The 72,089-nt window shown below is 41.8% G+C and overlaps 2 protein-coding genes across 2 annotated transcripts; both read right to left on the bottom strand.

Annotated features, from left to right (window-relative positions):
* Positions 1–29,269: 29,269 nt before the first annotated feature.
* On the bottom strand, positions 29,270–29,662 carry LOC309560515 (syncollin-like; the record flags this gene model as incomplete). Its single annotated transcript, XM_082264147.1, has 1 exon — positions 29,270–29,662. The coding sequence occupies one exon, from the start codon at positions 29,660–29,662 to the stop codon at positions 29,270–29,272; it is 393 nt and encodes a 130-aa protein (XP_082120273.1).
* Positions 29,663–29,800: 138 nt separating this feature from the next.
* Positions 29,801–61,086, bottom strand: DHX34 (DExH-box helicase 34). The gene is made up of 16 exons (XM_082263769.1): positions 60,387–61,086; positions 56,464–56,775; positions 56,131–56,385; positions 54,203–54,305; positions 50,092–50,309; positions 47,193–47,367; positions 46,741–46,934; positions 45,135–45,236; positions 44,364–44,597; positions 43,248–43,421; positions 42,865–42,976; positions 40,831–40,940; positions 40,307–40,576; positions 35,899–36,075; positions 33,372–33,501; positions 29,801–30,065 (listed from the first exon to the last, which is right to left on the bottom strand). The coding sequence occupies exons 1-16, from the start codon at positions 61,062–61,064 to the stop codon at positions 29,929–29,931; spliced, it is 3,381 nt and encodes a 1,126-aa protein (XP_082119895.1). The 5' UTR covers positions 61,065–61,086; the 3' UTR covers positions 29,801–29,928.
* Between the last annotated feature and the right edge of the window lie 11,003 nt (positions 61,087–72,089).

Raw genomic sequence — 72,089 nt, 5'->3', positions numbered from 1 at the left:
GCAATGTAATGTAAATGAGACCCCTAAAAAGGAGAATAAATTATAAACTCAATCACAAATATCTTTCTCCAAAGTCCAAAAGACATATAAGCAGGCAATCATGAATCATCCCCAAATCATGCACTCAGATTTTGGATTTTTTTTAGATGGCGCAACCCTTTTATTCTGCTTTTAATGACTGATTACAGTCATTGTGTGACATCAATTTTAGAAGACTTAGATTCCGAGTACAAGATCTGCCCACTTATGCCAGCCTAAGCAGTTAGAATAAGGATAATAATCCAGGATGCACGCACAGCAGCATAAAATTAACGTGTTAAATGACAAACAAACAACAGCACACCCCTCATCCCCCTCCAATCAATCAGAGACCCCTCAGAGTTGTGTATCATCCTTATTGTTGCAATCAGGATCACTGAGTCAAATATTGACCCACCTGGACTCAAGCAGGGATTTTCTGCCAATACCTCCATTGCCTATGCAATCATCTATACACCACCACATCTGTCAGTGGCACGCCATCGCCCTCCTGTGTCAGTGCACAGGTATTATCTACATGCCAGTTTGTAAAGAAATCATTTTAGAAAGACCAGTTTTAAAAAAAAAGATCCATTTTTAGTGATTGACTATATGAATTACTGCAATAATTTGTTTAAAAGCCTTGCTACTTCTCTGGCAAATGTAATATATTTAGGCAGGGGAATTAAATCATTAAGTTAGAATAAACTGCAAATTGTCCTTAATGCTCTATATATGCTTTGTAAAAAAAGTTGTAAAGGAAGATGTTTTAGTTTGGTTTGCTTTGCTGTTACACAATCTGCTTGGCTAAAGAAAAGACATATTTCCATTCATATATAAGAAAACAATAAGATAAAAAAAGACTTGCGTTCCCAGAACATTTAACTTTCAGCTATAAAAACCTTTGAGAGCCCATTCACATTTCTGCATAGCGCAGTGATGCGTTTAACATGCATTACTGCATTGCAGTGCAATTTATTTTGAATGTCACCCCAACGCACTAAGGCAGGCAAAGCACCTATGTTGAAGCATGCCGCAATGCAGGGTAATGCTTTGTGTTATTAAAAGGCTAAGTTCACGCTGATGCCTTTTTGCTGCATTATTGCAATGCTAGCAACGCAACATAAACACAATCCCTTTAAATCCTATGGGACTCTTCACAATACTGCGTTACGTGTGCAGTGCATTTTGAAGAGTCCTGCATGCTGCATCTTTGGTGTGGTTTTCAAAAGCGCACCAATCACAGGTCCCCATTGAAAGTAGTAGAAGATTCTTTAAAAAAACGCAGAAAAAACATGGCGAAAACACATCTGCATTTTTGATTTACATGTCAAAGGTTCATAGGGTGCAAGCTGGGTAAAAAGACACCCAGAAAAAGCATTGGAAATGCACTTAAAACACATAAAAAACACGACAAAAATGCATATGCGTTTTTACCATGTTTTTGCATCAGAGCAGTGTGAAAGCAGCCAAAAAGCCAAGTCTGATTTTGGAAACTTTGGAATGTATTGGCAGACCAATAATTTTGAACGCATGATTTAACACACCACAAGGAAGTAAATGGAAAGAAAAGATTTGCTATGTTTAAGGGAACATTTAGAATTGGTAATTATGTCTAGGAAATACCCTGAAAATGTACCTTTTGTCTTAAATTCCTCCTTAAAAAAAACAATGCACTTCCTGATATGTGAGCATGCCTAGGCACACCAGTACTTACAGCCTCATCATTTTATACATGCAGCATGGTATCGAAGGTACTACTGCCTCTGACTGCTAGTCTCAGGAGATTTGGAGCTAGATTTGGTGATGTTACTACAGTGCTGCTCACTGATCTTCTTAAAGCGGAGTTCCAGCTTTTTTTGTTTTTTACTAAAAAACACCCTCACGATGGTGTCATCTTATCTAATACTGTACATTCCGGCATTTGTACTAAATGTAGTTTTTCTTATTAGATTGTTCTGTAAAAATTCGCTGTGCTCTCCTTAGCAAGCGTGCTCCTATCTTCAGTGTGGGGATATGAAGCCCACTCTTTGCTCCATCTGGGATACGAGACTGCTGGCTACCCAGCAAGCACCTCCCAACTTTGTGCGTGCGCATTGTGCACAAAGTTCAGCTTTGGAAACACAGCAATGCTAAACGTGGAGGCTAATGGTAGACAACAAGGTGTGCCAAACTAAGTGTAGCGGATAAAATCAAGAAGGACATTTATTAAAAGTTGTCAGCCAATTGGCTACTCACATGATGTAAGAATAAACATGGCATAAGTAAGAAAGGGTGGTCCTAGGGTCTATAGTGGCTTCACAGGCGGTGAGCAAGCAGGCCAAATGGACAAGCCGGCCGGGGACTCTGTTGTGCAGTGTGAGAACCAGCGTTGAACGCACTCAAAGCCACGCCAGAAGTGACATTGGGACGTTTCAGATGACGCGTTTCAAAGCTTTTTTATCAGATCTGCAGATCTTGTTGCGTTTGTCTAGAAGTGGAGGCTGCCCATTGACTCCTGGGATTGATGGCACTCATATCCCAGGAGCCAATGGGTGGCTGGCCAGATATAACGTACTTCGCCACAGTGAGGTACAGTGGAAGAGGACTGTTCTGATGGACAAATAAGGCAAACAGCTTTGGAGAAAAAAAAACCCTTCTGATGAGTAATGGAAATGTGATCAACAACGCGGGGCGGGAAAAATTAAAAAAAATCCACTTTAATGAACATTCCACTACCAAGATTGCATCTTCACACAAAGACAGTGCAGAACAAGCCGTGTTAAGTCGGTAATGGGGTTAAATCAGATCCAGGGAGACCACAGGCATTACTGATAACTAGCCCTTGCTGCAAATCTTCTTTGGGCACAGAGTTCTAGTTCTCTTTAAAACATGATCCAATTCACTCCAGTAAAGGAAAGATTCCTTTTTAAACTCCTTTAAACTCATAAAAGCAATCTTAGAACTATAAATAAAGAAAAAGTGCAGCGCCTAATAATGAAATGCTAATGTGCATATAAGCATGAAATACATGAACCAAGAATCATGAATGGAGGTATCCAATGATAGACACAACTTCAATGGGTGAATGGATCAAATAAACTGAAATTAATACAGTCTTTGGATCATAAAACAGTCTCTGAAGAGAAAAAAAAGAAAAAAATGTGATGACAGGAAGCCGCACTGAGAACCAGTATCTACCACCGCAATGTGAGTGCCAGAATACTCTTACCAAATCAATGATCAAGCAGGCATGTATGACAAAAGATCAGCTCATAATCATCAGACAGGCATGGGTAGCATGGGTCAACAGTCCGGTAGGGATGATCGAACGGTTCTGGTCGACCATCGGTTCGACCCGAACATTAGCTGTTCGAAATTCGGCCGAATTCCGAACTTTTTGCGGTAAAAGTTCGGAATTCGGCAACCAGAACCGCCCAAAAAGCAATGGGACAGGAACTGGGCTTTAAAAGCCCGTAATTTGACCAGAAACGTGATTAAAAGCCAATTGAGGGGGCAGGAGGATGCTTGGAATGTGATTGGAGTGACTAGGGGGTCCAGAGGCCAATCAGTAGTGAATACACCCCGAAGTATATAACATAGCCCCGCCAAATCTCTAGCACTGTAATAGAGAGGCTGTGGAAGAGAGTGGAAGCAGTTCTGTTACTCCTGCTGCTCCAGTGTCATTTAGCAATTATTAGTGTGAGGAAAGGGATATGCAGTGTAGTTAGGGTACTATATACCACTATAGTTAGATTCAATAATCTAGTTTCTGTAGGGAAAGTGTTAAGTGTCAGGGTGACTGTAATGTAGTTTAGGGTGAACTGACTCTGACTGCTATGCCAGGGTGACCGAACTCATCCATGTCAGGGTGACCGCCAGAAGAAAAAGATAATTTTTCTTAGAATTTTTAGTAGAGCAGGGATGGGGTTCCGCTCCTTTCACACCTGGGCGTTTTTGTTTCAGGTGTTAATTGGGCTTTTTTGTGGACGTCTTTGGAGGCAGGCATGACATCTGAACTTCTGTGTAGGGGTATATATACACACACACATATATGTATATATACACATACACAGATATAGGTGTGAAAGGAGCGGAACCCCATCCCTGCGCTACTGACATAATTTCAGTAGCGCAGATATGGGGTTCCGCTCCTTTCACACCTGGGCGTTTTTGTTGCAGGCGTTTATTGGGCATTTTTTGGGCGTCTTTGGAGGCAGGCATAACATCTGAACTTCTGTATAGGGGTATATATACACACACACACATATATATATATATATATATATATATATATATATATATATATATACACACATATAGGTGTGAAAGGAGCGGAACCCTGTGGCAAACATCATCGCCACTTACAGAGTATTCTGTCAGGAATGATTGTCCAACTGTATTATGTGTGTATTGTATGTGTAAACGTAACCCGTGCAGTACCTGTAGGATTTTGTATTGTGTTAGCTGCTGGCTCATGAATGTGTATTGGAAACCCCTGCTGCCCCTCTGTGGAGCCCCCTGTATAAGTATCTTGCTTTTGTTAGCTGCTGGCTCATGAATGTGTATTGGAAACCCCTGCTGCCCCTCTGTAGAGACCCCGTATAAGCATCTTGTTTTAAATACAAGTCCTGTGAATAAAAGAGTTAGTTGACCTTCAAGCCATGTGTCGTCTGGTTATTGGAGGGTTGGGAATATTATACGCTACCAGGATTATTGTATGCTGTGCCTGACTACCAGTGGAGATATCGTGGATCATACTGCTACTCCGCTACAATTGGTGGCAAGCGACGGGATCTTTATCCACGCAGCAAAGAAGCGGTCGGCAGTATTCATGCGAACAAAGAGAAAAGAAACAGCAACGTATGATCCAAACCATTCTGATGAAACCGGAGTTCGGCTGTACATAAAACTACACGACAGGCTGGTGAATGGGAACGGATTATACACGGCTAAAGTGGCAGACATTGAAAGCATTGCTGGAGGCAAGAGGCAAGAAAGCCAGCAACAAAAACAAGGCGACACTGATCGAAGAACTCATGGAAGAAGACAGAGCAGCCATGGAGGCAAGGCCAGAAACAGACCGAGAATTTGAACTGGAATTTCGCAGCAGGATAGCGTTGTATCCAAGTACCCCATCAATGGAAACCCATGAACGGGTCGCAGCGGACGTACATGAATACATCATGGCCATAAGGGGCCCCCAGCCACAACCTCTCCAAGTACACCCAACTCCACTAAGCATGCCGCAAGGTAAACCCAAAATACCGTACCAGGCATTTAAAAACTTCACGGACACGGAGGGAGAAATAGATGGGTATTTGCAAGACTTCGAGAGGCTGTGCCAGTTACATAACATTGACCCAGAGGATCAGGTACAGATATTGGCTGGGAAATTGTCTGGCAGGGCGGCCGATGCGTATCAGGCAGTCCCTAATGCCGACATCCGGGACTACCAGAAAGTTAAGCAGGCGATTTTAACCAGGTATGCCATCACCTCTGAGGCATACCGACTCCAATTCCGGGATCTTAAAAAGCAGGACCAAGATTCCCACACTGAGTTTGCCCATCATTTGCACAGGGCGGCCACCGGATGGTTAGATGCAGCACAAGCCACTTCACGAGAGGATGTCTTGCAATTATTATTGTTGGAGCAGTTTTTCCGGAGACTACCTCAAGAAATGCAGCTCTGGGTGAGGGACCGTAAACCTTGCACCCTTCCAGAGGCTGCTAAATTAGCAGATGAGCACCAAGACACTAGACGGGAACAACGACCGCCGCCTAGGGTAGTTGCCCAGCAACCCTATCACCGACCAGCAGTCACCGAACCAGCACACCCGCGTTCAGGAGGAGGTAACAGTCAGTACCCCAGGTACCAACCACGAGCCCATACCCGGTGCCATCTCTGCAACCAAATGGGGCACATACAGAAAGACTGTCCCCGAAATCGGCCTTGTCAGCCCTGGCCGAATCAGGGCTACATACCAGCACCTCCAGCCGCTGTACACTGTTACCAAGCAGCCCCTGCATTACAACCCTCCACAGCAATCCAAATGGAGGAACCCCTGGGCACCCTACATGAGGTTAACCCCATCCAAGCGGCATCGGACAATCTACAAAACCACCGACAAGCTGTGCACCTGGAGGGGAGACAACTAGAAGGGTTACGTGACTCTGGGGCTACCATCACATTGGTCCGGAATCACCTTATTGCATCCAGACAACTCACTGGGGATTCTGTAGCTGTGCGAGTAGCAGGGGGAGCCATTTTCAAAGTTCCCACTGCGAAAGTACACCCGAATTGGGGAGCTGGGTCAGGGAATGTGGAGGTGGGCATGATGCAGGATTTACCCGCAGACGTTATTTTGGGCAACGACCTGGGGGAGCTGACTTCCATTTTTGTTCCCCAATCTACCATCCGCGAAGCTTATTCGGTTGTTACCCGGCAGCAGGCCCACACCCCAGGACCACTACTACCACAGACGGGGCGAAACTCCTCCAAACACCAGACACCCAGATACCTGTCCCGCAGTGGGGTACAGTGCCACAGGTGCAAGCAGTTTGGGCACTATCGACGAGACTGTACCCAGAGCAGGAACCAAGCTGCGTGGATCCGACCAGGGTCACCCCCTTCAGCACGGACAACGGTCCCCTACTATCCCACAGAGGTTTCCCCAGTCGTACCCAGGTTCAAACACACCAAGGAGCAATGGGGTACCCTTCATGAAGCTAACCCAGGGGAAGCCGCTGCGGAGAACCAACAGCATCATCTACAATCGGTCCAGTTAAATGGAATGCCCGCTCAAGGTCTCCGAGCCACGGGAGCCACTCTCACCTTGGTCAAGCGACACCTGGTTCCAGATGCCGCCCGAACCGGAGGCTCAGTAGTGGTACGGATAGCAGGGGGAGCAGTACCCCGACTACCCACTGCGAGGGTCCTTTTGAATTGGGGTGCCGGGTCAGATCTGATTGATGTGGGGTTGATACGGGAGCTCCCCACCGACATCTTACTGGGGAACGATCTAGGCCAGTTGCCCACAGCGATCCTGCCAGTCCAGATCCCAGGCCAATATCGTGGAGACCTAATGGCCTTCTAAGGTCCAGACGCTTCAATGTTTGGATTAAGAACAGTATTGAGCCCGGTTGGAGAAGATGGCAGAGAACAACCCGTAACCTACTTGAGCTGAGAGCTTCTCCCCAGGGAATGAAGCTTCAGCCCTACTTGTATGGACAACAGTTCACGGATCACAACCCGTTGGTATGGCTAAACCGAGTGGCAGGGGACAATGCCCGGCTGTTGCGCTGGAGTTGGCGCTGCAGCCGTTTGACTTTACTATCCACTACCGCCCTGGGAAACTGAATGGCAACGCTGACGGGTTATCCCGACAAACGGACCTTGAAAAGTGATCTGTGAGCGTTCGTCCGGACATCCCCAAGCCGATCCGTTAGGATCAGACTGTGTATGCCGGCTTGGTTCTGGGGGAGCATTGTGGCAAACATCGCCACTTACAGAGTATTCTGTCAGGAATGATTGTCCAACTGTATTATGTGTGTATTGTATGTGTAAACGTAACCCGTGCAGTAACTGTAGGATTGTGTATTGTGTTAGCTGCTGGCTCATGAATGTGTATTGGAAACCCCTGCTGCCCCTCTGTGGAGACCCCGTATAAGTATCTTGTTTTAAATACAGGTGATAGGTATTCGGGTACTCTGATGACAGGTACTTGGGTACTCTGATGGGCTGGTGACAGGTATTCGGGTACTCTGATGGGCTGGTGACAGGTACTCGGGTACTCTGATGACAGGTACTCGGGTACTCTAATGACAGGTACTCTGGAAATTTGAGTATGTGTCATTAGAGTACCCGAGTACCTGTCATCAGAGTACCCGAGTACCTGTCATCAGTGTACCCGTCATCAGGGTACCCAAGCACCTGTCACCAGAGTACCCGTGATCAGAGTACCCGAGTACCTGTCTCCAGCCCAGAGTACCCGAGTACCTCTCTGCAGCCCATCAGAGTCCCTAAGTACCTCTCTGCAGCCCATCAGAGTACCCGAGAACATGTCATCAGCATACCCAGGTACCTGTCTCCAGCCCTTCAGAGTACCTATCTGCAGCCCATCAGAGTACCTGAGTACCTGTTTTCTGCCCATCAAAGTATCTGAGTACCTGTCTCCAGCCCATCAGAGTACCAAAATACCTCTCTGCAGCCCATCATAGTACCCGAGTACTTCTCTGTAGCCCATCAGAGTACCCGAGTACCTGTCTCCAGCCCAGAGTACCCAAGTACCTGTCTCCAGCCCAGAGTACCCGAGTACCTGTCTCCAGCCCAGAGTACCCGAGTACCTGTCTCCAGCCCAGAGTGCCCGAGTACCTATCTGCAGCTCATCAGATTACCAAAGTACCTGTCTCTAGCCCATCAGAATACCCAAGTACCTATCTGAAGCTCATCAGAGTACCCGAGTACCTTTCTGAAGCAAATCAGTGTACCTGAGTACCTGTCTGCAGCCCATCAGTGTACCTAAGTACCTATCTGCAGCCCATGCCTCCTAGATTATGTGTTGGGGTGTTTGTTTTCCAAAATGGGGTCATTTTGTGGGGGTTTGCATTGTCTTGGTGTTCCAGGGCCTTCAAAAGTGTGATTGGTTGTAATGAAATTATATGTGTAATTTATGCTCCTAGAACACCTGACGGTGCTCCTTGCATGTTGAGCCTCTGTATGTGGCTATATTTTGACAAAGTCCCACATATGTGGTATCGCTATACTCAGGAGGAGCAGCAAAATGTATTTTGGTGTGTAATTTTTGCTACGTACATGCTATGTGTTAGAAATATATTATAAATTGACAACTTTGTGTAAAAATTTCAAAAAGTTCATTTTCTTTCCACATTTTCTAAAAACGTATGAAAAAAAATGACATGTTCAAAAGACTCATTATGCCTTTATAGAATATATGTTGAGTTGTTTGCTTTCCAAAATGGGGTCATTTTGTGGGGGTTTCCATTGTCCTGGTGTTCCAGGGCCTTCAAAAGTGTGATAGGTTTTAATGAAATTATATGTGTAATTTATGCTCTTAGAACACCTGACAGTGCTACTTGCATGTTGGGCCTCTGTATGTGGCTTCCGTGACAATGTCCTAATTATGTGGTATCGCCATACTCAGGAGGAGTAGCAAAATGTATTTTGGGGTGTCATTTTTGCTATATACATGCTATGTGTTAGAAATATCTTATAAATTGACAACTTTGTGTAAAAAATAAATGTTCTAATTTTCTTTCCACATTTTCCAAAAACGTATGGAAAAAAAGGACATGTTCAAAAGACTCATTATGCCTCATAGAATATACATTGGGGTGTTTGCTTTCCAAAATGGGGTCATTGTGTGGGTAATTCCATTGTCCTGGTGCTCCAGGGACTTCAAAAGTGTGATAGGAAATTATATGTGTAATTTATGCTCCTAGAACACCTGACGGTGCTCCCTGCATGTTGGGCCTCTGTATGTGGCCAGGCTGTGTAAAAGTCTCACACATTTGGTATCGCCATACTCAGGAAGAGTAGCAGAATGTATTTTGGGGTGTAATTGCAAGTATGCATACACTGTGTGTGAGAAATAACTTGTTATTTTGACAATTTTGTGTAAAAAAATATATATATATTTCTTCATATTCCCAAGAATTGTGGGAAAAAATTACAACTTCAAAAAACTCACCATGCCTCTTACTAAATACTTTGGAATGTTTACTTTCCAAAAAGGGGTCATTTGGGGGGTATTTGTGCTTTCCTGACATTTCAGGGCTTTAAGAAATGAGATAGGGCTCTTTCACACGGGCGTTCCGTATGTCCGTTTTTCATCCCATCCGTTTGCGGATGAAAAACTGACATAATGTATCTCTATGTAAATACGGATGTCATCGGATGATCATCCTCTGACATCCGTTTTTTGTCAGTTCAGTTCAGTTCAGTTTTTTTGAACGGAGGAGAACCCTATTTTTTCTTCCTTTCAAAAAACGGAACGGAAGCAAAAACGGATGTCAGTGGTGTCATCCGCAGACATCCGTATTTACATAGACATGCATTATGTCAGTTTTTCATCCGCAAACGGATGGGATGAAAAACGGACATACGGACCGGATGACACAAGTGTCATCCGTGTCCGTTACAAAGAAAAAAAAAAGGACCTGATCGGGCAAAAAAAAGGAACGCCCGTGTGAAAGAGCCCATAGGCCGTCGGTACATCAGGTGTGATTAGGTGTGATCAATTTTCAATGATTGGCACCATAGCTTGTAGACTCTATAACTTTTACACAGACAAAATAATAACCACTAATTTGGGTTAGTTTTACCAAAGACATGTAGAAGTATAAATTTTGGCCCAAATTTATGAAAAAAAAATTACTTATTTGCAACATTTTATAATTAAAAACTAAAACAAAATGTTTTTTTTTTTCACTTATATCGCAAAAAATAAAAAACCCACTGGTGATTAAATACTACCAAAAGAAAGCTCTATTTGTGTGAAAAAATAATAAAAAATTTGATTGGGTACAGCGTTGCATGACTGAGTAATTATCATTCAAAGTGTGAGAGCGCTGAAAGCTGAAAATTGGTCTGGGTAGGAAGGGGGTCTAACTGCTCTGTATGTAAGTGGTTAAACAATCATTTAGGTCTTAAAGTTAGGTTTAATAAACAAAAAAAAAATTAGTGGAGGGATCATTGAGGATCAGGATGAAATCGGTTACAGGTTTGCCGTCACATGAGCAGAATGCTGAGTGTAGGTCTTGATTACTCTCTGTAAAAGAAGAACAAGTGCAATTTTTCAGGCAGACCTAAACAGTCCCTATCCCTGATACATGTCTGCTGACACCCGCCACCATCTGATCCTGTCCACCAAAAACAGACTGATTGGGGACCTAATCTCCATCTATCTGGTGGTTCGGATGGAAATGGACAGGCAGTCCGTTTCCATCTAATTGCCCCATAGATAAGAACAGGCTGTGTCCGTGTCCGCTCTACATAGGGAAGCAAAGCAGACATGGACCTGTCATCCAGCTCCTCAGTGGAGAGATCCTCTGATTCCCGGAAGTGCCCAAGTGAAAGGAGCCAAACTGTGCATGCTGCTGCTTTTGATCTGTTCAAAATGCTGCCTGGGTGCAATAGTGGGTTACTGACCCCAAGAAAACCCATTACATTGTGTAGGTGGTCCATTTAGACATGTAGCAAACCAGTTGACCTCCCTGTCCTAGAAAAAAACATGGGACCCATTGAATAGAACGGAAAAGCAGAACTCATGGTAAGATAGTCATCTCATATGTAGCCGGAGTGCCAGAAAAACTAAGGGCATGGTATCTGTGTGTCCTGCAAGCCCAACAATACACAGAGACAGAAGCTTGTACATACACTGTCGCATAATACCCATGCTAAATAGAACACAAATTTAGGTTGGAGCTGGTCTTTAACCACTTTACGACCGCCCGCCGCAGTTATACCGCTCCTGCGCAAACCGGCGTAGGTATACATCGGTCGCGCGCAGGGAGCCAGGGGGAACTCCCGCCCCTGCTTGTCAGCGGGGAAGCCGATGCACGGGGCAGGCGGCTCCGATTGCCGCCTGACACCTGCAATTGTTCTGCGCTGAGAGAGAAGGACGGTCAGCTGTTGTAAACACAGCTGACCGTTCTTCTCCCTGGAATGATCAGAGAGCGCCTGTGATCCTTCTATATAGGATCGCAGGTCTCTATGGTTATTTCACAAGCCACGCCCCCCACAGTTAGAATCACTCCCCCAGGCTCACATTTAACCCCTTGATCACCCACAATGTTAACCCCTTCCCTGCCAATGTCATTATTACAGTAACAGTGCATATTTTTAGCACTGATTACTGTAGTAATGTCACTGGTACCCCCAAAAGTGTCAAAAATGTCAGTCAGGGGTCCGATCTGTCCGCCGCAATGTCGCAGTCCCGCTAAAAATCGCAGATCACTGCCATTACTAGTAAAACCTAAATAAATAAAAATGACATAAATCTTTCCCCTAGTTTGTAGACACGATAACTTTTGCACAATATACACATATTGGCCTACAATGACAAAAAATTTTGATTTTAAAATTTTTTTTATTGGGAATGTTTTATAGCTGAAATTAAAAAATATTGTTTTTTTTTTTTTTTTTGGGTACAGTGTCGCGCAATTGTAAATTAAAGTAACGCAGTGCCGTATCGCAAAAAATGGCCTGGTCATTAAGGGGGTAAAACCTTTCGGTCCAGAAGTGGTTAAAAACATTATTGGATTGAACACGGATAGGCGAAGCCAACATTTTTGATTTTATTTCATCAGTGATGCCTGTTATGGGCCATACACACTATAAGATTTTCTGAAGGCTTTTTCCTTTAGACTTACCAAAACCATATAATATGAGGTCAAACCTAAACACTTTCAATTTGTATGCAATCTGGCAGGCCCTTGCACTACATAGAAAAGGTATATCTGAAGGAAAAAGTCTTCAGAAAATCTTATAGTGTGTATGGCCCTTTAGTGCCTATCAGTGCCTGCCTATAAGGGCCACCTCATCAGTGCAGCCTATCAGTGCACATCAGTGAAAAAAATTACTTCTTTCCAAATTTTTATAACAAACTAAGAAAAACTTTTTTCTTTTTTTTTTCTTCAAAAAGTCTTTTTTCATTTGTGTAGCAAAAAAAAAAAAAAACAGTGGCGGTAAAATACCACCAAAAGAAAGCTCTATCTGTCTAAAAAAAATGATAAGGATTTTCACAAACAAGTATTTATTAACCACTTTACCACCGGAGGATTTTACTGTCTTACATCCAGGCCACTTTTTGCGATTCGGCACTGTGCGACTTTAACTGACAATTGCACGGTCGTGCGATGCTGTACCCAAACTACATTTACGTCCTTTTTTCCCACAAACAGAGCTTTCTTTTGGTGGTATTTGATCACCTGTGCGATTTTTACTTTTTGCGCTATAAACAAAAAAAGAGCGAAAATCTTGAAAAAATAACAATATTTTTCACATTTTTTTATATGAAATTCCCCCCAAAAAAATGTAAAAATCAAAATTTTTTATCATTTTTGGCCAATTTGTTTTCTGCTACATATTTTTGGTAAAAAAAAAATGCAATAAGCGTATTTTGATTGGTTTGCGCAAAAGTTATTGCGTTTACTAACTAAGGGAAAGATTTCTGTCATTTTTGGTGGGTTTTTTTAACGAGTAATGGCGGCGACCTGCGTTTGTTTTGCGGGACTGCGACATTGCGGCGGACAGATCGGACCCTTGACTGACATTTTTGACACTTTTGGGGGTACCAGTGACATTACTACAGTAATCAGTGCTATAAATATGCACTGTTACTGACACTGGCAGGGAAGGGGTTAATTTTATTGGAGAGGGAGGGTTTAATGTATGCCTGGTGCTTACTGACATGTGTGGGGGGAGGTGACTGAGTGACACAGGGACAGATCGCAGGTTCAGCTATGCTGAACCCCTGCAATCTGAACCTGCCTGTCACTTAGGAGATCCGCCCGCTTTGTTTACGCAAGCGGGCGGATCTCCAGACTCGATTCCCCGATGATCGGGGAAGAGCGGCGGTGATCACTGCCGCTCCTCCCCTGGCCCGACTCCCGCTGTGACTGAAAACAGCGGGAGCGAGCCTCAATGTGAGCGGGGTAAAGTCGGTTAAGCATTAAAGAACCCCCCCCCCCTTTTTTTTTTTTTTTACAAACAAGTATTTATTAAAGACTGAAAAAATCCCCCCCCCCTTTTTTTTTTTACAAACAAGTATTTATTAAAGATTTATTATAGATTTTAAAAAAATTTCCCCCCCAAAAACTATAAGCATATAGTTTGGGTGCAGTGTTGCATTTAAAGAGTAACAACACTGGAAAGTTGCCTGGGCAGGAAGGGGGTAAAAGTGCTCATGTAATCCCAAGAACAAACATTGTAATATATTTCAGCTTGTCAGTCCTTTATATATGTTGTGGCTATTTTTTTTTTTTGTCTAATTTTTTTGCAAGTATAGAAAAATACCTGTTGATCCTGATCTTGTGTCTCTAAAACATCCCATGCACAAGCAATGTTATCAGTATACACAGCTATCTGCTGAGGATTACAGAACACCTCCCCTTACGTAATAAGGATGGGGGGCATTGGTAGTCCCTATCAGAAGAGCAACCTATGATGATAATGCTACTTCTCCATAGATATAAAACTATGAGTAAGTGTTGTCAACCTAGGAAAGGAGCCATGTTACTTGCAGAATCACCAAGTGAAAATAAAGGAGAAAAAAACCCTCAAAAAAGAACACTAAAGCAGCGCCGCATCAAAGGACTGCTAAGCTGCAATATATAAAATAAATAACCGCGCTAAGCCAAAGAAAAAGCAGCAGCTGTAGTGGGAGTCACTAAATAGAAAATGCAAAAGGGGAGCTGCGCTAAAATGATGGTAAACTAGAGTCACCCAGCATAAACAAAGTATATTATAATATGCGTTATAGTACACCCACAATAATAAGATGTGTTATGCCAGTAAATTCTCATGCATCACAGACACATATAAATGTCACAAAATGTCCCAAGATCACATATCTACAGGCATAAGTGAATGTATAAGAAATAAAGTCCATCAATAAAGGTCCATATAGATTGAATGGGTGTCCGGTGAAAGGATGAAAACACACACCACTTCCAACGTGTCTAATTAGACACGTTGGAAGTGGTGTGTGTTTTCATCCTTTCACCGGACACCCATTCAATCTATATGGACCTTTATTGATGGACTTTATTTCTTATACATTCACTTATGCCTGTAGATATGTGATCTTGGGACATTTTGTGACATTTATATGTGTCTGTGATGCATGAGAATTTACTGGCATAACACATCTTATTATTGTGGGTGTACTATAACGCATATTATAATATACTTTGTTTATGCTGGGTGACTCTAGTTTACCATCATTTTAGCGCAGCTCCCCTTTTGCATTTGCTAAGCTGCAATACTTTACATTTTTGGTTTTGGATAAACTTTACCCATAGCTCCCAACTGTCCCTGATTTCGAGGGACTGTCCCTGATTTAGAACAAAGTCCCTCTATCCTTCTTTCCTCCTCATTTGTCCCTCATTTTGGTCTGATCTATATAGTTGTATATAAAATGCACTTTTTAACTTTCAAAAAGTGTTTCCCCGTGCTAAACCTTTCCTCCAATTTCTAAATTGCTGCATTTGTAAATCATTAAAAGCCAATATAAGGGAATAGTAGTAGTAAAAAAAAAGCACTTGTGGTTTTAAGTAATATTTTTTTTGTAAAATGTTCCTTTAAAGGGGCGTGACAGGGGGTGTGTTCTATGCCTACATACTTTTGCTAATAGGTTTCCCTCGTTCCCATCTCAGAAGGTTGGGAGGTACACTTTACCTGGTTTGAGTGGTTGCAGACTTGTCTCTGGCTTGCAAAAGTTATTTGTTCAAATATGAATGGAGTGTTCGCTTTCTTCCCTTTTAGTGTTTTAACTGAAACTGTATGAGTACAAAAACAGAATGGAGCATTTGACATTGATGCAACTACCTGTTGTTGTTTACTGATACTACAATATAGGAATTTTCTCTTTGCAGCCTAAAATGCCTAAAATGCCTCAAAACTCACAAGTGTTATGTGCAGCATCTTCATCTGCCAGCCAAAACACACGGCTAAAAATAAAGGATAATACAATGAGCTGGGAATGCTTTCTCCTGGCAAAGACAGTTTATAAACCACTTAAACATAGTGTTTCCAAGCAGATAGGAAAACAACAAAGGAGCCTAGAAATGCTAATACCAATAAAAAGAAGAAAGCATTTGCTAAGTCAGTGTAAAAGGCACTTAAGAAAATACTCTTAAATTTACAGTTTACTTTCAATTACAGCTCAGCCATAGAATATAAACACAATTTAAATTCTGACCCAATAATTAGTGAATTTGGTGATAGCACACTACCATCTAGTGGACAGTAAGAGTAACACTTTAAACTTTACATATTACATGGAAAACAACATGTTAAAGGAAATGCACACAGTGTACGTTATAGTGAAAGATGTATATTATAGTTTCATATATATATATATATATATATATATATATATATATATGTGTGTGTATATATATATAAATATATATGTATATATATATAGATATATGTATATATATATATATATATGTGTGTGTGTATGTATCTATATATATATGTGTGTGTGTGTGTGTGTGTGTGTGTGTGTGTGTATATATATATATATATATATATATATATATATACAGTGGGTACGGAAAGTATTCAGACCCCCTTAAATTTTTCACTCTTTGTTATATTGCAGCCATTTGCTAAAATCATTTAGGTTCATTCTTCTTCCTCATGAATGTACACATAGCACCCCATACTGACAGAAAAACACAGAATTGTTGACATTGTTGCAGATTTATTAAAAAAGAAAAACTGAAATATCACATGGTCCTAAGTATTCAGACCCTTTGCTCAGTATTTAGTAGAAGCCCCCTTTTGATCTAATACAGCCAGGAGTCTTTTTGGGAAAGATGCAACAAGTCTTTCACCCCTGGATTTGGGGATCCTCTGCCATTCCTCCTTGCAGATCCTCTCCAGTTCTGTCAGGTTGGATGGTAAACGTTGGTGGACAGCCATTTTTAGGTCTCTCCAGAGATGCTCAATTGGGTTTAAGTCAGGGCTCTGGCTGGGCCATTCAAGAACAGTCACGGAGTAGTTGTGAAGCCACTCCTTCGTTATTTTAGCTGTGTGCTTAGGGTCATTGTCTTGTTGGAAGGTAAACCTTCGGCCCAGTCTGAGGTCCAGAGCACTCTGGAGAAGGTTTTTGTCCAGGATATCCCTGTACTTGGCCGCATTCATCTTTCCCTCGATTGCAACCAGTCGTCCTGTCCATGCAGCTGAAAAACACCCCCACAGCATGATGCTGCGACCACCATGCTTCACTGTTGGGACTGTATTGGACAGGTGATGAGCAGTGCCTGGTTTTCTCCACACATACCGCTTAGAATTAAGGCCAAAAAGTTCTATTTTGGTCTCATCAGACCAGAGAATCTTATTTCTCACCATCTTGGAGTCCTTCAGGTGTTTTTTAGCAAACTCCATGCGGGCTTTCATGTGTCTTACACTGAGGAGAGGCTTCCGTCGGGCCACTCTGCCATAAAGCCCCGACTGGTGGAGGGCTGCAGTGATGGTTGACTTTCTCCCATCTCCTGACTGCATCTCTGGAGCTCAGCCACAGTGATCTTTGGGTTCTTCTTTACCTCTCTCACCAAGGCTCTTCTCCCCCGATAGCTCAGCTCTAGGAAGGGTTCTGGTCGTCCCAAACGTCTTCCATTTGAGGATTATGGAGGCCACTGTGCTCTTAGGAACCTTAAGTGCAGCAGAAATCTTTTTGTAACCTTGGCCAGATCTGTGCCTTGCCACAATTCTGTCTCTGAGCTCTTCAGGCAGTTCCTTTGACCTCATGATTCTCATTTGCTCTGACATGCATTGTGATCTGGAAGGTCTTATATAGACAGGTGTGTGGCTTTCCTAATCAAGTCCAATCAGTATAATCAAACACAGCTGGACTCAAATGAAGGTGTAGAACCATCTCAAGGATGATCAGAAGAAATGGAAAGCACCTGAGTTAAATATATGAGTGTCACAGCAAAGGGTCTGAATACTTAGGACCATGTGATATTTCAGTTTTTCTTTTTTAATAAATCTGCAACAATGTCAACAATTCTGTGTTTTTCTGTCAGTATGGGGTGCTATGTGTACATTCATGAGGAAGAAGAATGAACTTAAATGATTTTAGCAAATGGCTGCAATATAACAAAGAGTGAAAAATTTAAGGGGGTCTGAATACTTTCCGTACCCACTGTATATATATATATATATATATATATATATATGTGTGTGTGTGTGTGTGTATGTGTGTATGTGTATATATGTGTGTGTGTATGTGTATATATATATATATATATATATATATATATATATATATATATATATATTAAACAAGCAAAAAATTGGGGGAGCAAACCCTGAACATGTATATCTTAAGCCGGTGCAGCTATGGACCAAGCAACATGTATATTAAAAAAGAATAGCACAACCATGCAAAAGAAATGACTATTAAATATGGAGACAATCCATAAATAAAAATGGGGGTTTAGTCCCACCATATGGCCATATCGTGCTCAAGCCCACCACTGCGTCAAAGTACCCCATTATCATTATATATATATATATATATATATATATATATATATATATATATATATATATATATACACACAAATTTATGCACATGGCTAAAAAAATGTTTTTATATATTGCAGGTAAAAAAAAAATGTGAATTCATTTTTTTTTTAGGAGCCATTAAAACATTACATCCATGATCAATAGATTGTGGGTGCAATCTCAGGCTCCTGCAGACTGTCAGTGTAGCGGTCTGCCCGTACCTAGCATGGGCAAGCAGTTACTGAATGACAGAAAGGATCAATAAACTACCAAAAGCGCTCATCAGCACCATGGTAGTTGGTTAAGAACTACATGCCATCAGTCACAATAAATGTAAATGAATGATGCGGCCGGGTGGGCGAAACCTCGCACAGCTGTGTTTCCATTGTGACAAAAAATTAAATGAAAAAATGAAATGTCACAATGATGAAATAAAATGTCACAATTAAAATTATTACAAAATTATGACAGCGAGTGCGGGGAGAAGATCCCTGGCCCACTGTAACAACGGAGACTCGGGGGGGGGGGTGCAGGGGCTACTCAGTAGCATGTTACATGTTGCACCCTGCTGAAATCTGCTATTTTTTTACTGCCCTGGTCCCCCAGCTCTGCTGATCCCCTCGCACTCAGTCCTCACTCATGAGACCCATTCACCTTCTGCTATAGCGTTCCCATGTTGCACACCATGTGTGCCATCTGCTAGTTGCTCCATTACGCAACCCTGCTTACCTTCCTGTTGCTTCCCACTGCACACCAGAAGGAGCATCTGCACCAGACACCCCCAGAATATATACACATGAACTGGAGGTGACTGCTGATGATGTCTTTCTGGTTCACTTGATAGTTTTCCATTGCATCCTGGGATATCTCATACCTGCAATACCTCCAAAGCAAAGCAAAACTAACTCTGAATAAAAGCCTCTCAAATGCTGCAAGTGCAAGCTTTGTCATAGACTTCTATAGAGGCTTTGGAGACTCATTGAAGCACCAAGAAAGCAATGTGGTAGTATTTTTGAAGCAAAGGAAATGCAACATGTGAACAGGAGTTTAAGATATCCATTTTATTTAGTGACAGGTGCTCTGATTGGCATTCAGAGCACTTTAACAAAGTTTGTCCAATGCCACATTTTGAAACAAGTGTAAATGAGTTCTTAAGGTTTTAACAAAGCTTGCCCAAAGCTCTGAAAATGCTTTGCAAAAGCTTGATGTGTACACTGCTATTAAACAGGACAAGCTGAGGACCGCCTTAACAAGGGGTATATTGATAAAAAAAAAAGTTAGCATAGCAATTGGCCTAGTTACGTTACATGTACATTCATTCTGTGTGAAAGGGGCAAAACATCTCTTATTAGGCTTTTGACTGTGCATGTTTGTGAATGTTTTTAATTAATTTAAACCCAAAAAATACATACCTTGGCTATTAGATCCTACTGAATATCCTAAGAAATTCCTAATATACCTGGTGTCAGCTAGTGGCTGAGTACAGTATTTTATTTTTTTAATCAAAGAAAAACATTAGTGTAGCACAGGAAATAGCCTAATAAAATTAGATTTTGCCCAATTTGCACAGAACAAATTTACATGCACTTCTACTAGGCAAATTTACTTAGTGATTGATCACTAGTAAAAAAAAATGTATGTACCCACAGGACCGTGAACTACTTTCCTCAAGATCTTGTAATAAACAATAGTTTAAACTAACATTTACAAACCCCCAGCTGTTAATTAAAAATAGTATACACCCACACACCATCAAACATCTTCTGGCAAAACCAAAGCTAGAAAGATATTAGATGACCATAAAAAAGTGAATGGATTTTATTGAGAAACATTCATTCTGGCATCAGTCATTCTACCACCAAAGTCTACTTATGTGCAGGTACAAAAATAAGAGCTGATGGCATCATTCCAAACAGTCCATTGGAATAGTCCTTTAACTGGTAGACCACTCAAGCGCTGAAGGAACGGTTGTTTCCAGTTTTTCCCGATTTGCTCCACACTTTCAGGGTGCAGCGGCTGCTAGCAACCAGAGATAAGATCTTGTTACCCCATCCAAGTGGCATGTAGGGGAAGTCATCTCCATTCTTGGCATCAAGGTAGACCCCTCCACAGGACTGGTCAAAGTACATGTTGCTGTGTTCATACATGCATGCACAGAGCTTCTCCCCCACGTCATTCACCAGTTCAGAGGGTGCAGGGCATTGAGCCAGGAGACCCTCAAAGAACAGAGGCAGCAGAAGCACTGAAAACAGCATCTTCATAAAAAAAATTAGTGGAGGGATCATTGAGGATCAGGATGAGAACGGTTACAGGTTTGCCGTCACATGAGCAGAATGCTGAGTGTAGGTCTTGATTACTCTCTGTAAAAGAACAAGTGCGATTTTTCAGGCGGACCTAATCAGTCCCTCTAGTCTCTTCTATGGAGTAGAAGATACATGTCTGCTGACACCCGCCACCATCCGATCCTGTCCACCAAAAACAGACTGATTGGGGACCTATTCTCCATCCATCTGGTGGTTTGGATGGAAATGGACAGGCAGTCCGTTTCCATCTAATTGCCCCATAGATAAGAACGGGCTGTGTCCGTGTCCGCTCTGCATAGGGAAGTAAAGCAGACATGGACCTGTCATCCACCTGCTCAGTGGAGAGATCCTTTGCTTCCAGGAAGTGCCCAAGTGAAAGGAGCCAAACTGTGCATGCTGCTGCTTTTGATCTGTTCAAAATGCTGCCTGGGTGCAATAGTGGGTTACTGACCCCGGAAAACCCATTACATTGTGTAGGTGGTCCATTTAGACATCTAGCAAACCAGTTGACCTCCCTGTCCTAGAAAAAAACATGGGACTCATTTAATAGAGGGGAAAAGCAGAACTCATGGTAAGATAGTCATCTCATATGTAGCCGGAGTGCCAGAAAAACGAAGGGCATGGAATCTGTGTGTCCTTCAAGCCCAACAATACACAGAGACAGAAGCTTGTACATACACTGTCGCATAAAAACCCATGCTAAATAGAACACAAGTTTAGGTTGGAGCTGGTCTTTAACCACTTTACGACCGCCCACCGCAGTTATACTGCGGCAGGCAGCCGCTCCTGCGCAAACCGCCGTAGGTATACGTCGGTCGCACGCAGGGAGCCCCCGCTCATCAGCGGGGAAGCCGATGCACGGGGCAGGCGGCTCCAATTGGCGTCTGACACCTGCAATTGTTCTGCGCTGAGAGAGAAGGACGGTCAGCTGTTGTAAACACAGCCGACCGTTCTTCTCCCCTGGAATGATCATAGAGCGCCTGTGATCCTTCTATATAGGATCGCAGGTCTCTATGGTTATTTCACAAGCCCCGCCCCCCACAGTTAGAATCACTCCCCTAGGCTCACATTTAACCCCTTGATCACCCACAATGTTAACCCCTTCCCTGCCAATGTCATTATTACAGTAACAGTGCATATTTTTAGCACTGATTACTGTAGTAATGTCACTGTTCCCCCCAAAAGTGTCAAAAATGTCAGTCAGGGGTCCAATCTGTCTGCCGCAGTGTCGCAGTCCCGCTAAAAATCGCAGATCACCGCTATTACTAGTAAAAAATAAACAAATAAATAAAAATTACAGCTGAGTGTTGTAGACACAGAGTGTGGTAAACCTACCCAGCCCTCTGGCTTATATTTAAGTTTTCCTTTCAAGTTTGTTGCGGCCTTGATGTAATCAACTTGCTGATATCATAAATGGGAGAGTAAACATGTGCTGTGTATGTGGAGGAATACTCAGGTGTGAAAACTCCCAAAATATATTTTTCTGGCAGTTTAAATGAAGCCTCGTATGTTTGAAATGTGTGACAAGGACATCATTCTTACAACCACTAAGATTTACAGAGGTATTGGTTTATTCCTGTTCAGCCTTCATATTGTAATACTCTTACCATTTTCCTTAGTGTTGTCCGTAGTTTCTATTGGTTGAACTAGATGGACCTCTGTCTTTTTTTAGCCTATGTAACTTTGCCAAAGTTCTGCCATTTCACGAAGGATGCAGTAAAATGAAATAAGGTACATTTTCTCTGTCCCTCTGCATGCATGGCTACCAAGAAGCCAGTGGTATTTGTCATTGTCGTCTAATCAAAACATTTGTCTAGTAGAGATATGCACAATGTAAATATTTGGTTAGTTTCAAAATTGTTTGAGTTAATAATCTAATTTTGTCATATTCATTATGTTAGAATGATTCCTTTTCAGAATTAGTTTCGTATATTCGTTATTTTCGATTGACTTGCTAAATCGAATATAATAGAATAGAAAATAAAAGAATAGAATAGAATAAAACAGAATAGAATAGAAAATAAAGAAATAGAATAAATTAGAATATAATAGAAAAGATTGGAATAGAAGAGCATAGAATAGACTAGAATAGAAAAAAAATATAGAATAAAATAAAACAGAAAATTAAAGGATTAGAATAGAAAACAATAGAATAGCACAGAATATACTAAATTATATTCTTTTATTTCTATTCTATTCTTTTACTTACCTCTCTGACAACCATTGCCTCCTACCTTACCGCCATTTCAGCACTGTAGTCTCCTGTCATTCTCTTCATTATACCTCATTTCCAGGGGTATTGCATGCTTGTAAGTGTAGTGACATAGGGGTCAGAGGAAGGAACTACAGTAGACAGCATTGGATGTAGGCATTCGACATGGGCTGGCAGTGTCAACTTCTTAATGTCTGGCTTATTAAAGTCATTGGGTTAGCATAACAACCAGGGAACCTACATTGTCAGAAGGAGCAGTAGATTCCATTTATTTTGGGCCCAAGCTGTATTCAGTTGATTGGCCCCTGCTAGTTTTATAGGATAATACATATATGCCAGTTTACACAGACATTTGGGTTTTGATTCGGACATGGGTTTGCAAAGCATTTTTGAAGGACCTTAAAGCAGCATTCTATAATTTATGTAAAATACACATGCCAAGGTGGCAGGTATTGAAATTGTAGTGTGCATGCTTAGAGCTCATTCAACGCTTAAATGCAAACTTTCTGCTTCCAAAGTTGGTCAGAATCCCTAATTGCATGCAACTACTCACTGGAAGAGTGGTTACATTGATTTATACAGGCTGCTGGCCATGGCACTCACTGTGTGCATATCCGCCAGTGAGAATCACTGATCTTCGATGGGGACTGCTCCAGATTGCCCTTTTGGATGAGCCTTTATTGTGTTTGCTTATTTGATCATCTTTTAGGAAACCTTTATTGAGAGCATTACAACACCAAGGGCCCCGGGGAGTTTAGGGCTCTGAGCAGCTGCAATGCAATGCAAAAGCAGTGGCTTAAACTCAGTGGTGGAATAATTAAGGAGGCGGTGCCTTGGGTGTGACGTCATCCTGTGGCCATCTTGTTACAAAGCCGAATGGCGGCATATGTGTTTGACACGTGCATTTAAGCTAGCACTGGTGGCAGTGCTGCACTCTGTAAGTGTAATATTTATTTGTAAGTGTAAAATGCATCTTTTATGAATTAAAACAGAGAGCATTAGATCTTGTGTGCTTCCCTTTCCTTCCCATATACATCTGGTGTTCCTGAGTGGCTGAAGACCTGTGTAACGCATTTTGAGGAGAAGTCTGTCAGAACCATTATCCCTGAGGGAAACACAGCTTGCTTTGACCTTTTTGGTAATGCAGGGGTCATGGCCTTGAGGTGAGCGGCCAACTTACATGGTGGTGGAGACATGGAGCAGTTTTACTTGGGTAACAGTGGTACAGTGGTGATCGCACTATTTATTCAATGGACTTTACAGTTTGATTTTACACAATTTTGGATTGTTGTACACTGTATAATTTGAGTATATTGGTATATTAACATTTTTTTGTAGTATAGTTTTTTTTTTTAGTACATGGTAGATTTTGGTTGCGCTGCACTACTTTTTATTAATAAGGGCATGGCTTCTGGCATTAGGGAGTCAGCCTGTGTGGTTCCTCGAAATGAACATCGCTTTCCATAGACTTCTTTGACTTAGGCCGTGTTCACTCCTGAGCCTTTTTTCAGCTCGTAAAACCCTCATCTCTGAAGTTTCAAAACGCCCAACAAGCAAAATCCCATTCATTTCAATGGCCCCTGTTCACATACTGTATGAGCGATTTGTTGCCTGAAGCTCAAAAAAGTACATGAGTTTATTTTTTGGCAGATTACAGGCTTTTTTGTTAGATTTCAATGCCTGCCTTTAAACACCTTAAAAAACGTCCAAAAAAAACGCCAGATTACAAGTGTTTTTTTAGAGGTCAATGCCTGCCTCCAAACAACGCCCGAAAATGATACGCTCAGGTGTGAATGGAGCCTTACTCTTGTTGAATTATTACACCGTACCAAAGACCAATACACTTATGCCTAGTACCATGCCATGAGAAAATCGGCCGAAAAATACAGATTTTGAAGCGACCGTATGATAATCTGATTGTTAGTACACAGCTTTCAAGAGTCGATTACCACAGTTAATCCTAAATTTTCTGAAGGGACAAACATGAAAAATTTTCTCATACGATACAATATCATACGATTTTAGTTGAATCAGTACAGTATTCATCAAACAAAACATTGGAAGACTATGTATGCTCATAAATGACAGAATACATTACAATGCACTGTAAAGGGGACTACTTTGTAGAGGGGGGCTGTGATGTAAAGGGGAGCTGTGATGTACAGGGGGACTGCTTTGTAATGGGGAGCTGTGATGTAAAGGGGACTGCTTTGTAAAGGGGGGCTGTGATGTAAAGGGGACTGCCTTGTAATGGGGAGCTGTAATGTAAAGGGGGACTGCTTTGTAATGGGGAGCTGTAATGTAAAGGGGGACTGCTTTGTAATAGGGAGCTGTTATGTAAAGGGGACTGCTTTGTAAAGGGGCACTGTGATATAAAGGGAACTGCACTGTAAAAGGGCGCTGTAATGATTACAGTGCCCCTAGCAATTGCAGCCTCCTCCATCACAGTGCCTCTGTAATCTGCCCACTACAGACCGGAAAATGTCATCCTATCAGCAGGGCAGGGGGCAAGAAGAGCTCTTGATTCTGATCTGCAGCTCCTCCAGCTCCCTGCCTGCTGATTGGATGACATTGCTGGGTGGGCGGAGGAGCCAGGGGGAGGACACACAGACATGGCCTCACAGCAGGTGGTGAGCGGCCGACCACACTCTGTGAAAGCTCTGTGCGGACTGCAGTTGCCACTCCTGCTGTGCGGCCTGGTCAGCAACAGGCCACAGACCAGCATCGGGGGTTGGGGACCCCTGGCATACATGATGGCCACAGAAGTTAAGCCATTTATTTTGGTTAACTCCTTTGAATACAGGAGTGGGTGAACTTCCACAATCCCATTTATCCTGATATAAGCTGGTCCTGCAGGACCTTATAGAGACCCACTCGCCAACTTCAAACATTGCAGCACAGAAAAATCAAGTATTTCAAATGCTTACTTGCAGCATATTTTAGTTCGGTAAACAGTTTGATCATTTGTAATGTGCATTTAAACTTCTTAACTATGATCGGCAGTGGATCGTTTTTCAGAGGATGGCTAAGCAGCCAATTCAGGAGGCAATCTTGCCACCTCCTAAAGACCTGTTTTTTTGTTTGCTTTTTTCTTTTTTTTTTTGCAGAAAATCAATTTTGAATAGAATGGAACTGACATGCCACAAATGTGTTTGGCTCGCAGTTTCAGTGCAGCCCCATTGACTTGAATAGGCTAGTTTGTCATTCATTTACGGAGTTCCATGAATGGGAGAACTGCGGACAGATCCCCTGCTGAGAAAAACTGGATCGGGCCCGTGTGAAGATTGCAGCTGAAGTGTAACTAAGGCCGGTGTTCTATCAGAATGCCGTTACCCATCATATTGTGCAATGTAGGTGATGCTCCAACCAAAAAACACTTAAGCCCCGTACACACACGCAGATCGTCGTCATACAAACGTCGGCGGACGAAAGATCTGCCGATTGTATGCGTGTTAGTATGGTGCCTCCGACAGATGTCTGCACACAATCTGCGGACAAGAGTCTTTCTTGCAAACATGAAAATTTTTGTCTGCAGACACCAGAACGGACGATTGTTCGCCTGTCAGTACAGAAATCAGCCGACAGACCGCAGATTTGCAAGACTGGGCATGCTCAGAAAATAAAAAACACAGGGAAAGTTAACCATTACATGACATCACTTCTGCAGTCAGCTGAAGTCTGCGGACAAAATTCTTGTGCTGTCCTTGTGCTGTCTTTGCACTTTTCAACAGACACCGACATCCCGGGGAGAAAAGACGAACATTTGTATGACGACGATCTGCGTGTGTGTACGGGGCTTAAATGCGCAATGCGTTCCACCATGCTTTTCACGGACCTATGCGTTCCAAACACTTCATGATCTGACGAGTAGCGGTAATCTGATAGAACACCCATGCAGACATCTTACTACACCCAGCTACATCTTGAATTTCTGAGTATTTTTAGCAATAAAGTGAGGGTATATAAAAAAATCTACTATATTGACATCTGTTTTGATGTTACATTTTGAAAGAAGCTGGACGGCAGCAGTAGGAAGGTGGGGGAGGCCATGTTTGTACACCCGGCACTGCTCAGTGCTTAAATTTTATGCTTTCATAATGAAACATCCAAACAGCATCACAGATATCAATGTACTATATTTATTTATATACACTCACTTTATTGCTAAAATTACTCTACAATGAAAGACTTAGCTAGGTGTAGTAAGATGTCTGCATGGGTGTTCTATCACATTCCCGTTACCAGTCATCGGCATGCGCAGTAAAGGTTTTTTGGTCCGAACGTCACTTCCCTTGCACAATCTGATGGGTAGCAGCATTCTGATAGAACAGCAGCTATAGATGGTTTTAATATCGACTGGTTCAGCAGGGACTGGCTGAGATTCAAACCATATATGGGCAGGCTGAATGTACCCAAGTTGATCAATCGAACAAATTTGGTACAACCTGCCCCTCGGATTTTACATATGATTATCGCTAGGAGTGGTTATAGCCGCTAGCAATAATCACTGTGTTCTCCTGGTGGGGGCGGCTTCTGCCTCCCCCCACCGGGAGAACACAATGTCTCTGCAGGAGGGATTTCCCCATCAACACAGTGTGTGATGGCGGAATTGGGCAAATTTTTTTCCTGCAATCCATGGGACAAGGCTAAGGCTCTGAGGAAGAGGCTAAGCCTCGAAACGTGTTAGCCTTCACGAATTAAGGGGACGATTAACCCTCGGATCCCTATGTTGAGGACTGCGTTCCTTATGTGATATGCTTTTATCAAGAACTAGTTTGTGAGTATTTTTAATCTTTCTTTTAAATAAACCTTCCAAAGGATAATGCACTAGGCCGGTGCGCCCCTGTGTTTGCTTGTTGTTTACAATTCATGGGACACAGATGGGGAAAAAAATTTATGGGGTTTTCCATAATTTAGTCAAAATGGAAAAAAGGGCTGGCTTTATATATACACATTAGTTGTATACATATGTAGAACATCTAGAATGGTTATATCATTGCAGGAGTTTCTGTTAGAGATTTAGAGTTTAAATGATAAAAGTCTCGGAAATACATATGAGATATATATATATATATATATATATATATATATATATATATATATATAAAATGTAATGATGTTAGTTTGAAGGTTACTTAATTTTGTCTTTGTCAGTACAGAGAAGCCATTTTGCTATGTATGTATTTCTATTCTGAGATTCTATGTTAGTATGTTGGAAGGAGTTATGTGTCAACTATAGATGCAAACCATATATTGAAGAGTGGGTGGTTACCTTTATATTTAGAAAAACTACCTTTAAGGGAATATATACTTTTTGCTGACACTGTATTTACATACAGCATTAAAGACAGCTAAATCTATAGATTAAACAGAGAAAATGACATCTACACTCTGAAGACAAGCAACAGCGCTCGCTCTCCTTCTGTCAATTTTTGTTTTATTCTGTTTTGTATTGTATGCTTTGCTTTAAGAAAATAAACAACTTTCCTGAAGTATCATGACAGCTGAGCCGTCTATTTCGAACAATTTCCCCTCACTTCCAGTCTTAGTGTCACCAGGACAGGAAGTAAGGGAAACTCACTGTGGGGATATAGCCAGCAATTGTTTCCTTATATATATTAAATATAATGTATAATATGGGCATTATAAGGCAACAATTGCAAGCTATGTCCCCACAGTGAGATTCGCCCACTTCCTGTCCTGGTCATTAAATAAAGCAGCCCTCCATGGTAAAGAGAGGCAATCATAATTCTCTATACATTATATAGTATATTAATCAGCTCTACCAGATCTTTAGGACAGAATGTTAGAAACAGTGTTAAATATCACCAGTGAACCTCGCCTAACACAGTACCAGAAATTTGCTGCATCTTAAAGATATGCCCTAGAATTCATAAAGACTGGCACAGGCAGATTTTGCAAAAGTGTTTCTCATGCATTCTAAAAGTGGTGAAGAATGTGCCAAATTCATATACCGGTCTAGAATTTGTACTTGAATTTGGATCATGCTGTGTCACTTTTAAAATGCACGTGAGATACTTTTACAAAATCTTTCTGAGCCAGTATTTCTCTTCTTGATGCGAAAAGAGAGTTGGTCCTAATTAGCTCCACTTTTAAATTTGGTGCATTTGATGCAACAGTGGCACATTTTAGAACTACCTGGATTTGGTACACAAGTTGCTTTTAGAACCAAAAGTGTTGCAAATGATTGCTGAATTTGACACAATCCATTAATAAGAGGGATTGACGCCAGAAAAGTGGTGCAGCAACTTTATAGATTTCCCCCTGTGGTCTATAAGACAATGTAGTATGCGAGCCAAGATCTAGTTATACAGTACATATCTGGCTCGCGGTACTAAATAGTAGTTTAATGCACCCCATAAAACATTTGACAAACCTGAAAGTTGGAAGGTGACAAACACTAAATGCGTAGATGGACTTTTATTGACAAGCAAACATTCTGGCTTCAGAGAGTACACCTGCAGCATCTAATTATGCACAGGTACAGTAGTACGCATTGATGGAATCATTCCAGTTTCCAAACAGTCCATTGGAATAGTCCTTTAACTGGTAGACCACTCCAGCGCTGAAGGAACGGTTGTTTCCAGTTTTGCCCGACTTGCTCCACACTTTCAGGGTGCAGCGACTGCCCACAACCAGAGATGAGATCTTGTTACCCCATCCAAGTGGCATGTAGGGGAAGTCATCTCCATTTTTGGCATCGAGGTAGACCCCTCCGCAGGACTGGTCAAAGTACATGTTGCTGTGTTCATACATGCGGGCACAGAGCTTCTCCCCCGCGTCATTCACCAGTTCCGAGGCTGCAGGGCATTGAGCCAGGAGACCCTCAAAGAACAGAGGCAAAAGAAGCACAGAAAACAGCATCTTCATAGTAACAGCTAGTGTAATTCCTGTAGACCTCTCATCTTCTCTAGTATTTATATATTTAGGATATCTTTGATAAAACTGACCAAGGCTGTGCTGACATTGTTGTGGCCTCAGGTGACAAAGTCCAATTTAGCATATCTTTGATAAAACCGACCAAGGCTGTGCTGATATTGTTGTGGCCTCAGGTGACAAAGTCTATCTAGAATAGTAAATATGTGCAGTGTAGGCACACACAGGTGTGACAATTCCCAGCATGTGTTTTTCTAAGAGTTCAGATGCTGCCTCTTGTGTCTGAGAATCTCAGTGGGGGTCAAGGTGAAGTCCTGGTCACATACATCACAGTGATAATTCTTGTGTAGAGAGGTCAGTGAAGAGGGCTTTATTTCTGGTTCTTCTGTCTCTGTAGGAGAACAATAATAATTCTGGTAACACTTTTCATTGCAATTTATATGTGGACATTGTCAAGTCCTGTCTATTGATGTAATATAAGATAATAGCATACTGAACATCGGCTTTGCTAATTTGCATGCATGTCTTTAGGATTATGGTGTGACCAGAGAAAACGGTCACCTCTGCCCAGTTACAATATCTGTTCAGTGCTGATCATATGTTATAGCAAGGGTTGTTTGCAACTTTTAAGGATAGGTAGCAGGAGGTATATTGGCAACAAAATATAAGGCTCTGGTTCTATTCAGTGTTGCTGTAGCTTTCTGAGATCAATTAAAAGAAAACTTTGATGGTACTGGAACAATTAAATGAATGAGATTTCTGCACCACCAATTTTAAACTACAGTGCTAGTGTGCCTATAAATTATAAAATGTCCACAGCTGCAAAAAACGATTGTGTGTTCCCACGTAAAGTATTGCGCTGTAGAGTAATAAGACACTATTTAAGTATGTATATACAGTATCTTACAAAAGTGAGCCCCCCCCCCCACCCCTTACATTATTGTAAATATTTTATTATATATTTTCATGTGACACTGAAGAAATGACACTTGGCTACAATGTAAAGTAGTGAGTGTACAGCTTGTATAACAGTGTAAATTTGCTGTCCCCTCAACATCACTCAATACACAGCCATTAATGTCTAAACCGCTGGCAACAAAAGTGAGTACACCCCTAAGTGAAAATGTCCAAATTAGGCCCAATTAGCCATTTACCCTCCCCGTTGTCATGTGACTTGTTAGTGTTACAAAGTCTCAGGTGTGAATGGGGGGTAGGTGTGTTCAATTTGGTGTTATCGCTCTCACTCTCTCATACTGGTCACTGGAAGTTCAACATGGCACCTCATGGCAAAGAACTCTAAGGATCTGAAAAAAAAAAATAATTGTTGCTCTTCATAAAGATGGCCTAGGCTATAGGAAGATTGCCAAGACCCTGAAACTGAGCTGCAGAACGGTGGCCAAGACCATACAGCGGTTTAACAGGACAGGTTCCACTCAGAACAGGCCTCACCCTGGTCAACCAAAGTTGAGTGCACGTGCTCAGCGTCATATCCAGAGGTTGTCTTTGGGAGGTAGAAGTATGAGTGCTGCCAGTATTGCAGCAGAGGTTGAAGGGGGGGGGGGGGTCAGCCTGTCAGTACTTAGACCATATGCTGCACACTGCATCAAATTGGTCTGCATGGCTGTCGTCTCAGAAGGAAGCCTCTTCTAAAGATGATGCACAAGAAAGCCTGCAAACAGTTTGCTGAAGACAAACAGACTAAGGACATGGATTACTGGAACCATGTCCTGTGGTCTGATAAGACCAAGATAAATGTATTTGGTTCAGATGGTGTAAAGTGTGTGTGGCGGCACCCAGGTGAGGAGTACAAAGACAAATGTGTCTTGCCTACAGTCAAGCAGGGTGGTGGAAGTGTCATGGTGTGGGGCTGCATGAGTGTTGCCGGCACTGGGAAGCTACAGTTCATTGAAACAGTGTGTAATGATGCATACTCTTTGCAACCATATACCTCTATCTATCTTAAAAAAATTCTTAAAGTAATATTATCAAAATCAACATCCACATAGGATTAAATTGAATCATCTCTTCATAAAAACATAGTGCAATTAAAGTGCAATTTCTTTAATGCTAATTTGATTGCACATCTAATAACACTTCAGTGCTCACAAAACTCTCACCTCCAATCATTAAGAGTTGCGTCTATATATCATCATCCAGCAAGATCTCCCAAATTTATGGATAATTACAAGCCTCCTTTCCACTAGGGACCCTCCTCCTGCTATCATGTACACTTCCACCAGTATATCCGGGTTATGGTCCCTTTAAGTATACAAACTGCATATGCGACCATACTCACTTAAAAAAAGAGAATATCAAGAACTCCCATTGTGCAGTATGATGGTACTGGGGCAATATGCAATTAGTCGCCTTTGGGATTAAATAAAAGTTAAAAAAAACAATGCATTGAAAGTGCTTCTTTAAAGTGGAGCTCCAGCCCCCCCCTCCAAAAATGTAAAGTCAGCAGCTACAAATACTGTAGCTGCTGACTTTTAATATTAGGACACTTGCCTGTCCAGGGGTCTGGTGATGTTGGCACCCCAGCCGTTTTTTCAACCGGCTCTCGGGTGCTGCTGCCCCCATTCCTTGTAAGGGAAACTGGTAGTGAAGCCTTGCAGCCTCACAGCCGGTTCCCGACTGTGCATGTGCCAAGCGCTGCGCTTTCTGAATAGCCCAGCAGCGGGGGGGAAGGGGGGGGCCGTACTTCCACGGCAAGGTCCGCAGCGAGGTCTACCAGAAGTGGGAAAGCGTACATACACAGGTAGGAAGCAAACAAGCGGAGCTTTCCTTTTTGGGTGGAGCTCCACTTTAAATGAAACCTGTCACAAAAAAGATGGTAAATACTTACCTTTCCAGTGAGCAGTACGTTAAAGTGGAAGTAAACCCTTCTATTGTTTTCAGCCAAGGAAGCTCATATCTTGGCCTCTTTTTAATCTTCAAATGCCATGATGCTGCAACATATGATCAGTTATGAAACCACCCATTGGATGGTTTGACAGTTTGGTGGAGATCACAACTAAAGTGACAGTTAGCAATCTCAGCGGGTGATGGGAATGTAATTGTTTTTTTGAAACTGTTAAATCAATGGGTTTACTTCCACTATAAATCATCACTCTCTTCCTGAGCTACAACCAACACTGCTATCCAATGCTTCCAGAGGTGTGTCCTCTGCTGAGCGCTAGGTTTCTTCTCACCATGTTCTGCATCACTACTGTGTCCTGTAGTAGGAGGTCAATGGGAGGAAGCATAGCATGCAGCAGGGAACACACTATCTAACAATTTCCCAGAAATGTTATTTTTTTTATGGCCACCACTACTATGTGGATAGTAGTGGTGGCCATAGTTAAAAAAAACTTTAACAGACTGCCTGTTGCATAGGTAAGAATTCCTTTTCTCCTTTTGGAGGTTTATTCTGATCTAAATTCTGCACGCTAACAACAGGGTTACTGCTCCTCGCCAGCATCACATACTTACCTTTTCTTTGCCCCTTCACCATGCTGTTACCTGCTAGCAGTGAAGAAAATACCAATTGCTTCTAGGTATGAAGAAGCAAGTGATGCACTCTATGTAATGGATGAAGTTGCATAGAACCAGAAAGCTTGAAAAGGCTTGCAGAGAAGATCTCACAGAGATGCAAGATATCAGCATGCGATTCAAAAATAGTGCAAAACAAACAACAGATTCTCCGATATCAACTTACCAGTTTTCTCTTCCTCTGTACAGCTGTTTTGATGTGCCATGCGTTCTAGAGGTGTAAATGGCATGTATAGGCCACAGCGAGGACAGGTCCAGAATGTGCGCAAACAGTCACTGTACAAATCAGCATCACTCTGCATGAAACAAACACGCACTGTATTTGCAGCATACTGAAAACTTCAAGATAGAGACTACATAAACTAATACTAAGAAAAACTCAAAGTTGTTACATAACTGTTTTTAATATTTTTTTTTAACTGAAAAATCATGAGAAGGTTATCAGCATTTACCGTGATGGCAGAAAAGTATGGAAAGCAACAGACAGTAGAATGGGCACATTTCCTACAGGAGGACCTGACAACTTTAGTTTTGAAACCCCCATTAGCTTACGTGGCAACGAATATAAACTAAATGGCTGAAAGAATACTAACGAAAACAAATATCTAATTTTCTAGGCATGAATATTTTTAAAAGGTTAGTTTACCTTCTCAAAAAATATCTCTGTGGATGCTGGGCTGTCAGTGCCTATGCAGTCTGTGAAGCGGTCCGGGGAATTGAAATCCCCATTCTTCTCCCTGCAGTGCTTTCAGGACAGATCAGAGCCATTCTGATTGGTCAGCGGTATCACACAGTACCACTCTGATTCATCCCAGAAGCATTGCAGAAAGCAGAGGGGAAAAAAATGGGATTTTAAATCCCTGGACCACTGCATCAACAGTGTGGGCACTAACAGCTCAGCATCCACAGAGGTAAATGCAGCAGGGAGGGGGGGTGGGGAGGGTGTACAGTGTTCACCTTTTCATTTTTTCCTGAGAAAAGCCGAATGCTTTAAAGATATTAAGGTAAATATTACAAGTAGCTATTTCATTATAGTTACCCTATGCTTTACATTTACCATTCTTTAAAAGTATAACTCTACCTGAAATAACTCTGCAGAGGCAAAAGGCTTGTTGTAATTTCTCTTTGACAAGCTACATAGTACAATACATACAATACAATACATAGTACACAGTGGAGCAGTCTACTTTTTTCACTTCCCCTTAAAGTGTTATTAAACCCAAAAATATAATGTATTTCAGCTTACCAATCATTAGATGTGTAATTTTTTTCTCCCTCGGTTTTCACCTGGTGATCTGGTCAGTAACACACCTAGGGTGCTATTAACTAAAACTAAAGCCTGCAAAATCTGGTGCAACCAATCAGCTTCCAGGTTTTAACGTCAAAGCCAATTTGTACAAGCTGAAGTTAAAGCTGATTGGCTACCATGCACAGCTGCACCAGATTCTGCGTGCACCAGCTTTAGTAAATCTGCCCCCCCCCTAATGTATTAGAGTGCTCCCACTCTAATGAATAAGCACAGGGGCACCTTTGAACAGCAGTCTGGGGGGGAGGGGAGTGTTAGCTGTACTAGCAGATTTAGAAAACTGAAACCAAACACCAGCTAATACTTTTTAAACAGTTACAGCAACAGGTTTTTTTTTTCCTTTTGTGATAAATGAACATATGACCTCCCATGCTCATCCTCCCATGATCGTGCTTCTAGCGCACCCACTGCGGCTTGCATCTGCAGGCCTCTGTGATCGCTGTGTCCTTGAGACACAGCTAGTCACAGATCGTGGTAAAGAGCCAATTACAGTGGCTCTTTACCACATTATCAGCTGTGTCCAATTACAGCTGACCACAAGATTTGCCAGTTATCAGCATTCCTCTCCTCACGCTGACAGCGTGTGTGGATAGCCGATAGTTGGCAAATCCACACAGGGGACATCTACACTGATCATCAGTGCCTTGATAACATTCCCTATCAGTGCTGCCAGTCAGTGCCCATCATTGCCGCTTATCAGTGACAGTCAGTGCCGCCCATCAGTGCAGCCTCATTAGCACACATCAGTGAAGGATAAAAATTACTTATTTACAACATTTTATAACAGGAACTAAGAAAGTTTTTTTAAAATTTTTTTTTTAAATGTTTTGTCTTTTTTTGTTTGTGTAGCAAAAAAATAAAAACCCCAGAAGTGATTAAATACCACCAAAAAAAAAAGCTCTATCTGTCTCAAAAAAAAATGATAAAAATGTTGTTTGGGTACAGTGTTGCATGACCGCGCAATTGCAATTCAAACTGCAACAGCACTAAAAGCTGAAAATTGGCCTGGGCAGGACAGGGGTAAAAGTGCCCAGTAGGCAAGTGGTTTCAGACCTTGCCACTTTCCTCATTAGAATCCTGCAAGTGCAGCAGCTGATTACTAATGAAAAAGTCACTGACATTCACATTGCACATGGACCTAGACAAACAAACAGCTCTATTTTCAGTACTCCTGATCATTAAAAGAATAAGACATTTTCTCTATCTTGTTAGCTACTTGAAAATAATGCTGTAAATTATGCCCTTAGAATAAAACCAGCACTTCCACAACTATGCATTTGGTAAGAAAGGCAGCATATGAAAGAAGCAATGATGCCTATAACATTACCAGCAGATGGTGTGTAACATTGGGTGTAAATGACTTATGCATATCTATATTCCCACTTACCATCAAACAGTTATAAGTCAGGAAGTTGGTCACAGTGTATCCACCTTTCACATTATCAGGCTTCATATCTTCATTGCCAAAAACACCCTTTAAGCTGATCGTATCGGTGACTGGCTGAGGACCCACGTACAGGTTCTGCATTTCTAAAACTGCCAGACGCCTAATACTGTACCTTACCTGTCAGGGAATGTAAACACAACACGATCAGAATGCCACAGATAAGTCTACAAGAGGTATGTGTGATGTGATTTGATGTATTGCAGGTTTTTGCTCCTATCCAGGGCACCATTAAAAGATTTTCCATCATTTCTTGTCCCATTGACAGCAGTTTCACTGTAGTGAGGATAAATGTCTAACAACATGGCTAGAATACCTTTTTATTGCGGAGTTGTCACAGCAAGGAAATGATCTTAGTTATAGGTGCTTTATCATTTTTAATAACGTTTGGGTAGCAAGCAGCAAAGGTGGTCTGCAGTGTAAAATTTGCTTTATTTTTGCCTTAAAAAAATAAAAATATTATTTTTATTATTTTTATTTTTTTTCAGTTTATTAAGTTTATTTTCTCATGTGCTGACGATAATGTTAATTTAATTTATTTCTATTATTCATTAGATTAATGTATTTATTTGCCCATGTATTATCCCCTGTGTGTTTTCAACCACTGTTTGTTCTTTTGATATACTGTAGTCTATAATGCCAATACTCCCTTTCCATGAATTAGATGCTGTATGTTTTAATATTAGTGCCGCTGTATTTGAATATAAGGCGGGTTATAGGACCGAGCAGGTCTAGGCTCCTTTACTATTTAAGCCCACTTCCAAAATGGCGCATTATCAGCCTGAAGAAGGAGCGCATGCTCCGAGAACGCGTCGCCGGCGCCCTGACGTCATCACGCTACCGGAAGTGACGACGGATCGGCTTTTGTGTGTCCCCGGGACTAGGAAGAGCGGCTAGCTACCGCTCACAAGCCTGTCAACCGTCACCGCTCGAGCCATCCTGATCCGACCGGAATGATTGTCATGAGCCCTCTATTTTATTCATTTTGTGAGTACCCTCTGTTCTATTGATTTTATCCAATAAATCTCGAGTTACTGCACTCAGAGTGGCGCCTGTGTTTCTTCCCCATGTAACCGCAGACATAACAGGGCAAGTAGGTGACCGGATATGGAGAGTGTTCACAAATAAGGTAGCTTCTGTTTGCAGATAGGGAACTCTCAGGATCTTCAGCAAAGAATCAGAGAGATATTCCAAGTATCGACAGCCAGGATCAGTTGTGTCTGCGCCTTGGTGCAGCTCCAAAGTGGTCATTCAGCCAGGTCATAGCTTCTTTTGGGCTTGTGTAGAAATGAGGTTTGCCATCATGGATGTTTCGTAACTTAGCATGAAAATGCATAGTGTATTGTAGGCCCTCATTACGCAGACAGTCCTTCACAGCAGTGAAGGAGGTTTTGCTAGCGTTGGACTTCAGCCGACAAGTCGGGATAGACAGAGATGGTATTGCCATTGTTTTTGAGTGGCCCTTTTTCCCTGGCAAGATGTAGAATGGTCGCCTTGTCTTTGAAATTAAATCCCGCGGTCTCGGATGTCCCTTTTTGGATGTTGCTTGAACTTCCCAACTGTAACCCACATTCAATACCCAACTCCTGAGACCAACCCCAAAGGCATCTGTAAGAACAAGAAAAAGAAGAAGAAGAGCGAGACAAAGGAAGAACCAGAAAAAAAAAGAAGAAGAGAAGGAGAAAAAGGAAGGAAAAAAGATACGCCGTCAGAAGCAGTCAGAGAAGGCCCAAAAAAGCCAGTTGAAGTGACGGAAACTCATGGGAAATCCATGGTTCACAGACTTTGAGAAATTTAGGATGCGAGTCGTTAACAATGCTAGATATCTGCTCATTATAAATTTAATCCCTAGATAATTGATCGAGTGAGATGCCCAGTGGTATGGGAAGTGTTCTTGAAGCTGTTCCACAACTTTGGTGGAGAGAATTACATTCAGTGCCGTAGTTTTAGAAAAATTGATCCGCAGACCCGAGAAAGCCAAAAAATGATCAAGCTTGAGCTGAAAATTGGGGAGAGAGATAAGCGGGTTGGTAAGGACCAAGAGAGTATCATCTGCAAAAAAGTTAATCTTATACTGAGTCCCCGCATAGGACACTCCTGATATGTCCACATTGGCCTTGATTGCTGCCACCAGCGGTTCCAACGTCAGAATAAAAAGCGCCGGAGATAAAGGGCATCCCTGTCAGGTACCCCTGTGAATGGGGAAGGGCTCGGAAAGAAAACCTGCATACTTCCTAGAGTCCAAGGGGGATGAATAAAGGATAAGAAGTGAGTTCCAAAGCCCCAGAGGGATAGAGCAAATAAAAGGTAATCCCAGGAAAGCGAATCAAACGCTTTATAAATATCTAAAGAAAGCAATAAAACCTGGGATTTTACGTTGGTGAAGAATGTGGATAAGGTGGATCACTTTATTGCCCGCTTGGCGGCCTGGCATGAAGCCCACCTGGTCCCTGTGGATGAGGGCCTAAAGATATTTATTAACACGGGAGTATAAGATTATCCCCAAGATCTTCAGGTCCACATTCAACAGGGAGATAGGACAAAAGAACTGAGGGTCAAAAGCCTCCTCCGTTGATTTCAGGATCATAGTGATGTGGGCTTTTAGAGAATCTGGGGAAGGCTGTTCGCCCCCACGTAGGAAGATGAATGTGGGATGAGAGGATTTTCCTTTAAATTTCACTTTTAATGATAATGGTAAACAGGGCAAATAGAGAGGGTGAATCTCCTTAACAGTGACACAGACAGCAATAAAAACTGACTCACGTTCTAATCCCTCTCCACTCTATACAATTTTTTTTTTTTTAAATGTTACCTTTAGTAGTTGTACTTTATGTTTGCTAAAATCGCAGAGCACTCACTGCAACCAAGTAACATTCAACGTCTGAGGTCTTCATAGCAATATCATAGTTTTGAACTAAATAGCATGCAAATATGCTGACATGGAACAGGATGATAAAAGGAGAGAGAGCGGAGAGATGACCTTATCAGTCTGCTGCTGTTCTTTCACTGCCCAGTCAGAGGGCACAGAGTGACAAGACAGCATTGCATTACTTTTACAGTGTACAACTATACCATAGAAAGTGGTGCCATCTGTGATGTGTGGCAGGGCTGTGTAAATCTCAAGAATGGATGGACAAATAATACACATTTTTGGCAGGTAAAACAGCATTTTTATATACATTTCATCTGTTAATTTAATCTAATCCTCAAACCATTAATGTGAAATCCAACCATTACCCCTTGTACTATCATGCCAATACTCCTAATCCATTTTAACTTTAGTACTGATGCATTAAATCTTTGCCAAATATGGAAAGATTTACTCTAAATACAAGTGTTCTGCACCACAAAGTACAATGTAAAATCTTATAAAAAATAGAAGCTGCAAGGACATCTGCTGAGAAAAAAAGGTGTGGAAAGGAGATAGCAACAGAATATGCTCTTAAAATGTAAAAACGTGTGTATGAATAAATAATATCAAAGTGAATTTATTTAACATGTAAAACATGCCTTTATAGGAAAAAGCGATGCATTATACTACAAAAGAAAACTGGCAACAGCATTCTGTTAAAGATGCATAATTGTTGCTGGCCACACATTGTGAATGTACAGTAAAAGCCGAGACTGATTATATTACACATGAAAAAAATTGTAGGATATTTGTTGAGCGAATAAGTGACACGTTTAGATAAAAATCAGCAAGTACAAGAATGGGCAGTAAGAGATTTGCACACCTTCATTTAAATCAAACTGGAAAAAGAAGAAACAGATGTTGATCAATGCCAGAGATTTTTTGTATGCATTAAGAACACTTGAAAGAGCTCTTTGTTGATAAGCTCTGCATTGCTAAAGTGGGGTACACACTAGTAGAAAATCTGCCAAAAATTCCCTTCCGAGGTAAAATCGTATGATTTTCGGCTAGTGTGTACACAACTTTCAGCAGCCGATGCTGCCATTTTCAACGAAAAAAAAACGGAGGGACAAACACCAAAATTTTTATCGTCTGTCCCCAGACGACCAATTTTCGTTTAATGTGTATGCAGAACGTCTGTGAAAAATCGGATACGAAAGACTGACTGCGCCTGATCTGAAGTTGCTGACGACCCGGAAGTCTAGGAACAAATGTCCCAAAAAAAAACGGACGAGAAATTTTGTGAATATTTATGCACTGTCAACTAAAAATGGTTATGAACGCTGAGCAAGAGAGAGAAAAATCGGAGGATATTTTGTCCAATTTCCGTCAAGTGTGTACGGGCCTTAAGTCATCTGAAGTGACAGTGAAACAGCAAACATTAAGACAAAGATAGCCACCCCTGCACCTCAATACATCTGATAGAAGTAACTGACCTACCTCTGAGCGAACATAGTCAACCAGACGCTGCCCTAAGCCATCAATCTCTCTCCTCCATCGACGCTTGTCATCTTCATCAAAATCACGTCTGTTTGTTTTTTCCAGCCTGGAGCGTAATACCTTTTCCCAGGCCAGACGCACTTTTACAGCCTCAGAGATCAAATGCAGGGCACCTTCAGGATCTTTCATGTTCACCTCTATCCAGCCATCACACACAATGCGGCAGCAGTCAGTGTTGGTGTCCAAGGAACGAGCCAGAAGTAGAAGACCCTACAACATAGACAATGGTAACACAATGACAGCTGAATCTATCTGCTTGTCACTTGGTTTATGAACTCAATACACTATAACTTCTCTATACTGCCCTAATAAATAACTACAATACTCCCAAATAGACAAGTAAGCAGCAGATAGCTGTGATCCCTTGGACAGTGCTTTGCAGTTAATTAAAGACTGGTACTGTTTTATAGAGACAGAAAATCCCTGAAGTTCTCTGTTTGCATTTTGAGTAATAGGAGACTCACCTGCAAAGCTGGCAATCTCACACAATTCACCAAATACGGTTTGTTGGTCTCTAGTAGTGAAACAAATCCTACAATCTGGTGCTTATTGCTCAGCCCGCGACTCTTTGAATCTGTAGACATAAAAACACGAAACTGGTTAAAACATTACTATTATGCCTGTAGTAAACTAACATTTTTTTAAAATAAATTATTTAAAGCTCTGAAATTTTTTTTTGTATTGCATACATACATTGGTCCAGCTTGCCACAATGTCAGTAGAAATCACTGTAGTAGTTGGTGCCAATACAGTGATAGCTGCAATCACCCAGGTTCTATGCGAGTAGCTGTCCCAATGGACAACGATTGCTTGCTCAATACAGACGACATTCATAGAACATTTTGTATTTTTTTCAATAAATACAAGGTGATTCTGCAATTGGACGAGTAGAAGATAAGGGACAATGAAGTCACAATCCCCACCACACACGATTATATTACTCCTTGTATTCTTTGAAAAAATACAAGGCATGCTATGATGTTGACAATGGTGAGCAACCAGGGATCAACCTGTGGGGGATACCATAGCTTTAAATCTGCCATGTGAAGTCTAAGGCACTTCAGCCTCTGACTGTTCATCTCAGGAAATTTGAAATGATATTTGGGGATGCCACTACTGTGCTGTTCACAGTTCTCTGCCTCTACCAAGATGGCCATCTCCACACAGAGCTGCAATGCACAAGACAGCGTAAGGCAGTAAAGGGAAAACCAACTGCAGAGAGACCCACAGGCAATACCAGTGACTATTTCCTTGCCCTCTGACTGCTTTTTTGTGAGAGTTCAGTTTCTCTTTAGGACCAACAAACATCATTTGGACTAATATAGTTTTCCATGTCTCTATGCCACCACTATTGTTTTCCTACAGTATCTGAATAGGCACAAAGCAGCATCTATTATCACTTACTTGTTCCCGTACCTTACGGTTTCTGCCTCTAGATTGAGACCCTCTTTGTTAATGTAACTAATTCTTGTTTTTTTTATTTTGTAGACCCCCCCCAAGGTGATCCTATCAATAATATAAAACACCAGCTCTATAAAATAAGATCATCTACACTTACATTTCTGGTGGCCCCTGTATTGACACACTACCACCTTCCAAATAAGTTGAATATCTGTTGACCCCATTACACCCAGTGGTTCCTCCCATTGGCTAATTTGCAGTGAAGTGATGTGCGTGCAATCATGGGGAACCCCTGCGTGCGGCAGGAGTAAAAGATATTTACACACCTGGAAGTGTTAAATACCTGCAGTGGCCTAGGGGCATATTTATAAGTGATATTGTGAGGACAGGTCTTTTTAACTAAAAACACTGAGACCAGTACATAAATTTGATCTGCTATATCGAGAAAGGCCTTTTGTTGAGCCTGGCTCTAAGAATGACTCTTGTGGCTGAAATGAACACAATCTACAGTTGCTTTAAGGGCAAACCACAGACTGCTTTCTCGATCAGCTCATTTTAATGTCTATGATTAACTGAGCAACTATAACAGATTTCTGTTCAGATCCTTTACTATTTATCCACAAAATGTATGCTTTTTTCCTTGTATCCATAATGGTTTACTTGTATCCAAATAAAGTGATATTAAACTCTTAAATTTAAAATATAATTTTTTTTTTTTTAACTACCTTTTTACCTCCTGCATATGGAGTCCCCAAGCTGTTAACCCCCTTACTGGTGTGCAGGCATCTTCTAGCAAGCCGGTTGCTAAGGAGACATCGGTGAGTGCACTATCCCAGAAGTACCCACCTCTAGAACCTGAAAGTTTAGGGAAGTATTTCTAATTGTGGGGACCAGTAGAGGTGACAACAGACCACAGGTAAGTAGACTTACCTGACAGTCACTAGGGATTTTTTTTTTACCTTAATCGAGAGTATGTGTTAAAGAAAAAAAAAACCACTTTAAGTGGTTTTACTTTTTCCTATATTATTTATGCTTGTTTTGAACAATTAGTTTAACCAAGTCTTAGGAGATGATGGAGTTACAATAAATAAAAATACCATTCACTGTGGCTTCCTCTTGGTCTTCGTCTACTTGAAGGAGCTCTGGGTTACTGGAGAAGACAGATGTTGGGTGGAGGACAATCCCCTGCTTGCTTTTTGTGTGGAAGACCTACAAAGAGAACGAGAAAAGTTTCAAAAGCAGCCTACAGTTTATATTAATCTGATAGAGCGGGGATGGATTAGAGCTTCTGTGTGTTTTTTAATGCTATCTAGGGCTTTGTTATAGAAATTTCCTCTAGAGAGAGGTCCCCTAACAACAGAGCTCCAGATAGCAATAAAATCCTGATTCTAATTCTAATCCTAACCCACTAAATCCAAAACTAGCAAAAAAAGTTTGGCTGGACATACATTTTTAAGTAAAAAGATACAATATCACTCACCTGGTCAGAGTCCTTTCTGCAACTGTTAAAGCTGTCCGGTAGTGCCAGTTGTGGATACAATCCATGGCAGACAATAAGCTTGAGCAAGGACAGCTGTTTGCGTGACAGCTCTTCTCCAGCACCAGACAGTTCTCGCAGCTCGTCCACATTGTGTCTTAATTTAAACTTCACATCCTGCAATATATTATCCAATTTCCAATGTCAACAAGAAACAAAAAAATGAAGCAGTCATGGATACAGCAAGTTAGAACACTAGGAGGATAATATATAAGAATTTGCAATAATGAAATCTCTCGTGATAATTAACTAAACAAAATAACAGAGTGGGCAACTACATGGCAAATGTGGTTTAATGTGGATAAGTGCAAGGTATTGCACTTAGGGACCAATAACATAAAAGCAATATACAACCTAGGGGAGGAACCTCTGGGGGCGTCAAAAATGGAGAAAGATCTGGGGGTCTTGGTGGAAGATAGATTTAGCAAAAGCATGCAATGTCAAGCTGCAGCTGCCAAAGCCGGCAGAAGTTTGGCATGCATAAGGAAGGGGATGTATTCCAGAGATAAAACTATAATCCTACCACTTTATAAAACTCTGGTCCGACCACACCTGGAGTATTCTGTCCAGTTCTGGTCGCCAGTCCTCATAAAAGGGATGTATTGGAGCTTGAGAGAGTACAGAGAAGGGCAACAAAACTTATTAGGGGATTAGAGGACCTTAATTACGAAGAGCGTTTAGAAGCACGTGAGTTACAAATACCTCAACGGTGATCAGAGCATAGAAAAAAAACTATTCAGTCGCAAGGAATGCATGAGGACAGGAGGTCATACAATGCGTTTAGAGGAGGAGAGGTTTAACCTCAGGCTACGCAGGGGGTTCTTTACTGTAAGGGCTACAAGGCTGTGGAATTCCCTGCCACAAATGGTAGTAACTTCAAGGATCGAAACATTCAGGGGTATGAGAAATGAATACGTCCACACACACCTACACAGGTTGAACTGAATGGACTATTGTCTTTATTCAAACTCACCTACTATATAAACTATGTAATATTACAGTTAAGCATAAGAAAATTAATATGACCTTCCCTGAGTGAAAGCTATGTTGATCACTTGCCTGGATATCTACAGAATCTTTTCCTTCTTTACTAGATTTTCTGTCCTCATCACTGGAGGTTCCCAATTCCTCATGCTGCAATTTGAGCACTTTGCGTTTGCGTTTCTCTGTGCGCTCATGCTCCCTCTTGAGGTGGTGAAGCTCCTTACGCTCCTTGTGCTGCCGCTGGCGGCTGTAGCGGTCAACTATTCGGGTTTCACTCACTTGCAGCATTCCATGGTCCTTTAGTAACTCCTAGAGAAAGAAATAACCCTAGGGATAACTCACAAAGGGATAAAACCCAAGGGATAACTCACAAATACACTCACAAAACAGTATGGAGAAGGCTACAATGAATGTGGTGGTAAAATCATGTGGTTTATTTTTACCAATAGGTAAGCCTACAATAAGACTTACTCATGGGTACAGTAAATATCGCCTAAAAGTGCATTGTTTAGGAGATATTTACTTATTTACTAGCAGCAGCCAGTGATGCCACCAGCATACTTGTCTCTGAATAGGCTGTGCCATCCATTCAGAACTCTGTGTCGCGGGTTTAACATCATTGTGGCTCCGTCATTCATACGGCCGAAGCCCCGTTAACCTGGAAGGAAGGCCGGTGAAGATGGAAGTGCCTACAGCGGTGACAGCGCACCACTGGAGGGCTTTGTTTTCAAGTAAGTCTGTCATAATGTGCTAGTATGCAGTGCATAATATTTGAACGGTCTAATTACAGAAACCTGTTTGTCTCTACCTTCACTAATCAACATCCAGAGAAAGGACATCACTTACCTTAAACTGACGCCGCAGGTTTGTCATTTCATATAACCTTTGCTCTTCCAGCCCTCGCCTTCGACACCACTTTCTGGAGTTACTGCCACGATTCGACTTGTTCTGGTGCAAAACATTTCAAATAATTTTCAGTAAATTCCTATGCCTATTTATATTTTATAAACAACATTATAAAAATGTGGACTACACTGGGTAACAAAATATAACCACTTGACCTCTAGAACGTTTTACCCCCTTTATGAAAAGGGCATTTTTTTTTTTGTTCAGCACTGTGCTACTTTAACTGGCAACTGCGCGATCATGCAACTCTGTATGCCAATGTAATTTATATTTATTTTTCACACAAATATAGCTTTCTTTTGGTGGTGTTTGCTTACCACAGGGTTTTTTATTTTTTATTATATAAAACGGAAAAAAAACCTTGCTGCATCACTTTTAAGCTGTTTCTTTTTCAACTGTCTGTCAAGTTTTGAGCACAAAACAAAAATAAAAAAAACTGTTGCAACCCAGTGGTTTTGTAATTTTCTGTCCATCGGTGCCAAACCTTGGGGTTGATTTACTAAGGACAAATAGTCTGTACATTTTGGAAATGCAGTTGCACTCTGCAGGTGCAGTTGCTCCAGAGTTAAGTAAATGAGGGGAAGCTCTTTTTTTATTTTTATGTCCTTGCATGTGATTGGGTATTCTTTGTAAAGTAAAGCTTCCCCTGACTTATCAAGCTCTGGAGCAACTGCACTTGTAATCTATTTGCCTTTTGTAAATCCACCCTTCTACTATTTCCCTGAATTCAAATTCAAAAGAAAGAAAGCTTTTATAATTGCCACAAAGCTGCCATATGAATGGCCAGCATATCAGACTAAAGCCTAGTACAACATACTACTAGTTTTTATTTTCGTTCTGAACAGAAAAAAAATGACAGCTCAGGTCAGAGCCAGTGTACTAACTATATGATGTTAGTACAGCCATCTCCCCTGCTGTTCCATTGTGCTCTGACAGGGGGGATTGCGCCCCCCCGCCAGAACACTCCAGTCAGCACCCTCAGCTATTGGCTGAGAGCACTGATCGGGAGCCAGTCGGCAAACCTTTTTCGGTCATGTTCCTTTGACCAAACGGCTGTCTTCTGTTGGTCTGGCTGAAGTACACATGGGCTGAATGTTGTCTGGTTTCTATTGAACCGGCAGGTGCCGCCCGACATTCTGCCCGTGTGCAATAGGCTTAACAGAGGCTCTCCTCATAAGCCAACACCATCCATTCTCTCTCCAGAGCTGAAAAATAATTATTTCCAACATAGAAGTATAATAAATTGACAGTGCTAAGCACCTGTAATGACATGAGCACAAAGAGTGATAGAGAAACACTTTTGAATGTTAACGATTAGCAATCTACTGATATTGTTTCCATGTTAGGAAGGTACATTTTTAATTGAGGTCTGAAACTTAAAAAAAACACATGTTGTGCAATAATACATTTTCCTTGCTGAGGAAGTTTTCTCTCTAAGATATCTCTCAATGCTAATATCACATTTTCAAATCAGAATTGCACAACTCCAATATGTTTTTACACAATGCATGCATAGTTATAATGTTTTTATATTGCACTCCCTCACCTGGAGCCACTCATTGAAGACATTGAGCAACGTGAATGGATCTCCATTCTCACTCTCTAAGGGTTTCCTGGCTGTGCTGCATTCTGGATTGTTGGTGGCATTTCGTAGAAATGGAGACTGTACACTAAGGGCAGCTGCTATAGTCAGGACCGGTTCCACAAGGCTGAAAAGTGATCCCAGGATAAGCATCTTTCCTGCAGGGCAATATTGGATAATACGAGTTATGTAATATGTTAGAGCAAGGGTTACATTCAAATTTCATTAACCCATAGCAACCAAATGAGATTGATTAACATCAGTTAGGCCAAGGAAAGAGGACTGCTGTGCTGACTGAATTCTATGAGCTAATGATCTATTCACATTCATATTTTCCTTAACAAATCTTTATGTACTTCAAGACTTCAGATTCACAATAAATATACAAAAATAGTTTAAAAAAAAAACATTATTACCAATAACTACATCCACCGGAAGCTTTGCCAGCAGGTTACCGATTGGCGTGAGCTCCTCACAAATATCCAATGCTCCTTGATCTTTCAAGTACAGAATGGCCGTCTCTATACTAGACATAGGAGGCTGCTCAATAAATGGAAAAATACGGGGATCTCCCAGGCCCATGCTTTTCATCTGAAAATATCACAGAGAAGTTGTGTGAAAACTCTAACCAACTGGCTATATACACAAAAAAACACATATAAGGAAACTGATGATAGGAATATAATAATCCTGCGCAGTGAAGGAACAGAAGTCTTGGTCCAGAGACAACGAGCACATGGACTGATGTGAAGCTCAAGGAGCAGTCCAAACAAAGCAGGAGCTAATCTTGAGGTCAACAATCTGTGCAGATGAAGTAGAGCAGTGGTCTCCAAACTGAAGCCCTTTGCTAGCCTTTATCTGGCCCTTGGGGCACTATTCCACAGTGTCACAGACACTAATGATAGGGTATTATTCTTCCCACTAATATTAACAATGGGGCACTATTCCTCCCACTGACACCCACAAAGGGGCACTATTCCTCCCACTGACACCCACAATGGGGCACTATTCCTCCCACTGACACCAACAATGGGGCACTATTCCTCCCACTGACACCAACAATGGGGCACTATTCCTCCCACTGACATCAACAATGGGGCACTGTTTCTTCCACAGATACCAGTGATGGGGTATTGTTTCTCACACTGATACCAATGATAGGACACTACTCCTCCTCCTCCTACTAACCACCAAGCCTGAGGCCATGTTTATTTTCAGCGATTCTGGGCCTGGGACTTTTCTATCCCCACTGGCCACAATCCGGGCCTAACTGAAGTCTGAAGGACAGTGAACTGACCCTTTGTTTGAAAAGTTTGGAGAACCCGAAGTACAACATAGAGTGTAAGTCAAGGATGGGTGCCAACAAAACAGAGAATGGTTGTGGAGATCAGTGAACAATGCAGGCAAAGAGCAAATATACCAAATGTTGTCCAAGGATCCACAGCAGGGTGCAGTGCCTGGACTACACCTGAGCACCAGGGTAAGAAAGTCTGCCTGTGACAGCCGAGAGTACGGACAGGGTTAGGGATGGCAACTGTTATGAAGCAGAATTGTAGTTGTGTCAGGAAAAAGATTAGGATTGGCAGCAAAACATAATCAGATAACTAAGCGGTTAATAAGGGCAGAGGGTAGCAGAAGCCAAATAACAGCAAAAATCAAAAAACAACCAAAGCTTAGAAATTGTCAGTGCTGTCCGCTGGTGGTAGAGCCCCTAAAGAGCCATAGGCAAATAGCAGACACAGGTGTGAGGAGGGGAGTAGAGACATAAACCAAGGACTCATGCATATTGCTGTATCTGGCCATATAGAATAAAGGCCTACAGGTGCTGCCTATAAATGTAAATAGGTGTATGCATGTATACCTGCGTAAACATAAATGAAAAACAGATGCAGCACTCACTTCAGGATCCCAGAATAGAAATGTGACGAAACTGAATAGTTAGTGCTCTGGCTCCAAGTGTCCTCCAAACACCCAAACAGAATGCAGATAGAGAAGGAGAGCCGGCAACTCGCACATCCGTATCAAAGTCTTTAGCTGCAGAATAGTGAAGATAAGCATATTTTACATGTTTAGGAAAATAGTCTTAGTCATAACCATAGCTATTTGCCGAAACATGTAAACTGTTCTTATCTTCACTATTCTTTAGCCAAATAATGAGTTTGATATGGATGTGCGAGTTGCAGACTCTCCTTTTTTATCTGCATACCTGTGTAAACATGAATGTGTATACAGGTGTAAAACTCAGGATGAAAATTTGCTGTATCCAGAGTTGTACGCTCATGCACATACATGTGCTTATGCATGTACTTGTGTCAATGCGCAAATAGCCACATACAGCCATTGGCTTCCATGGGTGGTTGTACCTATGGAATCCCTGGCTGGGAAATATGCCGGTATTTACACTATATGGCCATCCACAGCCATGTGCCTGAGCCCAAAACTGAGGCTGCCAGAGTATCCCAAAGACAGAAGAACACAAAAGTGGCAAACTATAAATTTTAATAAACCAAGCTTTTAAGAATCTAACCAGATATGTGACAAATAAAACAGATAGGCTCCCTTTATCCACCAAACCCTGCTGTAGTTAATATTTGAATGCTGTGGGTAGCACAGTGGCTAACTGGTTAGTGCTTTCATCTAGAAGGAGTAGGGTCGTCAATTCGAATCCCAACCACGGCACTACCTGTACAGAGTTTGCATGTTCTCCTTGTTCCTTGCGTGGGTTTCCTCTGGATACTTCCGGTTTCCTCCCACTTTCCAAAGACATGCTGGTAGGCTAATTAGCTCCAGTCTAAATTGGCTCTAGTATATGTATGTATGCACGCATGTGAGTCAGGGATCTTCCGTTGTAAGCTTCTTGAGGGCAGGGACAGATGTGAATGTACAATAAATATACGATAATGTACGATAATATTATATTTCCAACCCATATACCTTGGAAAAGGACCCACACCCCGCCTGTTGACTTGAATTAAAAAAAAAAAAAAAAACAATGAATTAAAAGAGCAACAACATAAAGTCACTCCTGTAGGTATGTTCGCAGCTTAAGTCTAATACTTTACAAACCAAGAGAGACCTGGATGTCTTGTGCTACACAAGGGATTACAGAAAGGAAACATAAAGACACAATTGAGATACCTAAATAAGCGGTATATAAAAATACATTTTAATGAATACATAAATAGGTTAGATGGTGCTTTTTTAAGTATCTGCCTTCTGTTCAGCTTTAGAAGTATTTTATATATCAGCCTGGAAATTCTCTTTAATAAGCTGTCACTAGCTCATTAAAAACAAACTGAATAATTCAAAAGACACCTGAAGGATAAGAGCATCCAAGGCCACACGCTGGATTTCTGGCACAGGATATGCCGCAAAAGCATCATAATCCGATTCTGCATACAGACGATAACACACACCAGGACCGGTTCTGCCTGCTCGTCCTTTTCTCTGCTCAGCACTGGCACGGCTGATCCAGAATTCCTGTAGTCGCTGCATCTTGGCTTTGGGATCAAAACTCATCTCCTTTACTTTCCCTACAATACCAAAAGTACTAGATATAACCAACCAGATATTAAGTGACAAAAACTAGGTATGCTATGGTTTGAAAAAAGCTCTACTGGCAAAGAAATGCTGCTGCCTGTACATGGGGAATACTATTTTTCACAAAGCAGCACAATTATAGCCTAATAAATACTTCTAATACAGATCAAACAGCAACGTAATCCCACTTTCTGATCAAATCAGGACAAGTTTGCAAAAATCAATATTGAAAAAAGAAAGCTGTGAGACGATTATTGTTGAAGTTACTTGGCACATGGCATATCACCTCAAATGTAAACGATAATGTAATCGGCTACTTGTCTTTTGTTGGCTTCATAGGCAACCTGTGACATCCAATTTGTGTCATACAATCTATTAAAGTATACCTAAGCCCAATCACAAAGACGTAATATACTGATAGCTTACTAGTCTTCAGTTGTGGTATCTGCACTAATTTTCTTTAGGATTTTTGTTTGGGTTATTTTTACCTGGTGATTCTGCCAGTATTATAACTTCTGTCCAGGGGGGACTAGAGGTAATGCTCTGCTCACAGTACTGTATGTATGGAGGAGAAGCATTGTGACCTGAGCACAGAACTATAGAACTCCACCCCTTCTTCTCCAGAACAAATGTTTTGTAATCTAAATAAAAATCCATGTTTGTGATAAAAATCCATATTTGTGACATTTTTCTTTTTTTTTAACCAACCGTCATTCACTTTAATTAAACTATATGTATACCCAGTTAAACTACTTATTGTATATGAGCCAGACATGGGAGTAAGTCACAAGCAAGTCTCAAGTCTTAACCTTCAAGTCTCAAGCAAGTCCCAAGTTACTGTGGTGAAAAGCAAGAAAGGCAAGTCGAGTCCCTGCTAGAAGTCAAGCAAGTCAAGTCAAGTCATTTATTTTGGTCAAGTCACAAATCTGTCAAAATACTGATCTACCCCAATTTTCACATTTAAATCAGTTAAAAGTCAGTGGTCAGGAAAGGTTTTGTTTTATTTTCAACATTAACAAAACAGCTTAGTGCTTTTTTCTTGGCATATACAGGGTGTGCAGAATTATTAGGCAAATGGGTATTTTTGAGGATTAATTTTATTATTGAACAACAACCATGTTCTCAATGAACCCAAAAAACTCATTAATATCAAAGCTGACTATTTTTGGAAGTAGTTTTTAGTTTTAGCTATTTTAGGGGGATATCTGTGTGTGCAAGTGACTATTACTGTGCATAATTATTAGGCAACTTAACAAAAATCAAATATACAGTATACCCATTTCAATTATTTATTTTTACCAGTGAAACCAATATAACATCTCAACATTCACAAATATACATTTCTGACATTCAAAAACAAAACAAAAACAAATCAGTGACCAATATAGCCACCTTTCTTTGCAAGGACACTCAAAAGCCTGCCATCCATGGATTCTGTCAGTGTTTTGATCTGTTCACCATCAACATTGCGTGCAGCAGCAACCACAGCCTCCCAGACACTGTTCAGAGAGGTGTACTGTTTTCCCTCCTTGTAAATCTCACATTTGATGATGGACCACAGGTTCTCAATGGGGTTCAGATCAGGTGAACAAGGAGGCCATGTCATTAGCTCTTCTTCTTTTATACCCTTTCTTGCCAGCCACGCTGTGGAGTACTTGGACGCGTGTGATGGAGCATTGTCCTGCATGAAAATCATGTTTTTCTTGAAGGATGCAGACTTCTTCCTGTACCACTGCTTGAAGAAGGTGTCTTCCAGAAACTGGCAGTAGGACTGGGAGTTGAGCTTGACTCCATCCTCAACCCGAAAAGGCCCCACAAGCTCATCTTTGATGATACCAGCCCAAACCAGTACTCCACCTCCACCTTGCTGGCGTCTGAGTCGGACTGGAGCTCTCTGCCCTTTACCAATCCAGCCACAGGCCCATCCATCTGGCCCATCAAGACTCACTCTCATTTCATCAGTCCATAAAACCTTTGAAAAATCAGTCTTGAGATATTTCTTGGCCCAGTCTTGACGTTTCAGCTTGTGTGTCTTGTTCAGTGGTGGTCGTCTTTCAGCCTTTCTTACCTTGGCCATGTCTCTGAGTATTGCACACCTTGTGCTTTTGGGCACTCCAGTGATGTTGCAGCTCTGAAATATGGCCAAACTGGTGGCAAGTGGCATCTTGGCAGCTGCACGCTTGACTTTTCTCAGTTCATGGGCTGTTATTTTGCGCCTTGGTTTTTCCACACGCTTCTTGCGACCCTGTTGACTATTTTGAATGAAATGCTTGATTGTTCGATGATCACGCTTCAGAAGCTTTGCAATTTTAAGAGTGCTGCATCCCTCTGCAAGATATCTCACTATTTTTGACTTTTCTGAGCCTGTCAAGTCCTTCTTTTGACCCATTTTGCCCAAGGAAAGGAAGTTGCCTAATAATTATGCACACCTGATATAGGGTGTTGATGTCATTAGACCACACCCCTTCTCATTACAGAGATGCACATCACCTAATATGCTTAATTGGTAGTAGGCTTTCGAGCCTATACAGCTTGGAGTAAGACAACATGCATAAAGAGGATGATGTGGTCAAAATACTCATTTGCCTAATAATTCTGCACTCCCTGTAAAAGAAACACTTTGAATGCCCAAACAGCTCAAAATCCTTCGTCCGGTCATGTTTCAACACCACAGTCACTAAAAAATGTTAAGTATTTCCATTGTTAAACAGCCAGTGTCCTACAAATCAGAACACACTGAGGTGTTTTAAGTGACTGTGGTGTCAGAAACATAACAGGCACATTCATTTTGCTTTTACATATCTTGAGAAAATGCAAATATTTAATAACTTAAAAAAGTACAGTCATTTCCAGTCATATGTCTCAAGTCAAAGTCAAGTCTGAAGTCATGAATACCAAGTCAAAGTCAAGTCGAGTCTTTTATTCATTTTAGTCAAGCAAGTCTCAAGTCCTCAAACTGGTGACTTAGGTCTGACTTAAGTCAAGTCAGTGACTTGAGTCCCCTACCACTGATATGAGCATTACCCAATACCTTATCAATAACTGGCCATAAATCAAATAATTATAATAATTTTAATAAGTTCAATTTTCTCTTATGTAATAAATCCCATGTACCTCCACACATCACTATCTGATACTCGGGTGGGGATTCGTTTGTGAATCAGTGTGACAATCCTCAAAAAAAAAAAAAAAAATATCCCCAGCATTTCTTTAGACTTGCAGGGTCTTCCCTTTTGGCCACTGGTTGGTTGACTCTAGCTGTACAGTTTGCTGATCAGTTGCTTGATTTCACTTTTGAACAGATCTCACAGCCAATGCCTTCAACACCCGGTGACCAACAGGGAGAAACGTGCATCTAAATAGATGCTGGGGATGTGTCCTTTCATTTATCTCTCAGGCTCAGAGCTGAGCATAGCTTCCTCGCCTGGGCAAAATTGGAGTATGCGCAATGAGAGTGGCAAAAATGAAGATGTAGATCTTAGGTATTTACTATATAAGAACATAGCAATGGAAATAATATTAAGCACACTGTACAAGCAAAAGTATTTTAGAACCAATGACACAGAGCATTTTGGGGTTTACTAACACTTTAGATATTTTTTAGCATTTGCACTTTTAAAATTAAATAAAAAAAAGTATATAAAATGTATACATTTATGTGAATTGAGCTCATTTCAGTGATGATATTTCAGTTTTACCATCTGTGTGGACAGCATATGCAGGGCATTCTTGATACAACAGACATGCAATCATAGATCTATACATATAGCATGTAAATTTAGTGAACCACATTGTGTTTCCAAAGAACAGACTACTCTGAACAGGTTCAAATACCGAATGTAAAAAAAACACCCCTGGCTAATACATTTACCCTATAACTACTTACCAGAGTCTAGAACAAATCTTACTCCATCTATGGTGACAGAGGTCTCAGCAATGTTAGTGGAGATTATACATTTTCTGACCCCTGGAGGAGCCAAGTCGAAAACCTGTGTGTAGGATAAAAACAAGAACAAAGGAACTTGCATTATCAAAAATTATACTATTATATCACATTATCTCCCCTATTTACAAATCCTGTTACAAGCAGTGTATTCAATTAACAGAACTTTTCTCAATGGAGGAGGAAGGGAGGATGTGTCTCCACTGGACCATCTGTACTGCTATTCTGCCTGAAGACCCCAAATTGTTACCTACTGCAGCCCGTGACGGTCAGAGCCAGGAAGAGGACAGGCATCCCTGTAGTGAAGGTTTCAATGGGATCCAGCTGCCTGTACAACACAGAACATACTTCACTACAGGTAAGCGACTAAAGATGTAGGTTTTTTTTTTTTTTTTAGAAAAACTTTATTTTTAAATGGCAAGTATGGCCAATTAATTTTGGTTTACAGGATTGCAGTTTCTTCTGCGCTCCTGTGACCAGTTTTCCTGATGTCACTAAGCTGGTCTAGGGGCTAGATTGATCCCAACTTTACAGTCGGGATCCACCCAGCATAGTGGGGATCCACCCAGCTGGCTCAGCCTCCCAGCGACTCACTGGTAGACTGAGCCAGCCCCTCCACAACCCAATGCTCCAGTGAGCACGGAGGGGGAGGGCAGAGCAGAGAGCCGCTGGCTGACAGTCACGGTTGTCTGCTCAGAGTAGAGGGGAGAACTGAGCGATCAGCGGTGTTTGATAATTCAGTTCTCAGTGTAGCGGCGATGGGGGACAGATGCAGCATCAGAGATATGATGCACCCAGCTAGACGAGTATAATTTTTTATTTTTTTTGGAAAACCTATACAGTACATCTCTTCAAAGGAGACAAAAAAAAGCTGCTGCAGGTATAAAATACAAGCACCTATGGCCTTTAGCCGTCTCTAATACCCTGCTTTTTTGGCCTAACGTTTGACCGTTCTGACAGGCAAAGCTCCAGCACAAAATTTGTTTTAGTATTATTAAAAAGGTGTAGCACACTGCGGCTGATTTACCAAAGCAAGCAGGTTTCCCTTTACAAAGAAAATTGCAATCAAATTTTCTCCAGAGCTTAGTGAATGAGATGAAGCCCTGCTGACTTTCATTATCCAATCATATGCAAGTGATGTTTTTTTTTTTTTATTTACCTTACACGTGATTGGGTATTTATGCAAAGTAAACTTTCACCGCATTCACAAAGCCCCGGGGCAAAATTCCATTGCAAAGTTAACAGCCTATTTATCTTTAGTAAACCATATTATTATAGATTTAGTCCAGATATCAATAACATACGCCGATTCTTTCTTACAATGAAAAAGATGTGAGCCGACACTATAATACACCTCCCTAGTATTACAGTAAATTGCTAACTTGTTAAAATGCTGAACTAAAACAAAAAATGTCCAACATTTGTTTCACGTAAAACCAAGTCGTCCCAAAAAAGGAAAAATAAAACGGTATCTTCTAGACAAATTATATTTATCAGAATAAAGTGCATGAAAAAAAAAAGGAGCAGACAGAACAACAATTGGTTTTTTTTTTTGCCTAGTCATCTTTTTTCAAAGAAAAGGCAATGACGCATCCCTTATCAGATGCTTCAGCCCCAAATTATGAATTAGACAAATTAAACCTTAAAACAATTTGTGTGTACCATACCCAAAGTGCTCTGGGAATCCATTTCCATGAAATAAATGTTTAGTTGTAAAACAACAATTATTTGTGGTGTATATATTGTAAACAAAAAAAAAAGGCACAGCTAAAATACATTAACCCCCAAACCAAACACCAAAGGCTATAATCTGGCTGCATTAAGAAAATGATTTGTAAAAAGTACAAGAATGGGCATTGCATTAGTCTCACCTTATCTTGCTCTGCAATGGACAAAGTGCTGTGCAGTGGAAGCACAATCCAGCGTTGGGTGTGGGTGGCATAGACCTGTATTGCCTCTTGCACTGTGCTAATCTCAGTCACGCCACTCAAGAATATAAGAAGGTCACCACGTTCATCTGCTGGGTATTTGTGATCGATGGCTTGCAGCACACGAAGATAAGGCCTGGGGTCTAGTTTCTCTGACTTTGACACAGCTTCTTCCTGAGGAATTGGCTGATAAATCACCTGAAATAAAATAGCTGGTAAAATTCATTGTGAACCTATTACGTTAATTGAGCAGAAGAGAAGCAATCAAACAACTACCTGTATAGGGAAAAGTCTTCCTGGAACCTGCAGAACCGGCGCCTGGTCAAAATATTCAGAGAAGAGTTTGATGTTTATTGTGGCAGACATGAGAATGACCTTCAGATCAGGCCTCAAAGGAAGCAGCTGACGCAAAACTCCCAGCAGAAAGTCACTATGTAGGTGTCTCTCATGAACTTCATCGACGATAAGAACCTGGTACTGGGGAATGGCACAATCTTTCTGGATCTGACGCAGTAATAAACCCTCTGTAAGAAAAACAATCTTCGTGGCTGGAGAACGACTGCTCTCAAAGCGGATTTGGTAACCAACCTAACAGACAAAAGTCAAGAAAACCTATTATTTCAAACAGTACGTTAAAGCTGAGCTCTACCCAAACATAAAAACACAAATAATTAAGCAATTTATATATTAAAGTGATATTAAACCTTATTTTATTTAAAAAATAAGGATGTTCTACTTACCTGCAACAATATTGCACAGAGCGGTCCCTTACCTCTTCTTTGGAGGCCTCCTGCTAGTGCTATCCGCTCATTCTTCTTTTCAGTGTCACCATAGCAGTAAGCTATGGGGGGCACCCATACAGGCGCGCTCTCAAGTCCCCCATAGCTTATATTTATTTTTTTATTGATTTTTTTTTTTTAAAGGATAAAGGGAGGGGGATAGTGGGATATTTTTTACCTTAATGCATTAAGGTAAAAAACATTTTAACTTTATACCATACTGTCATGGGCTTGATATAGTGTTTGGCAGCTTACCTGCTCCTTCATGTCTGCATTAGAGGCCAGATTCCCATTCTGGCTCCTTTTTATCATCTCTCCTTCCTGTTCAGCCCCCCCCCCCCCCCATAGGCCATCACATGAAGTCTATATTAACCAGTGCACTGCAGGTCTGCTTTGCTGTTCAACAGTGCTTGTTAGTTTTCTTCCTGTCTGCCGTGTGCTTGATCTATCTTTCTGTGTACCGACTTTGGATTGTCTCGACTATTCCTGTTTGCCTGTTACCCTGACCTTCGGCCTGTCCCTTGGTTACCCTCGTCTCCCTGTTGCCCCGACCTCAGCTTACCCATCACCATTCTGTGTGTCCTGAGTGGCTGCTTCCCCTCTCTCCCTACGGAGCATGACCCGGGGGACCCCAGGGGCCGCGACCTGGGCCCAGCTGCAGCCAAGTCCATCCTCACCACTAGAGGCTCTGGTGAACACCAGCTGGGTCTTAGACTCCGCTCCCTGGGGAATCTTGGGCTCACGTTCCGGTCCATCTGCAGCAGTCAGCTATCGGGTTCACTACCTTGCGCTGCACCCCTGCCTCCAACAGGGTGCAGTTGTCACCTGGCCACAGGTGACCTGACAGTTACATTATTTAATCTATATTATTTTACATTGAAGCAGGGTAGGTACCTGATTTTTGTCTATTGAGCTCAGCCAATGGAAAAAAGAATGACTAAATAAACTAACTAAAATACCCCTTGCTCCAACAGGGATAAAATGATCCTTCCTGATTTCCTGGGGCAATCAGATATTCCCCGGATCAACAATCTCTGGTGTTATTATCTAATAAATGTTGACATTCAGCTAGATTTTGTGCATTCAGGAATGTATTCACTTAAAAAAAAAAAAAAAGGTTCACAGAGCTGATCAGAACTGGTTCCTGAAAGAGTTTCTTCCACATTTACACAGCTTTTACTGTGAAGAAGCTTTTCTATATGCAAAGGTTAAACCTCTTTTCCTCCAGTAGCTAAGCATGTCCCTTTGTCCTCTGTATGGACCTTAAAGTTAAAGTTCACTAAATGGAAGTGGTCATATCCCCCTTAATCTCCTCTTCTCAAGGGAAAATAATTTCAATTCCGCTAATCTTTCCTCATAACGGAGCTCCTCCACACCTCTTATTAGTTTAGTTGTCCTTCTCTGCACTTTCTCCAGTTCCCAACATCCTTTTTGTGAACTTCTGTCTAAAACAAACTGCATATTCCAGATGAAGCCTTACTAATACTTTGCACAGGTGCAATATTATATCTCTCCCTCTAAAATTTTTACCTCTTTAGTTTAAAAAAATACATTTTTGTTTGCTCTAGATCAGGGTTTCTCAACCAGGCTTCCATAGAACCCTAGGGTTCCTCCAGAGGTTGCTGGGGGCTCCTTGAGCACTGAGCAAATTCTGCCTCTAAGATAAGTTCCCATTGATCTTTTTAGCTTTCTGTAAGGGAATAATTCTTCCCAATGACCACAGGTGTAAGGGACATTCTGCCCACAGACCATCACACTAATGTATTATGAGTTGTAGTAATAGAAACTTTTATAAGGGGTTCTCTGAGACAAGAAAGTCATTTCAAGGGTTCCTCTTTGTTGATAAAGGATCCTCTAGATACCGTAGCATGGCATTTCATGTTATTATTAAGCCTATGATCTACCTGAACACCCAGATCCTTCTCAATCATTGACTTCCAAAGTTAAACGCCCTCTAGCATGTATGCTGCATGCATGTTTTGTTTTTAATCTCTAAGTATATAAATTTACATTTATCAAAATTAAACCCCATTTGTCACATAGTATCTCAATTAAACAGTCTATTCGGGTCTGCATGCAAGTAAAAAATATTCTGAAAGGTCTTTATTTCACTACATAGTTTGGCGTCATCTACAAACACAGAAATGGTACTTTTAATCCTAAATGCTATATCATTTATTCAAATTTGTATCAGCATGTTGCAGTCCCCTATGCAGCATAGCTCAGGCTAGGAGAGGGAGAAGAAGCACAAGAAACCAATCAATTGTGCTTCAGCTAGCAAAAGACATGCCGATAGTGGGAAGGAACAGAGTGACACAGAGATCAGCTCACCAGTCTGCTACTTTTCATTCCACTGTCAAGTCACAGACTGGGGGAGTGATAAGACTAGTAGCAGTTACTTAAGGCCCGTACACACGTGCAGATTGTCGGCTGAAAAGATTCGGCCGATTTTCGGCTTGTTAAGCCGCGTACACACGTACCGATCGTCAGCCGAACGATCGGCCGTCTTTTGTCCCCGGGCTGTCGTGTCCGCTGAAAAGTACAAAAGACTGCACACGAATTTTGTCCGCCGACTGCAGAAGTGATGTCATGTGATGGTTAACTTTCCCTGTGTTTTTTCTTTTCTGAGCATGCCCAGTCTTGCAAATCTGCTGATTGTTGGCCGAATTCTGTACTGACTGGCGAACAATCGGCCGTTCTGGTGTTGGCCAACAAAAATTTTAATGCTTGCACGACAGATTCTGTTCGGCCGAAAGTGCGCTGTCGGCTGTCGGAAGCATCATACTAACAAGCCGAAAATCGGCCGATCGGTCGTCGGCCGAATCTTTTCGGCCGACAATCTGCACGTGTGTACGGGCCTTTAGTATGATGCTTTCGACAGCCGACAGCGCACATTTCGGCCGAACAGAATCTGTTGTGCAAGCATTAAAATTTTTGTATGCCGACACCAGAACGGCCGATTGTTCGCCAGTCAGTACAGATTTCGGCCGACAGACAGCAGATTTGCAAGACTGGGCATGCTCAGAAAAGAAAAAACACAGTGAAAGTTAACCATCACATGACATCACTTCTGCAGTCGGCGGACAAAATTCGTGTGCAGTCTTTTGCACTTTTCAGCGGACACGACAGCCCGGGGACAAAAGACGGCCGATCGTTCGGCCGACGATCGGTACAAGTGTACGGGGCTTTAACTGCAGAAAAGAAAAAAACATCTCTCTGCCCCACCAAAACAGGTCTGTGTTGTGTGGCAAATTTGTGTAAATTCCAAGAATGGGTGAACAGAATAAAAATTATTTGGAAAGTACACAGGTCCCTTATCTAAATATTACCTGATTGTGTGAAATTCAGCTTTTAAAAAAATGCCAAAAAATAACTTTCTGCACTAGACACATTATTGGGTTCCTAAAAATTGAATCTCACCTTTGATCCATATTGGTTAAGGCTCTCAAATCCAACTCGCTTTGCTAATGAAATACAGGCAATCCTACGAGGTTGAGTACATGCAATGTGTCCAAACCCAGCTGCAAGTAGGTATTGAGGAACTTGGGTGGACTTTCCACATCCAGTGTCCCCCGCCACCACCACAACCTGGTGGTCCCTTAACATCTGCACAATTTTATCTTTGTACTGAAAAATAGGCAAGCTTGACCTCTCTTTCCGAAGCTTAGCCAATTTCCCAAAACTCTGTCTCTGGTTAAAGTCCAAATAGTGAAGGATTGCTTTTTTGAATTCAGTCAGTTTGTCTTTAGGCATTACTTCACAGTCTCTGGATTTATGACCTTTCTTCTGATGACCATGAAGAGCTTTCTCAGCCTCTCTGCTCAAAACAATAGACAAGTTGATGCGATATCTTGGATCATATTCCTTTGGAAGGTCAGTAAGTTTCTTCTTTCGCCCTTCTTCCTCTCCCAGCTCACTTCTTGTGTTTTGTTTCTGAACACTTTGAAATCGCTGAAAACGTTCAAAAAACACCCAAAACTCTCTGCTTTCTTCTGAATTGGATTTGATGTAACCACGCTCAAAGAACAGGTCTTCCAGACGTCTGCGTGTTTCAGGACTGTTCCAGTCCCAGTGACTGCCACTACCCTGTCTTTCCATGCTACAGATTCATGGATCTAAACTTTAAAATGATAAAAAAAAATGATTAAGAACAAGCAAGACAATAACTTCATGTAAAACTAGCCAAAGTTGCATATAACGTAATGGAACACTGAGAATCAGTGCCTTATGACATTTACGTAATTGTTCAAATAAATCCTTGTGTCTCTGTGGAGTCCTTTTGGATTTTAAAGCCAAGCTGTACATGGGTCACCAACGTCAGCCCTAGTCAAGATTAAGACCTACCTCTTGTCAACTTTCAAATGTCAGACTCTTTACTGCTCACTGAAGATTTTCCAGTCAACGTTTTACCAAGGAAACAGAAAGTTGGCTGTCATAATAACTCATAGACTAGCCTTTCTCAACCAACCAACCCCCCCCCCCCCCCCCCGGGGGATGATTAAGCAATGGGAAGTTACCTCTCAGATATGTAACCACTGACTGACTCCAATAATCTTTTTAGCTATGATCAAGGTTGAATTCCTTCCACTGATCACCATGCTAAGATACTGTGAGCTGTACATATAGTATTATTTGCAGGGGTTCCAAAGACCTGAAAGGTATTTTAAGGGCTCCTCTATGTAAAAGAAATGAAAAAAAACCTTCTTATAACTGACATCACAACCATGGGAGTACTGACCCTTTAAAATCACCTCAGGTGTATAATTTTCATATTATATATACAGCTGCAAGAAAAAGTATGTGAACCCTTTGGAATGATATGGATTTCTGCACAAATTGGTCATAAAATGTGATCTGATCATCATCTAAGTCATAACAATAGACAATCACAGTCTGCTTAAACTAATAACACACAAAGAATGAAATGTTGCCATGTATTTATTGAACACACCACATAAACATTCACAGTGCAGGCGGAAAAAGTATGTGAACCCCTAGACTAATGACATCTCCAAGAGCTAATTGGAGTGAGATGTCAGCCAACTGGAGTCCAATAAATGAGATGAGATTGGAGGTGTTGGTTACAGCTGCCCTGCCCTATAAAAAACACACACCAGTTCTGGGTTTGCTTTTCACAAGAAGCATTGCCTGATGTGAATGATGCCTCGCACAAAAAGAGCTCTCAGAAGACCTACGATTAATAATTATTGACTTGCATAAAGCTGGAAAGGGTTATAAAAGTATCTCCAAAAGCCTTGCTGTTCATCAATCCACGGTAAGACAAATTGTCTATAAATGGAGAAAGTTCAGCACTGATGCTACTCTCCCTAGGAGTGTCCGTCCTGTAAAGATGACTGCAAGAGCACAGCGCAGACTGCTCAATGAGGTGAAGAAGAATCCTAGAGTGTCAGCTAAAGACTTACAAAAGTCACTGGCAAATGCTAACATCCCTGTTAGCGAATCTTCAATACATAAAACACTAAACAAGAATGGATTTCATGGGAGGATACCACAGAAGAAGCCACTGCTGTCCAAACAAAACATTGCTGCACGTTTACAGTTTGCACAAGAGCACCTGGATGTTCCACAGCAGTACTGGCAAAATATTCTGTGGACAGATGAAACCAAAATTGAGTTGTTTGGAAGAAACACAACACTATGTGTGGCGAAAAAGAGGCACAGCACACCAACATCAAAACATCATCCCAACTGTGAAGTATGGTGGTGGGGGCATCATGGTTTGGGGCTGCTTTGCTGCGTCAGGGCCTGGACAGATTGCTATCATCGAAGAAAAAATGAATTCCCAAGTTTATCAAGACATTTTGCAGGAGAACTTAAGGCCATCTGTCTACCAGCTAAAGCTCAACAGAAGATGGGTGTTGCAATAGGACAATGACCCAAAGCATAGAAGTAAATCAACAGAATGGCTTAAACAGAAGAAAATACGCCTTCTTAAGTGGCCCAGTCAGAGTCCTGACCTCAATCCAATTGAGATGCTGTGGCATGACCTCAAGAAAGCGATTCACACCAGACATCCCAAGAATATTGCTGAACTGAAACAGTTCTGTAAAGAGGAATGGTCAAGAATTACTCCTGACCGCTGTGCACGTCTGATCTGCAACTACAGGAAACGTTTGGTTGAAGTTATTGCTGCCAAAGGAGGTTCAACCAGTTATTAAATCCAAGGGTTCACATACTTTTTCCACCTGCACTGTGAATGTTTACATGGTGTGTTCAATAAAAACATGGCAACATTTCATTCTTTGTGTGTCATTAGTTTAAGAAGACTGTGATTGTCTATTGTTGTGACTTAGATGATGATCAGATCACATTTTATGACCAATTTGTGCAGAAATCCATATCATTCCAAAGGGTTCACATACTTTTTCTTGCAGCTGTGTATATATATATATATATATATATATATATATATATATATATCACGCTTTTTTGACACGCAAATTCATTGAGGCTTGTATGATTTCAACTTTAGTTATGTAGAGGCAGGCAGAGAGCTGTGAGAACAATAGCTTATATGGCTACTATGTGACTGAGTGTTGTATTAAAGGATAAGTTCACCTTTGGAAACATGATACATGTTCCACTGGGCTCTAGGGTGAAACATGTTCCCAGTGCTCCCCTCCCTTCCTCACCCAAGCTCAGCACTGCTTACCAGCTCATTCTCAAAGTTTCCTGCACACAGGATTCTAAAACAATGACAAGAGAGGCATACAGATAGATACCAGCTCATCAGCAAAGCTTCAAAAGAGAATAAAGGATAATAGTGATACTGCATGACAGGCAGCACGTGTGTTCTTTCCTGTCCCTGCAGGAAGTCCGCTAAATACAGTACAACTATAAGGCCAAGCAGCACAGAAAGCCAGATTGGAGCATTAACCATCCATACACTTACCTGTTCCCATGGAGGCTAGAATTTCCGGGTTTGCGTTCCACCAGCTATGCGTCGAACCGAGGCTTGGATCGTGATGTCATTTCCGCAAATCCTGTAATCCGAAAAGGGGTGTGTTTTGTGTTATAGTTTAGCGGATCACATGACCAGGCTGTTTGCATGTGATCAGCGTGGATAGGACCGATGAGGTGGTTGTTGTTTATTGGGGAATTTACTATCTTCTTCGTTTTAATGCTTTCTGTTGAGGACAGCAGTGTTTATCTTCTGTTATTATTATGGAGTGCTACCTTGAAGTAGTGCTAAGGAGTCAGTCTATGGAAATTGGGGGGTAGAAAAGCAGGAGGTTCAGAAGCAGTAGAACACAATATAAGCCCCACCATTGGTATCTTCAACCTGAACGCTGCTGAGAGTGGAAATCCTTCCTTGTAACAGGGCTGCCCTCACACTGCAAAGCTTAAATGTTTGGTAACACATAAGGGGCTGGGTAGAGCAGTTTTACTTACCGGCTTGCACAAGCTTCTTGCTATGGTGGTTGGATGCCCCCGATGGCATGAAGACTGATAGAAGGACCATAGCTCTGCATTGGACATGGGCACCATAGCTCGGCATTGGACATGGGGACCATAGCTCGGCATTGGACTTGGGCACCATAGCTCGGCATTGGACATGGGCACCATAGCTCGGCATTGGACATGGGCACCATAGCTCGGCATTGGACATGGGCACCATAGCTCGGCATTGGACATGGGGACCATAGCTCGGCATTGGACATGGGCACCATAGCTCTGCATTGGACATGGGGACCATAGCTTTGCATTGGACTTGGGGACCATAGCTCTGCATTGGACATGGGGACCATAGCTCTGCATTGGACTTGGGGACCATAGCTCTGCATTGGACTTGGGGATTAGGGCAAGTGACCAGATTTTTAAAATGAAATCCAGGGACATATTTTTTATTTTTTTACAGGTAATGGTGACAATCAGCAACTTTTAGCGGCACTGCGAAATTGTGGCGGACAAATCGTACACTAAGTGACACTTTGTGGGAACTAGTGATACTAATACAGTGATCAGTGTTAAAAACATGCACTGTCACTGTACTTGGACACTGGCTAGGAAGGGGTTAACATCCAGGGCAATTAAAGGGTTAAATGTGTGCCTAAAAAGTGTTTTCTCACTGTGGGGGCGGTGCTTTTACTAAGGGAAGGCATGGATCCTTGTACTTGCTTTGGGGGAACACCGAATCAATGGCTTCCATACTGACAGAACGGCGGTCTGCCTTGTTCACAGCCTGTGTACAGAACCTTTGGCAGGTACCGGTGGACATCGATTCTGCCTGGACCTGCTGATTGGCTCCGATACCCAGAAATGCAGGATCACGTATATGTACATGATCCCCGGCAGCGCAACCGCCCTGTAGCAGTTGATCTGCTATGGGTCAGTCGGCAACTGGTTAAAGCTGAGTTCCACCCAAAAGTGAAACTTCTGCTCATTAGCTCCCCCCTCCGGTGCCATATTTGGCACCTTTCAGGGGGGAATGGGTACCTGTTTCTGACAGGTACCCTTCCCCCACTTATGGGAGCCGGCGCTGCGGCCGAGCCATGCACAGTAGGGACCCGCCCATGAAGCCCCAAGGCTTCACTGCCGGGTTCCCTTACCGGCAATGGTGGTGACAGCTCCCGACAGCCGATGGCAACATCGGCTGCGGTGCCGACATCGCTGGACTCCTGAACAGGTAAGTGTCCTAATATTAAAAGTCAGCAGCTACAGTATGTGTAGCTGCTGACTTTTAATTTTTGGAGGGGGGAGGCTGTAACATCGCTTTAGGATCATCAGCATTTTAACACAGGCAGCAGGCACTCTATCATGGCTCTGGCTGGCACTGTCACAGTGTGTCACATGACATGGCAGCTGGGTGCTGATTTTGTTAACTTATTACCAATAGGTTAACAAAATCAGCAGCCACATTATGTGACACTGTGACAGTACACTGCAAGCCAGAGCCTGTGAGTTTTTAATACCATCCATGATTCCAGAGAGACAGACACAGTGCAATGTAGTCTATTCACAGACACCCCCAAAGTACACCTGTGTTGAAGCCTTGAAAGCGCTGACAGACCCATGATTGGATCAGCTTCCCCTCTGTTCCTGCTGCTGGACACTGTCAGCTGAGCTTGGCTGCCTGTTGCCACCACCGCCCGCCTCACAGCCTCTCAAGTCTCTCCCTCCAGGCCCGACTACTACTGGGTGGGGAGCGGAGGAAGATCACTCCGCCAGGGAAAGCAAGGAGATAGGCAGGCGGCTGGCTGGGAATTGAGCCAAGGCTGAAGAACATTTGAGCAGGAGCGGAATGGGTCATGCACCCGTAACTGAAGAAATAGTCCCTCTGCTCCGACCAGAACATGATCATCACAGAGGGCACCTTTCATTGTGAGTGGTGGTGTTTGGTTCAGTTTTATTACATTGGGACTGCACATGTAGGTTCACATCCAGGGAATTTGACCCAGCAAACCTTCCAATACCAAGCTCACTCATATTTACTCTCGGCTTAAGTGATCCATCCAGGACCTTAACTTTTTCAACACACCATCTGTTTATAGTGGACGTGATCTGGAATATTTATGCTATGCAGGAATAAGTGACTGTCCCTAAACTTAAGTCTGCAAGGGATTTAGTTGGTTTACTTAGTATCCTGTACAGACTGTCCATCCAGACCCCCCTCCACCAGTATGTGTGTGCATGTGATTGCACATTGAGTCGTGTCTTCAGCAGCTGCCAGGCTAGTTATGACAATGTTGTCCTTTTTTGTTAGAATCATACTTACCTAGGTGGATGCAGCATCGGTCTGATGCTGCATCTGTCCCCCGCCAGGTCTGACACTGAGAACCGAGTGATCTAATACTGCCGATCGCTGGGTTCTCACAGGTCCCTGAGTAGAGAGCTGATGACTGTCAGTCACCACTCTCTGCTCTACCCTCTCCTCGCTCACTGGAGCGCTAAGCTGTGAAGGGGCGGGAGCGGCCAGCTCCGGCTCTCAGCGGCTCACTGAGAGGCTGAGCCAGGTCCTGGTCCAGGGATGTGGGCGGATCCAGACTCAATGGTCGCGATATTGCCCGAGCCTGGACCTGGCTCTGTGACTTAAGCACACAGCGGACTTCAGCCCGCTGTCTTCTGACAACGGCCACAGGAGTACAAAAGGAACTGCACTCCTGTAATCCACAGGAGAAGTTGTGGTGGAAGTGTTTTGTATTTATTATTGCTGAATAAAGCTGTGTATTTTTCACTTATACAGGAAGTGTCCTTGCATAAGATACTCTTGTGGATCTCTAATCCTCTTCTTAAATGCTTCCCTTAATCTTTGGGGACCACGCCATAAGTATCCCTATTGGTGTTACGTTATACACAGCAGTGGGGTATTTCTGAACTGTACAGTTACCCCTAATCAACATACTTCAGGGTAACACCCGGGAGGTTTTTTTATTATTTACACTAGTTCTGGTGACCTGTGGTCCCGAAGGTATTCCCTTAATTTGCTAAAAATGACTTTATCTACAACTCATGATACATTAGTGTGAACGTCAGTGGGAAGAATGGTCCTTACACTTGAGGTCACAGGGAAGAATTACCCCTTATAGAAGCTAAAAAGCTCAGTGTGTCAGTGGGAACTTGTCAGTGTGAAGATATCTCTAAAAATAATTGTGAAAAAGTAAATTATCCCCACTACAAATGTTCTAACAAGGGATTAGACCATTGTGATATGCATGTAGATTGTATTATCTTTGGAGTGATTGGGAGATTTTTTGAAGCAAATGATGCTTGCATATTCACAAAGTCTCAAAAACCTGTTTAAAAATGACAGGAGCAAATAGATTTTATTGCAAGTAATTGAGTGAATTTACTAAAAGTAATAGGGGTGATTTACTAAGGCATATAGAGTGAGCATTTTGCAAGTGAAGTTGCCCCAGAGCTTAGTAAATGAGGGGGAGCTCTGCTGACTTCCAGCATCCAATCACTTGCAAGCGAAAATGCTGTTTTTTTCCCTTGCATGTGATTGGGTATTCTTTGTAAAGTGAAGCTTTACCTTTATGTATTAAAGCGGAGTTCCGGCCTATTTTGCAACTTTAGTGATTCCTGGGGTGTTCGCTATGCTGATCAACAATTGGGCATTTTCAATTTTTTTCGGGGGTCCCTTACCTTGTTTTCAGGGCATTTTTGATTGTACTTCCTCCTTCTCCCCCCTCTGTGGCCACGGCCACCAACATCACTTCCGCTTTTGCATTGCATCCTGGGAGCTGTTTGTCATCACTCCCAGGAGGCTGGAATCAGGAAGAACTCCCAGAACACTCCCTGGAATCAGAAAGGACACAGCAGATTACAGTGCAGCCTCAGATGCCCACATCCAAGATGGCCGCACCCAGACAGCGTTTTTAAAAGTAAGATTTTGACTAAAATCCAATACTGTACACCTTGTAAGTATGAGAATAGCGTTTCTGTAAAGGGCGATGGATTAGTATTATAGGGGTATTTTTAGTTAAAAAAGGTATTTGAGACCAGAACTCCGCTTTAAGCACAGGAGCAACTTGCAAAGTGCATCGTCTATTTGTCTAAAAGTAGAACTGTAGGCAAAACTTTTTTCTTTTCATTTTGGATAAAGCAAGGGAGGGTTATAACTCCTGTCAGTAACTTTTTGCCATCTGTGTGCCCAAGATGTCCCCTTTATTACTTTTCTGGGGACAACCAAAAATATGGGATTTTCTTTTACTTTTACTTTCAATGATAATGGTAAACAAGGCAAACAGAAATGGTGAATCCCCCAATGGGGGCACGGGAAACAATAAACACCTGACAGGTGTTCTAATCCATCTCCACTCTATCCAAAACAACATAAAAGTGTTTTCCTTTAGATATACTTCAAAGTGGATATAAACCCTCACATATACCCAGTGAAGTGAACAGCCTCAGATGATACACAGAGATGAAACAAATCTCCCTACATACATTTTTGTATGTCTGCTGTTTCCAGCCTTCTACACTGTTTAGAAAGTGATCGTGTTAGAACTTTTTCTTCCTGTTCCAGCTGTGGATTTGGAGTCTTGGCATACACTGTGTGACAGCTGATTGGAGGAAAGACACAAACCCCCCTCCACATAGGCAGAGGAAGGAAAAAACATGCTGTGCTGTGAATAGACAAGCTCTCTGCTAGTCTATCTTTATGCACCCACCCCGACACAAGTTTCCAGCTGATTTTATCTTGTGTGCTGATAACAGGGGAACAGAACAGCAGAAAGACACAGGACTTAGGGCTTTGGAGAGAGATAAGTAAACACTACAGATATATGTGCCCAAGTCAGATTTCATGAATGGGGTTTACATCCACTCTAAGTAAATCAACCTCAATGATTTCCATATTTATGTTTCTATGCATTACTACTGACATAACTGATCCAAAAAGGCAGAGACTTGTCAAAATTGGCCATGACATTTTTACATTCCTTAACTACCGCATGCCTGGGCCACTACCTAAATACCGCATGCATTTAGTTCATTATTTCCTTCTGAAAATTGTTTTTAATGCCTTTGCATGCGGTATTTACAGAGCATTTTGCGGTAAATTTCCAGCAAAACGGTATAGTGAATTGACAGTTTTAGGATCATTTGCAATATTTAGGGAAAATGTGTTTGGAAATCTAAATACTGCATGACTTCTGATTTAGTGAATGGAGCCCATTGTGGTGAATCCAGCCTAAATATAGAGCAGCAACAACTGTGACTTATTCAGACACTTTTATGATACTATAACTATGGACATGAGGTGGCGATCACCACATCCAGACATTAGCAGCCATACCAGCTCACCTCAGTGTGTTCGCTACAAAATGAGCTACTGGACAAGTTAGAAAACCTATTGTTTTCCTGTGACAATCTGTCTTCCTCCTCTCCACTCCTTTACCCCTACTTCACCATTGACACAGGCTTGTAAAATCGGTAGATGGAAAAAAATTCTCTGTGTTTGCAGAACAGCTCTAGCCTTAGAAAATGGAATCTATTACTTTTTGCCTACCATTTTCTATTTAAAAAAAAAAAAAACTTTATATCATAAAATATTGATCATGAAAAACATATTTTAATATATACAGTGCCTTGCGAAAGTATTCGGCCCCCTTGAACTTTGCGACCTTTTGCCACATTTCAGGCTTCAAACATAAAGATATAAAACTGTAATTTTTTGTGAAGAATCAACAACAAGTGGGACACAGTCATGAAGTGGAACGAAATGTATTGGATATTTCAAACTTTGTTAACAAATAAAAAACTGAAAAATTGGGCATGCAAAATTATTCAGCCCCTTTACTTTCAGTGCAGCAAACTCTCTCCAGAAGTTCATTGAGGATCTCTGAATGATCCAATGTTGACCTAAATGACTAATGATGATAAATAGAATCCACCTGTGTGTAATCAAGTCTCCGTATAAATGCACCTGCACGGTGATAGTCTCAGAGGTCAGTTTAAAGTGCATAGAGCATCATGAAGAACAAGGAACACACCAGGCAGGTCCGAGATACTGTTGTGGAGAAGTTTAAAGCCGGATTTGGATACAAAAAGATTTCCCAAGCTTTAAACATCCCAAGGAGCACTGTGCAAGCCATAATATTGAAATGGAAGGAGTATCAGACCACTGCAAATCTATGAAGACCTGGCCGTCCCTCTAAACTTTTAGCTCATACAAGGAGAAGACTGATCAGAGATGCAGCCAAGAGGCCCATGATCACTCTGAGTGAACTGCAGAGATCTCCAGCTGAGGTGGGAGACTCTGTCCATAGGACAACAATCAGTCGTAAACTGCACAAATCTGGCCTTTATGGAAGAGTGGCAAGAAGAAAGGCATTTCTTAAAGATATCCATAAAAAGTGTTGTTTAAAGTTTGCCACAAGCCACCTGGGAGACACACCAAATATGTGGAAGAAGGTGCTCTGGTCAGATGAAACCAAAATTGAATTTTTTGGCAACAATGCAAAACGTTACGTTTGGCGTAAAAGCAACACAGCTCATCACCCTGAACACACCATCCCCACTGTCAAACATAGTGGTGGCAGCATCATGGTTTGGGCCTGATTTTCTTCAGCAGGGACAGGGAGATTTGTCTTCCAACAAGACAATGATCCAAAACGTAAAGCAAAATCTACAATGGAATGGTTCACAAATAAACATATCCAGGTGTTAGAATGGCCAAGTCAAAGTCCAGATCTGAATCCAATCGAGAATCTGTGGAAAGAACTGAAAACTGCTGTTCACAAACGCTCTCCATCCAACCTCACTGAGCTCTAGCTGTTTTGCAAGGAGGAATGGGCAAATATTTCAGTCTCTCGATGTGCAAAACTGATAGAGACATACCCCAAGGGACTTACAGCTGTAATCGCAGCAAAAGGTGGCGCTACAAATTATTAACTTAAGGGGGCTGAATAATTTTGCACGCCCAATTTTTCAGTTTTTTATTTGTTAAAAAAGTTTGAAATATCCAATAAATTTCCTTCCACTTAATGATTGTGTCCCACTTGTTGTTGATTCTTCACAAAAAATTACAGTTTTATATCTTTATGTTTGAAGCCTGAAATGTGGCAAAAGGTCGCAAAGTTCAAGGGGGCTCAATACTTTCGCAAGGCACTGTAGATGTTTATCTTGTGGGTACTGACCATAATGTTATTCTCAGCGGGTTTGCATCTGTTCTCGCAGCCGCAACCACCTACATAGAAGTACACACAGGATGTGTGCAGGTGCTAGTAATCCTAATGGCACGTTGCACACACTGGAAATCGCATCCGCACTGGGAACCGCACTGCACTTGCAGTTCCCATGCGGACTGCAATTCCAGAAATGGTGCAAGGACCTTTCCTCTGCATTTCAGGAGACATGACAGTCCATTAAAATGACTGGGCTGCCGTGCCCATGCAAAACGTGGCTCAAAGAGCCGCAATAATGTTTACTGGTCATGAGCATGGTGATTATCTATCTGTCAATTTCAACAAGCTTTTCATTACATAAATGAACCAAGGCATGATTACCAACCCAACAGCTCTTCCATTCAGATAAAAGTATAGCAACTGTTGGTGGTAAGTCACTTTGATTCCGTCATTTGTTTTTGTAATCAAAATCTGGTCAACTGCAGCTGAAATTGTCAATGTTGTTTTGTAAATAGCCAGTATTTAGTTGGCC

Source organism: Pelophylax lessonae (assembly GCF_965119305.1).
Source record: "Pelophylax lessonae genome assembly, chromosome: 7".
Lineage (NCBI taxonomy): Eukaryota > Metazoa > Chordata > Amphibia > Anura > Ranidae > Pelophylax > Pelophylax lessonae.
This window is presented reverse-complemented; position numbering and strand designations above follow the sequence as displayed.

Bases quoted from the DNA above. Each gene is read 5' to 3' on its own strand.
- DHX34 (XM_082263769.1), bottom strand. From the start codon at position 61,064: ATGGAAAGACAGGGTAGTGGCAGTCACTGGGACTGGAACAGTCCTGAA. The intron at 45,237-46,740 runs GTGAGGGAGTGC...GTTTTGCACCAG, and splicing joins TCTTCAATGAGTGGCTCCAG to AACAAGTCGAATCGTGGCAG. The intron at 30,066-33,371 runs GTAAGTTGATAT...GTTCTCCTACAG, and splicing joins TACAGAGGAAGAGAAAACTG to AGACAGAAGAACCAGAAATA.